Raw genomic sequence first — 70,007 nt, 5'->3', positions numbered from 1 at the left:
GCCATAGAGTTGGAGGGGACCCCAAGAAGGGCCTTGATCCAGCCCGGCCCCTTTACTCTGCCCTTCAGGAACTCTCCATCATAGAGCCATAGAGTTGGAGGGGACCCCAAGAAGGGCCTTGATCCAGCCCGGCCCCTTTACTCTGCCCTTCAGGAACTCTCCATCATAGAGCCAAAGAGTTGGAGGGGACCCCAAGAAGGGCCTTGATCCAGCCCGGCCCCTTTACTCTGCCCTTCAGGAACTCTCCATCATAGAGCCATAGAGTTGGAGGGGACCCCAAGAAGGGCCTTGATCCAGCCCGGCCCCTTTACTCTGCCCTTCAGGAACTCTCCATCATAGAGCCATAGAGTTGGAGGGGACCCCAAGAAGGGCCTTGATCCAGCCCGGCCCCTTTACTCTGCCCTTCAGGAACTCTCCATCATAGAGCCATAGAGTTGGAGGGGACCCCAAGAAGGGCCTTGATCCAGCCCGGCCCCTTTACTCTGCCCTTCAGGAACTCTCCATCATAGAGCCATAGAGTTGGAGGGGACCCCAAGAAGGGCCTTGATCCAGCCCGGCCCCTTTACTCTGCCCTTCAGTTACTCTCCATCATAGAGCCATAGAGTTGGAGGGGACCCCAAGAAGGGCCTTGATCCAGCCCGGCCCCTTTACTCTGCCCTTCAGGAACTCTCCATCATAGAGCCATAGAGTTGGAGGGGACCCCAAGAAGGGCCTTGATCCAGCCCGGCCCCTTTACTCTGCCCTTCAGGAACTCTCCATCATAGAGCCAAAGAGTTGGAGGGGACCCCAAGAAGGGCCTTGATCCAGCCCGGCCCCTTTACTCTGCCCTTCAGGAACTCTCCATCATAGAGCCATAGAGTTGGAGGGGACCCCAAGAAGGGCCTTGATCCAGCCCGGCCCCTTTACTCTGCCCTTCAGGAACTCTCCATCATAGAGCCATAGAGTTGGAGGGGACCCCAAGAAGGGCCTTGATCCAGCCCGGCCCCTTTACTCTGCCCTTCAGGAACTCTCCATCATAGAGCCATAGAGTTGGAGGGGACCCCAAGAAGGGCCTTGATCCAGCCCGGCCCCTTTACTCTGCCCTTCAGGAACTCTCCATCATAGAGCCATAGAGTTGGAGGGGACCCCAAGAAGGGCCTTGATCCAGCCCGGCCCCTTTACTCTGCCCTTCAGGAACTCTCCATCATAGAGCCATAGAGTTGGAGGGGACCCCAAGAAGGGCCTTGATCCAGCCCGGCCCCTTTACTCTGCCCTTCAGGAACTCTCCATCATAGAGCCATAGAGTTGGAGGGGACCCCAAGAAGGGCCTTGATCCAGCCCGGCCCCTTTACTCTGCCCTTCAGTTACTCTCCATCATAGAGCCATAGAGTTGGAGGGGACCCCAAGAAGGGCCTTGATCCAGCCCGGCCCCTTTACTCTGCCCTTCAGGAACTCTCCATCATAGAGCCATAGAGTTGGAGGGGACCCCAAGAAGGGCCTTGATCCAGCCCGGCCCCTTTACTCTGCCCTTCAGGAACTCTCCATCATAGAGCCATAGAGTTGGAGGGGACCCCAAGAAGGGCCTTGATCCAGCCCGGCCCCTTTACTCTGCCCTTCAGGAACTCTCCATCATAGAGCCATAGAGTTGGAGGGGACCCCAAGAAGGGCCTTGATCCAGCCCGGCCCCTTTACTCTGCCCTTCAGGAACTCTCCATCATAGAGCCATAGAGTTGGAGGGGACCCCAAGAAGGGCCTTGATCCAGCCCGGCCCCTTTACTCTGCCCTTCAGGAACTCTCCATCATAGAGCCATAGAGTTGGAGGGGACCCCAAGAAGGGCCTTGATCCAGCCCGGCCCCTTTACTCTGCCCTTCAGGAACTCTCCATCATAGAGCCATAGAGCTGGAGGGGACCCCAAGAAGGGCCTTGATCCAGCCCGGCCCCTTTACTCTGCCCTTCAGGAACTCTCCATCATAGAGCCATAGAGTTGGAGGGGACCCCAAGAAGGGTCCCGATCCAGCCCGGCCCCTTTACTCTGCCCTGCAGGAATCCATAGGATCCTAGAGTTGAGAGGGAGCCCCAAAGGGCCATCCACAGGAAGGGCCAAGGGAGCCTCTTCTGGGGAGGAGGAAGAGGGGGTCAGGGGCTTCTTTTGTGGGGGGGGGGCGATGGAGGAGGAAGGAAGGAAGGGCCCAAAGGTCTGAAGGAGGGCCGCAGGAGGGCAATGTCTGAGGAAGGAGGACATCTCCCTCTTTGCCAAGGCAGAGGAAGGGGCCAAAGGTGGCCGGAGTTGGTCCCAGCCTCCTGCAGTCCCTGTCTGCAGGGGAAGAGCAGGGAAATCCCCCGGGGATGATGGGGCTTGCAGCGTCAGATGATTCACTGGATGTGCCTCATGACACACAACCGAGGAGAGAATGCCCCTTATTTCTGCGGTTCCTCCTTTCAGTTTTGTCTCTCTGCTTGTGTCAGAAGAACAGCAAACCCAGAGTCTTGCATGGCCAGCCAGGGCAAAACTTTATTGAAACAGAGGCTGGAGGGCCATCTGTCAAAATGCCCACAGAAGGAGGCCGGCCAGAGAGGATGTTCCCGAACTGGGCACATCTGGTGTTGGGGGCTTATAGGCAGCCGGAGGGGCCACCGGCTGAGACCGAGGAGGACTGCCCAGCCTGCGTCACGGGGGTCTCAGCCTCCCTCCTGCCGCCTGATTCATGGGGAGAAAGGGGAAGCGAGACAGACCCTGCCTGGGCAGAGGGGCATGGCTGCCACGGCACTGTGGCAACCGCCCTCCTGCTCCCTTCCCCTGCCTGGAAATGTGTGTGTGTTTGTATATACGGTATATATTCAACTGTAAGTCGGCCTCATATATAAGTCGAGGGCAAGTTTTGGGGCACGAATTCTGGATTTTTGATGCGACCCGTGGATCAGTCAAGGGTGAAATGCAAGCGGCATGTGATGGAGGATGTAAAGGACGAAGCGAAGGGAAGCAATGCCAAAGAACTTATGAAATCCCAGCAGACATAAACTATTTGTGAAGTGCTTCCCAACCTTTGGGCCTCCAATTGTTTTGGACTTCAATTCCCAGAAGCCCCGGCCAGAAGTCTCAAACAATTTAGATGACCAAAGGTTTGAGGCAGGGGTAGGCAACCTTTTTGAGCCGGGGGCCGAGTTGCTGTCCCTCAGACAACTGGGGGGGGCGAAGCTGGGGGGTGGAGCTTCCACCCTCCGGGGGCGGGGCTTTCCCTGCTCCCTTTCCCGACCTCCAGCTGTCTGAGAGACAGCTAGAAGGGGGGGATTGGGAGAGGGGGTGACAGGTGCGCGCCTGCTCCTCCTGCCCTTCCTTGGCCCCCAGCTGCCTCTCAGAGACAGCTGGGGACCAGTAAGGGCCCATGAGGGGCAGGAGCAACAGGCACGCGGCCCCTGCTCCTTTCCTCGGGGCTTTGCCAGGCCTGAGGTGTCCTCCGAAGGACACCTCAGGGCTGCCGAAGCCCTGTGGGGAGGAGGAGGAGGAGAAGGCCTGCGGCCTCTGCTCCTTTCTTCGGGGCTTCGCCAGGCCTGAGGTGACCTCTGAAGGACACCTCAGGTCTGCCGAAGCCCTGTGGGGAGGAGGAGGAAGAGGAGGCCGGCGGCCCCTGCTCCTTTCCTCAGGGCTTCGCCAGGCCTGAGGTGTCCTCCAAAGGACACCTCAGGTCTGCCGAAGCCCCGCGGGGAGTAGGAGGAGGCTGGTGCCCCTGCTCCTTTCCTCAGGGCTTCGCCAGGCCTGAGGTGTCCTCCAAAGGACACCTCAGGGCTGCTGAAGTCCCACGGGGAGGAGGAGGCGTGTGCCCGCCCTCTCCTCCACGGTCCCTTCCTTCGGCCAAACGGGCTCCAAGGCGCCCTTTCGGCCGAAGGGGAGGGAGGCCGAAGGGAAGGGCTTGGGCACCCGTCCCAGGTCCTTCCCTTCGGCTCTTCCCTTCGGCCAAAAGAGAGAGGTCTGGCGGAGGAAAGGTCCCCGGGGAGCTCAGTGGGGGCAGCCCTCCAGGCCCTGGGCTCCCTCAGGGGCCCTTCCTCCGCCAGACCTCCCTCCGGAGAGAGAGGTCTGGCAGAGGAAAGGCCAGGGAACCCAGGAGAAGGAGGATCCCCGCCGCCTTCCTGCCCTGCCCGTGGCTGTCAGCCGCGGCCTCCGTCCAGGGAGCTCCTCCTCTTGAGGCTGGCTGGCCAATGGGGGCAGGCTGGAGCTCCAACAGCCCGCCCCCTGCCAGCAGCCATTGGCCAGCCAGCCCCAGGTGGAGAAACTCCTCCTATTTAGCCCTGCGCCCAGCCCTGTAGGCGCGTGCAGGGCTACAGGAAGCCACCGGTGGGCAGCGACAGTGGCAGCGCACTGTTTGCGGCCCGCCCTCCTCGCCGCCGCCACGGTACTGCCTGTGACAATTGGCGGTAGGACTGGGCTGGGGCCAGTCCTGCCAGCTCAGCGGGCTGGATCCAGCTTGTGGGCCAGGGGTTGCCGACCCTTGGTTTGAGGACTACTGCGTTTAAAGGCTGGATGGATGAGAGAACAGAGGGAAGGAAGTGCTCCCAAGGCAAATTAGACTCTTGCCTTTCAACCTATACACTTGTCCCTCCATATTCGCGAGGGTTAGGGGCAGAAGACCCCTGTGAATATGGAAAAAATGCAAATAACAAAAACACCATGGTTTTACCTGAGAGGACACCTCTCTAGGAATCTCTAGGTCCTCCAGGACAACTCTGTGGCCAATAGGGATGTAAAGAATATTCTCCAAAATTCGAAAATTAGTAGAAATATGTCTAATTCGAAAATTTCGGAAGCATTTTATAGAGAAGAAATTCTGATCACTTCTCGATCATGAATAAGAATTTTGATTTTTAATCATTTCCAAATGAAGAGAAGAGAAGAAACTTTCAGCTGACAAATTCGACCTCCAGGATTTGGGTATTTTGCGTAAGAAAAGCTACCATTCACCCTGGGTTTTACCAGGGGCTATTTCCTTTCTTAGGGTGATTCCCCCCATCTTTGTTCATTCACAGCTTTACTTTGAAAAACAAAAGAGAACAAAAGGGGAGGCATTTTGTGTGTTGGTGGTAGATAAGACATTCTGCCCTTTATGCCATGCTCTTTTTGGATGCATCACACACTCTTCTTCATGGATATTTTGAACTCTCCTTGCCAAATATATATATATATATATATATATATATATATATATATATATATAACAAAATGCAAAATAAAAGTAGGTTTGCCTTAGCATCACCTTGAGAGAGCTGGAGAGAGGTTTGTCATGCCCTGCCTCTGAGGCTGAGAGAATGTGCACTCTCCTTGCCAATTATTATTATTATTATTATTGCATGACCTTAGCATCACCATGGGAGAAGTGCAGAGTTGGTCATGCCCTGCCTCTGAGGCTGAGAGAGTGTGACACTCACAAAAGAGAAGAAGGGGCAGGGTGGGGTGCAATGGCAGGAATTCTGCCATGATGGATAAAACTTAGCATTCAAAGAGATTCCAAGAGGTCATCCAACCCCCCCTCTTCTACCATGAAGGAATACCTAGGAGTTGAAGCTGAGAGCAAGTGACTTGCCCAAGGTCAGCCAGTGAATTTCTAGGGTGAACTGGGAGGCTAGAGTCCTGATCCCAGCTCAGCCATGTAAATCCACAGGGTGACATTGGGTAAGTCACACTCTCACTCATGGATATTCTGCACTCTCCTTGCCATTATTATTATTATTATTATTATTATTATTGCATGACCTTGGCATCACCATGGGAGAGGTGCAGAGTTGGATCCCATGTATTCCTTCATAGCAGAAGGGGGTTGCACTGGATGGTCCTTGAGGGTCCCCTCAACTCTACCATTTCTTGTTGGGGCTTCAATCACAGTTTATTTGTTGAGACTGGGCTTTCCCCCCCCCCCTTTTGTGTGTGTGCCTTCAGCTTTTTTAAAGCATAGGAATGTTCTTTAAACCTCTGCCAAACTTCCTTTTGACATGGTAATTGAGTTTGAAATGCAAAGTAATTAGCGTAATTATTCGACTTCTCTTTTATTGTCATTCCAGAAATCTGCGAAAAATATTTCGCTAGTTGCTGAAAGGGAGAGAAGAAATCACCTTTTGGAAGGGGGACTTTGGAAACAAAATTCTCATCAAGTTCTCAATGAACAAGAAGAAAAACATGGGTTTCTCAAATCACTAGTGGTCAACGTCCGACAGACACTGACCATAGAACTGCCCTGGAGGAGCTACAAAGGCCTAGTAGAGTGTTCTCTCAAATCTCTAGGTCCTCCAGGGCAACTCTGTGGCCAACGTCCGACAAACACTGACCATAGAACTGCCCTGGAGGAGCTACAAAGGCCTAGTAGAGTGTTCTCTCAAATCTCTAGGTCCTCCAGGGCAACTCTGTGGCCAACGTCCGACAAACACTGACCATAGAACTGCTCTGGAGGAGCTACAAAGGCCTAGTAGAGTGTTCTCTCTAGGAATCTCTAGGTCCTCCAGGGCAACTGTGTGGTCAACGTCCAACAGACACTGACCATGGAACTGCACTGGAGGAGCTACAAAGGCCGAGTAGAGTGTCCTCTCTAGGAATCTCTAGGTCCTCCAGGGCAACTCTGTGGCCAATGTCCGACAGACACTGACCATGGAACTGCCCTGGAGGAGCTACAAAGGCCTAGGGGAGTGTTCTCTCTATAACCTTTAGTTAAAGTTGACCATAGAGTTAGAATCATAGAATCATAGAATCATAGAATCTTAGAGTTGGAAGAGACCACCAGGGCCATCCAGTCCAACCCCATTCTGCCATGCAGGAAATCCAAATCAAAGCATCCCTGACAGATGGCCATCCAGCCTCTGCTTAAAGACCTCCAAGGAAGGAGACTCTATCACCTTCCAAGGGAGTGCATTCCACTGCCGAACAGCCCTTACTGTCAGGAAGTTCCTCCTAATGTTCAGGTGGAATCTCTTTTCCTGTAGCTTGCATCCATTTTTCCGGGTCCTGTTCTCTGGAGCAGCAGAAAACAAGCTTGCTCCCTCCTCAATATGACATCCTTTCAAATATTTAAACAGGGCTCTCATATCACCTCTTAACCTTCTTTTCTCCAGGCTAAATATCCCCAGCTCCCTGAGTCGTTCCTCATAGGGCTTCATGGTCTCCAGACCCTTCACCATTTTTGTCGCCCTCCTTTGGACACGCTCCAGTTTCTCAATGTCCTTTTTGAATTGTGGCGCCCAGAACTGGACACAATATTCTAGGTGGGGCCTGACCAAAGCAGAATACAGTGGCACTATTACTTCTCTTGATCTAGACACTATACTTCTATTGATGCAGCCTAGAATCGCATTGGCCTTTTTAGCTGCCGCATCACACTGTTCACTCATGTTCAACTTGTGGTCTACTTGGACTCCTAGATCCCTTTCACATGTACTTTCATTCAGCCAGGTGTCCCCCATAATCCTATATCTGTGCATTTTATTTTTCCGCCCTAAGTGCAATACCTTACATTTCTCTGTGTTGAATTTCATTTTGTTAGCTTTGGCCCAGCTTTCTAGTCTATTCAGGTCATTTTGAATCTTGATCCTGTCCTCTGGAGTATTAGCTATTCCCCCTAATTTGGTGTCATCTGCAAATTTGATAAGTATGCTCCCAATTCTGTCATCCAGGTCATTGATAAAGATGTTGAATAGCCCTGGGCCCAGGACAGAGCCCTGTGGGACCCCACTGGTCACTTCTCTCCAGGATGAAAAGGAGCCATGGCTGACCATCCTTTGGCTTCGGCCGGTCAACCAATTACAGATCCATTTAACAGTTCCTTTGTCTAGCCCACATTTTAGAAGCTTGTTTGCAAGAATGTCATGGGAAACCTTGTCAAAGGCCTTACTGAAATCAAGATATACTATATCCACAGCATTCCCTTCATCTACCAAGATGGTAATTTTGTCCAGTTGCGCTAGAGGACCTAGATATTCCTAGAGAGAACATATTATTCAAATCCATGAATAATAATAATTAATTAATTTGTTTTATTTATATACTACTATTCCAAAGATCATAGCGGTGAACAGCAAGTAAGCTAATTTAGCAAGTAAGCTAATTAGCCCCCAACAGTCTGGGTACTCATTTTAGCTCCCTCCTCGGAAGGATGCAAGCCTGAGTCGAGCTTGGGCCCTTTTGCTGATCTTGAACTCGCAACCTTGTGGTCTTGAGTGAATGGCTGCAGTACAGGCATTGAACCACTGCGCCACCAGGGCTCCTTTGAATAATCAAAGCCGTAAATATCAAAGCCGCAAATATGAAGGGATGACTATATACTTCCATTGACGCAGTCTAGAATTGCGTTGGCCTTTGGCCGCCTTCGTGGAGCAGAATTTGGGATGACCACCTTCATGGCTGGCGGCTACAAACACTGGCCTCTTGACCATTCTGGGAACAGCTTGACCAGTTGGATTTGGCTGCACAGATGGGGGCAACTTTCACTCAGTTTCGTTTTTAGGAGGCTTCATAAGCATTCATAATTATTATTGTTGTTTTAAAAAAACCAATCAGATGGAAGGAAGTTGTGGTTATAAATATTGAAACGTAGGAGGAAGCGAAAGTGGCAGACTTTCCCATCTTGGCACCTCTGGGCCAGATGGCGGTTGGAGGAGACGCGGCGAAGGGGAATGCGTCCAGAGGCCAGAAAGCAGCACAGCGGGCTGGAAAGGGCCTGGCTGAGGAGCCACCTCCCCATTTACTCCCCAGGAGACCCCTGATCTCTCAGGTCTGCACTAAGTTCCTCAGGGGCCCCTCCGCCTTTCAGCCCATGGCCATGGGTCAAAATGGGGCTGCTTTGATGGAGAGTTCCTGCATGGCAGGAGAAGAAGGGGCTGGCCCCTTCCACTCTATGGCTGTATCGCTCTATGGTTACAAGGGAGTGCCTCAGCCGTGAGATGTTAGCAAGCCTTAAGCGCCATGGCAATAGGCCGTCTTGGTTTCGTTGCAGATGGGCCATTTGCTCCCCTTCCTTTCTCAGACTATGCTGTCCTTATCTCTTAGTTCTGAGCTAGATAAACCTCATGCCCAGAACTAGATGGCAAGCCGCACTCTTGACGTTACGCTGCCTGTGATGTCCAGCCAGGACTGTTTAATCTCCCCCTGCATTTTCTTTCATATTCGTTCAGGCCATAGTATGTTTCAGTATAGGTAGGGTTGCTTTCCCGGTTTTGGGTGGGTCCGCACGGTCCTGCCCCGGTTTACTATTTGTCCCGGGGTTGCCCCCGTCCCCAGGCTTTGTTGCAAAGTCTGCAACAGCGGTGGTGGGGGAAGACAGAGGCCTGTGTAGGCCTCTCTCCTTTGGTGGGGGGCTTCCCTCCCCTCTTTGGCTCCGCTGGAGCCGAGGGAAGGAAGGAAGCCTTGCTGAGGCCAGACTTCTTTACCTTCTTGGGGCCCGCTGCCAGGGATGGAGCCCAGGCGGGGAAAAAAGCCTTTCCTCTTCTTTCTCCTCCTCTTCATCTTCCTCTTCTTCTTCCTCCTCTCCTCCTCCTCCTCCTCCTCCTCCTCTTCCTCCCCTTCTTCTTCTTCATCTTCTTCCTCCTCTTCTTCCCCTCTTCCTCCCCTTCTTCTTCCTCTCTACTTCCTCTTTTTCTTCCTCCTGCTCTTTTTCCCCTCTTCCTCCTCCTCTTCTTCCTCCTTCTCCTCTTCTTCTCCTCCTCTTCTTCCCCTCCTCCTCCTCTTATTTTTTTTATTATTTTTCCTATTCTTTCTCCTTCTTTTCTTCTTTCTCCTTCTCCTTCTTCATTTTTCTTCTTCCCCCTTCTGTTCTGTGTGCCTTCAACTCTTTTCCAACTTATGGCGACCTTGGTTATGGAATAAGCAACTGAAATATGTCATAACCTATGTTAAATAGACAACCATGTTAAATGTTAAACCCAAAGGGATTGGTTATGCAATAAGCCTCTGAAATATGCAAGAAGCCATGTCAAATGACCAAATGTGCTGTTGTTGTGTGTGTTTTGGAATGGGGGGGGGGTGTTTGGCTAGAAAGGGAAGTACATTTCTGCCTTCTGTCTAGGAATAATGCCCAAATGTCCTCCATTTTGATCATGCCTAAGAAACATGCATTTAGATTAACATTTTTTTAAAAATCATCACATTTTTTCGTGTGCCCTCCATTTTAAAAAACATGTCCTACGTTTGAAAATGTTGTCCGACATTTGTCCTACATTTGTCCCGGTTTGGAGGTCCTGCCTTATGGCAACCCTAAGTATAGGAAATGCTCATTGCATTAGTTGTGGGAGGAGCTGTAGGATCCCCTGCGTCTTTCCAGGTTTGCTTTGCCCCTTCCCAGCAAGCTCTGCTTTTGCTAGAGGCTTTTAGTTTGAGGCAGTCCTTGCTGTGAGCTGCAGAGAGCTGTCTTTGGTGGCAAACAGGCCCAGGCTGCCGGAAAGGGCATTTCTTGCACCTTAAGCCAATTTAGTTACCAGGAACAAGTCAGCAAAGTTAGTTACCTATATCAAGTCAAAGAAATCAGGAGCTGAAAGACGCTGCAGCAGCTCCATTGAGAGAGGAGATCAAACCAAGATCAGACCCAGAAAGATGACACCCTGAAGATTGCCGAAAGTCAAATTGTAAAGTATCTTTTCTTTAGAGCTGGGGAGGAGAAAACGCTTTACTTTTGTTCCTTAAATTAAACTTCCCCCTTTTTGAGCTTTACATTCAGCTTCAGAGCCTTTTTGGGTAGAAGAGTGTGATCTCACCAGGGTCCCGGCGTTGCGCACCCAAACCTGCCACCACCTTGAGCTGGGTGTGTCTTCACACTGCCCCAGGCAGAGGCATCCCATTTTCTACCAGGAGAAGAGATCTGTTTCCCAATCCTAGAGTCGGAGGAGACCCCAAGAAGGGCCCTGATCCAGTCCCAGCAGCCCCTTCTCCTTCTGCCATGCAGGAGCTCTCCTTCAAGGCATCCCCGTTCCGGCAGATGGACGGCCCTCCAGCCTCATTTCTTTTCATCTTCTGTGCCAAGGCTTCAGAGACTTGGCTTTTGCAGGGACTAAGAAATTAAAATAACCTAAACCTTGAATTTCTGGTTTAGTTATTAAATGTACTCAATAAAACTGACCCGGTTATCGAGAAAGAAAATACCAGAGGATTTTATTTTATATTATATATATATATGATTTCCGCAGCCAGAGTTTTGACAGCACAAAAATGGAAAGGTATCAAGAACGACCCACAAATGGAGGATTGGGTTCTGAAACCGATGGAGAGGAAAGAGACGGGGTTTTGGGGGGGATCAGAACAAGGGTCCTTTAATTGCGGTTGGAAGGTGGGAAACGGGGTTTTCAGAGAGGGACGCGGCTGTGTCCTCCGACCCACAGGACAGAAACAGAGGGAGGGGAAGGAAGAGGGTTCTCCGCCTGTCTTTTGGTAAGGCCTCTAGTACTGTCTAATAAAGCCGCATGTGGTCACATAAGGTTAAAAGCCAGTTTCAGAATTAACTTAGTTAGGGTGGTCCCCTTCCAGCCTAAATGCAACTGAATTATACTTTTTAGCTTCTTCCTAATTAAGAAGTAGACTCATCCCTCTGTATTTGTGGATCTGATCAGTCATGGATTTTATTAATGTGTCCTCTCTAGGAATCTCTAGGTCCTCCTCCAGGGTAACTCTATGGTCAACTTTAGCTGGAAGTAGCCCTGAAAGACCTAGACTTGCTGTTCACTGCTATGATCTTTGGAATAGCGGTATATAAATAAAACAAATTATTATTATTATTATTATTATTATTAGAGGTTGTTCCTGGAGAGGACACTCCAACAGCTTTTTCCCGCTGCTCCAGAGAATGGGAGGCAATGGAGCAATGGGTGCAAAGTCCAGGGAAAGAGTCCAGCTCCACATTCGGAGGAACATTCGGATGCCGCGCGTCGCCTGACCCCAAATCCCCCAAATCCCCCCCCCGTTCTCAATGGGCTGCAGGGCTACCATTAGCCCCTTTCCAAACATTGGTGGCTCAGGCTGGACAGGGATGGGAGGCTTCTTGGTCTCCCCTCCTTGGACCCCCGTTTCAGCCATTAGCACCCAAATTGGGGGGGGGGCATGGAGAAGCCTTCTGCTCCAAAGGCCTTGCATCTGGGGGGGGGGTTTGGGGGGCTCAGTGCCCTTGGGGCCCCTCTGACCTCCCTCTGCTTAAAAGGGTCTGGGGTCGGTCTGGCCGCGTGGAGCTGGCTGGCCTTTCGCAGATGAATCGATGGTTGTATGAACAGGAATCTTGCACCAGGTTCCCCTGGGTCACTTTGAAGCAGGGGGCATCAGTGTGTTGATAGGAATCCAGGGCTCTGGAAAAGAAAGGAAACCCCCCCCAATTAGAAGCCCGTTCCCCTTCATCCTGTAGGGAAGGAGCCCTGTCCAGTGGGATGCCCCACGGTTCTGTCCTGGGCCCAAACTTGATCAATGATACCCTCATCAATGACTCCGATGAAGCCATAGGAGGCATGGATCCTCCAAGGGCCTGGAAAGGGTCCAGCCCCGAGGCAGAGCTGGGCCAAAAGGACCCAAAGGGATCCCAAGAGGGGTCAGAAACAGAGGCCCGGTTGGCCTTATTTTGGGTGCCAAGAAAAGCAAGCGTCTTCCGTAAACTGACCCTTCGTAGTGCGACCCATCGACCCAAAGGAAAACCCATCTCCACTTCTCTTCAGACCAGGTTCTTTTGAGTCCGATCCAGTATTCGTCGGGCGGCAGAGAAGCCTAGGATGAAAAGAGAAAGGCCAAGGCGCTTGGAGAGGTTTCATGGCTCTGGATCCACAACTGAGGCGTTCCCTGCCAACATCGCCATCCTCTTCTTTATTGTTATTATTCTTGTTGTTGTTATTATTATTATTTTCAAACATAATCAGAAAATCTATACATGTCTCTGAACAAATATACACTATAAAAACACACACAAAAGAAATAAAATCACGCATCTCAGGTTCTATTATTTGTCATATCAGATCATCATAATTTAAAGTTCATACTTCCCCATGTCACCTAATAGTAAACACACTGTGCTTCATTTTTTCATACTCCATATGCTGTGTGTGTACTACTCTTGCTGTTGTTTAATGTGTTGCTGCTGTTGTTGTTGTTGTTGTTGTTGTTGTGTTGCTTTTATACTGCCTCTGGCTTGTTAACTGAAATAGAGGCAGCCATTCATGCGATGCTCCATATACTAGTCTCTGGACTCCCTGCAGCCCTTTCGCAGCCATTCTCAGTTTCAATATATACAAGGGATGTAGGCTATGACTTTTGCACCGATGTTTCCTGTCTGCTGTACATTTACTGACCTGCCTTTTTATGAGGCATTCCTGCTCCTTTCCTCTGTTGCCATCTTTTTTTTTTTTTACAATCCTCTGCTTTCGAACGATGTAAAACAATTTGGGAAATGGCTCCTAACTCAAGGTTTTAAGCCCAAACAAAGGGAAGTAATGCAGGAGACAGTTTGGGGGCAGTGCAGCTAAACCTATAGATGACAGTCTGACGGAAGGGCATCCCCCATGCGCCAGGGACAGAGACGGACATTAGGACACCCAAGGAAATGCAAAGGGGCGCATATGTTTAAATTCATACGCAACCCATGAAATGTGATTTGTAGTTTTCTTTGGGAATCTGGGTCCCAGTAATTTTGGCCGTATTTCCTTCTGGGGACATGGTGCGGCTAAACGAAAGGCATTCCCCACGCATGGCGAGCAGATGCACCCAGGTAGAGGCTTCGGCTGCGTATGCCGAAGGCAGAGGTATGCCTCCCTTGCGCTGAATAAGACCATTGTAAGGTGGATGGTGCCTTAGGGAATAACACATGGCTCCCAGAATCCCAGTGAGTCACTGGGCAGACTGGGGGCACTGGGGAAGAGTTCTGCCCCATCCAAGGATGCGCAGCTGGCACAATGGGATGCTGCTTGCACAGCCAGAAACTGCTCTGAATACATGCCTTGCACAAAGACCAAAAGAGTGCAACCGCACATGTGTAAACTTACACAGCTTTATGGCCCTACCATGGAAACATAGGCCTAATTCCCACTACCTTTTAAACCAGATCACAAATTGGTTTGAAGCGGTTTAAATGACCCTGGTTCTTACCTGAAGCGATTCGCTGACGCAGTTCGGAGGGGGGCATGCGCTGGACGCATTTAACCTGCGTCTGATTGATGCTGATCTTCTGCTGCCCAAAGGGCAAATTTAAACTGATTCCGATCCGCATCTGGTTCACACTTGCGCATAATCAATTCATCCAAAAAGATGTGGGGGGGCCAAATCTTTTTGGACGAATTGATTATGCGCAAGTGTGAACCAGATGCGGATCGGAATCAGTTTAAATTTGCCCTTTGGGCAGCAGAAGAGGGTCCATTTTGAGTGGATTCATTAGTCAATCCGCAAGTGGGTTATTTCATTTTTATTTTGTAGCAAGAAAATGCGGTCGGGGCAAATGCAGTGCGAACCATGCACCGATGTTGAATTGACCCATTGATTCGGATCGCACACTGATTTATTTGTAAGTGGGAATGAGGCCATAGCAAACACTGTTCTTGTTAAAATATAATGGCAGTGCCTGTTTAATCACATCCAAACATCCATCGTAAAGCATTCAAAGCAGCAGGAGCCATTTTACCTTTGCCCCCAAAGCCTCCCAGAGTCCTCTGGGGCCCCAAGGCGCTTTCAGAACAAGCAGCTGAGAGGCTTTCCTTTGGCATTCATCCTGGCTTTCCCAATAGCTCTTGGGCCCGGAGGAGACCCAGAGGCATTTCCAGCGGAAGAGCCTCCATCCTTCAGGGCAGCAGCCTGGAGAAAGGAAGAGAAAGCCCCCAACGTTTCACGGACGGAAAAGCCAAGCGCAAGCGCGGCCAAAGCAGCATCAAGGGAGGCCAAGATGCGCGAAGGCTGTCTATGGTCCTACTATTCTTTTTTGAATAAAGTTTATTAAGCACATTAAAAAAGAACAAAACAATATGACAAACAAATAGACCGTGGGTATACAAACACATACATACATACGGATACACATGGCTCCTCAGCATCCATAGTTCTTAACGAACATGGCTTCCTGGGCATCACTCTGATCAGCCTTATCTACTAATCTTACCAAAGTCTCCTGAATGAATAATTTGAACTTCCGCAACGGACTAAAAGAAATCTTGGGACCTATGAACATCTGACCAAAACAATCAAAGTAAGCTCTTCCCTCTTATGCGCTAATATTTGCTCCTACACTTACAACAGTCCCTAGACCATTCCCTGACGCTGGTTAGCATTTCTTTTAGTTATGAATAATGCTTCTCCTTTTTCTTCCCAGGGAGTTTAACAACGGATCCCGGACTTTTTCGCATCGTCCCAATCAACACCTTTCAAAATACAGGTGAGCTTTTCCTAATTCAAGGCAAGCCATTACTTTCTCTAACCGTTCTTGTACCTCCAGACATGCCTTACTTTTCCAGTATTTTGAAAAAACGGCATAAAGAACAATATTGTACCAAACTGGTTATGACTGTAAGATTCTGTGCCTGTGTCTTCTGCCAGGATTTCCAAGGTATCTCTGGCATCGCTTCTCGTTCGGCCTCGAAAGGCCCCTATCCCTCCCACTCCATCGGCACCAAAAGAAGGAGGAAACAGTCGGAAAGGCCATCAAAAGTGGCTTTACAGAGTGGAGTAAATAGTGAATGCCGCTTACCAATCTTCTGGCAAGACGTGGCCTGGCGCAACTCGGCTGCCGTCCTCTCCTTCTCCCGCTTTGCAGCGTCCAGGCTGCGGTTGGCTTCCTTCAGCTGTTCTTCCATCTTCTCCAGATGCTTCTGGGTCATTTCTTTGGCCGCCTGGTTCTTCCGAAGGGTCTCCCGGGTGGAGTTGAGGTCCGTCTTGGCCTGGCGCAGCTGGACCTCAATCTCCACCAGGCTCTCATCCTGGGCACTGACCATCTGCGCCAGGACACTGGTGTGGTCAGCATGGTCTTGGGATGCCCACCTGAGCTGACCAGAGACCTGCCAGTCTGCAGCATTGAGGAGCAAAGCGAGGGGTCAGCAAGGCTGTCCTCCCCATGAGACCCCCCCCACCTGCGGAGCCCTTGACCACAGGGACAGGGAACACGCCAAATCCCAAGCCATTGGTCATCTAGTTTGGGAACTGACTAGAAATCACAGCGGGGATCTTTCTGTCAGGAGTTAGTAGAGGAATTTTTCCGTTTGTGCCAACAGACAACCTTCCATCCGTGCAAAAAAGGAAGCATTTGCCTTTCAGATTAAAACAGGGTATTTCCTACCGTTGAGACATACAGTGAATCTGGCTCTTCCTCTGGGACATTACAAACTCTTACCACAATCCCAAAGGCCGAGGCCCAGAGGGTTAACCAGCCATGCTACGATTAACCAACCACTCTGTGTTTTATTTCCCTATCTGTCTGTTTCCGTCTATAAAAAGGAAAAGACTCGCCTAGTCCGAGGGTCAATTGCATTGACCGCGGCGCCGATGGACTTGGCAAGGGATCAGTTAAATTGTCCATAACAGATGGCTGGATTGGTCTGGTTTCTTTATAGGAACTGAGCCACACACAGCCCAGGTGCCCCAAAGTGAAGTGCCTGCCCTTCCCACCCGAGACCCAACCATTTCCACTTGTGGGGCTTTTGAGTAAGAGGAGGGCGAGAGAAGGAAGAGCACACAAAATGGAGGCTGCCCCCAAATCTCCGCCAAAGGTAGCCTAGTTTGGAGCAGCTCCCCAATGGGCAGCAGCACCCATCTCCACCAGCGGCCGCAGACGATGGACAACAGGGGTGCTATGGTCAGTGGACTGGCTGGTGGTGCCTTGGGACAGACAGGAGTGACCACCCCACTGGACATTCACCCCTCTGAGGGGTCACTCAGTGGGGTCCACACCCCTTGCGTCCCTAATGATGCCCCATTCCCCAGCCTAGAGTTATAGTAGAATACTATGTGTGTGCCAGGTCCAAGGGGCATTGCCGCCCTCCCCATCACCCCTAAAGGCCAACCCCTTCCCCAATGCGTCCCAATGGGATGATGAGATTTGGGTTGGAGGCTCAGCGGCTACTCACATCGGATCCCAAATCCCACGGCGGTGGCCAGGAAGAAGAGGCAGGTGGTCAGCAGGCCCAGGGCGGCCTTCTTGACCCACGGACTGGACTCTGGGGGAGAAATCCGGCTGGTTATTGGGGGGCTGCATGGGGAGCTTGCAAAGGAAAGCAGTGGGGCAGAGAACTGGGTGGAGATCAGAGGTGGGTCAGAAAACTACTTCGCTAACTCTTTGCTTGTTGCTGTTGCTGTTGTTGTTATCATTACTGGTTTTGTTTACAACCTGTTGTTTTCCCAAACTGGGACTGAAGGGATCTTACAAATAAAATAAATAAAGTGCAATACTTAAAGCACACAAAATATCAACATTAAATTGGAACTGACTGGACGAATCGGTAAGAATCTAGTATATAATCCACTGGTAGAAAATGATTAGAAACCCCCCCAAATTTTAACATGGGATGTCAAAGGTTTAAATACCCCAGGAAGGAAGGAAGGAAGGAAGGAAGGAAGGAAGGAAGGAAGGTATTCCACCATTTGCAGGAAACTGAATTATGAAATCATTTGTTTACAGGAAACAAACATCAGAAAGGAAGATATAACATATTTGAAATATCCAAAATTAGGCTGCAAATTATAAAAGAGGAGGTTAGTTACTGTATATTAACCCCAAATGGAAATCAAGGAAATCAGATCTGACCCGAAAGGCGACCGATCCTCCTAAACCTCCAGTCTCTCCAGAATAACAGAAGTGACCCTGGTTTATTCTGCAGAAGTGTTGTTTTGAGAGCCAACCTGGTCTTTTAATCTGTCCATGGGGGTGCTTTGATGGAGAGTTCCTGCATGGCGGAATGGGTTTGAACTGGATCAGGGCCCTTCTTGGAGTCACTTCCAACTCTATCATTCTGTGATTCTATTTCAATGTTGGACAATGACCTGGAGGCCAGGGTTCGCTTTCCTGATCAGAGATGGAAACCCACCAGTGACCCAAGGCAAGTCACACTCTCTCGGCTGCAGAAATCCCCGTGATAACAAGTTCACAGTAAGTCAGAAACGACTGGAAGCACACAACAACAACAACAACATTGTTATTCCCACAAAGCACCTGCTAACCTGTCTCTTGTGGCTGGAAAATATCCTAGAATCATAGAACCATAGAGTTGGAAGAGGCCCCAAGAAGGGCCCTGATCCAGCCCAACCCCCTTCTTCTGCCATGCAGGAACTCCCAGTCAAAGCATCCCCATTGACAGGTGGACACCCAGTCACTGTTTAAAGACCTCCAAACAACATATTCCCCTGTCAAACAGCCCTTACTGTCACAAAGTTCCTCCTAATATTGAACTGGAATCTCTTTTCCTGGAGTTTGCATCCATTGCTCCATTGTCTCCTATTCTCTGGAGCAGCACGAAAAAAGCTCTCCCTATCTCAATATACTGTATTAGTCTCTGGAGCAGCAGAAAACAAGCTTGCTCTCTCCTCAGTGTGACATCTGTTCAAATACATAAACAGGGCTCTCATATCACCCCTTAACTGTCTCTTAGCTCTTACTGCCAGGAGGTTCTTCCTAATGTTAAGCTGGAGTTTGCATCCATTGCTCCATTGTCTCCTATTCTCTGGAGCAGCAGAAAACAAGCTTGCTCCATCTTATTTGAAAGGAGGATCTGCTGTGGTCTGGAAGGTAAATCAGACCCTGTATTTGGGGGGGTGGGGGGTGGAGGGTCCATAACATAGAGGTCCAGCCCACCTGAGTCCCACTTGGATGAAGACTGAGAAGAGGAGGAGGAGGAGGAGACTCTGGACACAAGAGACAAGGAGACAGATGACCGACGCAGAGAGGGAAGGGGGTCCCTGGGGCTGACCTTTGCTCTCCTTGGGGGTCTCCTCTCCTTCCGAGGGCCTGGGACCCTTGATGTTTTCGTAGGTGAGCTCCCCTTCCCCTTCATTCCCTGGAAAAGAAGCAGACAGGGGCAATTGAGGGGATAGAAAGAGGGACCCCCCTACAAGGCCTTCTGGATCCCTACCTTCCTGCGGGATCTTCTCCGGAGGGCTCCTCACAAACCTCAGGTCAGCATAGGTCACTCCCTGGGCCATGCCAGAGCAAAGGCATAGGGCCGGAGAGAGGGCTTCGCTGGACACTGGCGAGAGAAGACTCCGGCTGGACGGTGGGTGGATGGCTGTCTCTGGTGTGCTCTTTGTGCAGGAAAAGCTGTGGTTTGAACTGTCGGTGGAAGAAAGAAGAAGTGGAGCTGCCTACGCGAAAAGTCATCTCCCCTCCTGCGACAGATGTACCCACAAAGAGAAAGCCCCATCCTCTGGCCCAGACCCACTGCCCAGAACCATGGCCCATTGCAGCCCTGCCTCCATTTGTCCCTTCTTCTCCTGCTTCAGGGCATCATCCAGGCTGCGGTTGGTTCCCCTCCATTGGTCGTCCACCTTTTCCAGCTGCTTCTGGGTCCCTTCAGTGGCCACTTTGCTCTCCTTAAGGGTCACAGAATCATAGAACCATAGAGTTGGAAGACACCCCAAGAAGGGCCCTGATCCAGTCCAACCCTCTTCTGCTGCCATGCAGGAACTCCCAGTCAAAGCATCCCCATTGACAGATGGCCGCCCAGTCACTGTTTAAAGACTTCCAAGGAAGGAGACTCCATGACGCTCCAAGGCAGTGTCTTCCATTGTCAAATAATTCTTACTGTCAGGAAGTTCCTCCGAATGTTGAGCTGGAATCTCTTTTCCTGGAGCTTGCATCCATTGCTCCATTGTCTCCTGTTCTCTGGAGTAGCAGGAAAAAAGCTTGCTCCATCCTCACTATGCTCCATCTTGAATATGACATCCCTCCAAATCTTTAAACTGGGCTGTCATATAACCTCTTAAGCTTCCTTCTTCATCTGGGAAGAATGAAGAATCTGCCATCTCTTTCCCTCCAGTTTGCATTCATTGCTCCAGTGGGTCCCATTCTCTGAAGCAGTTAAAAACAAGCTTGCTCCTTCCTCAATATGGCCTCCCTCCAAATACTTAAACAGGGCTATCATCATATCACCTCTTAACCTTCTCTTCTCCAGGCTAAACAACAAACATCTCAGTCATTCCTCATAGGACATGTTTTTCATAGCTGTTCCTCATAGGGTCCATCTTGGTCCTGCGAAGGTGGACCTTCTGCCAGGCCTTGTACTGGGCACTGGCCCTCCATGCCAGGCTGCTCCTCAGGTCTTTGTGTCCTTCGGATGTTCATTAGAGATTTCCAGTGACCTGCAAGGAAGGGGCATCGCAATGTGGGGGGCCAGAAGGGGAATAGGGATCAAGACTATCTCCTAAGTCTCTGGACTGCTCTGTCTGGGCCTCAAGGATGACCCTAACTAGATGAGAAAGAGAAGCAACCAAGGCACACTATAAGGGGCCCTTGGGGGTCCCTGCCATGGACTGGATGTGGTCATTGGTGTTTGTGGATGCTAGCCTTGCAGGCGGTGGTCCAGCTGGGTTTGGAAAGGGGACTCGGTAGGGATGGTCCCAAGGGTCAGTTGCTTGTGGTTGGGAGGATGGCCATCTGTCAAAATGGGTGCTTTGACTGAGAGTTCCTGCATGGCAGAAGAAGGGGCTTGGACTGAAACAGGGCCCTTCTTGGGGTCTCTTCCATCTCTATCATTCTATGATTCTATGAACTCCCTTCTGCTGAATCCTGCCATTGAGCAACCAAGGGCATCTCTGCCCATGTCCCCAGTGTTTCCTGGCCACTTGTGGGGCCCAATGGAGACCCACAATCCCCTGGACAAACATGGCTATTCCTGCAATCCCCAAGAGTCAAGGGGACCCATAGCTATTCCCCATGCAAGAATATCCTCTGGCTGCATAGCGGTGCTCCTCTTGGTTAGGTCCAGCTGGAGTGGCCCCTTGGGAGCAATGGCTGGACAGTTTAATCCTGTGGCTCTGGCTGGGTCTCAGCGTGGGACCCAGGGAGGCCTTTGGGGAAGCGGTTGTGGAACGTCACATGCCTGCCGCCACGAAATGCATGTCGCTGTTGCATAACGGCGACAAAACGGCAATGGCGCGTGTCAGGGAGCTCATGTGTGTCAGGAAACCCCTGCCATATTCTGGGCAACTTCTCTTTTATCTCGCCTTACCTTTGTAATCATCCTTCAAAATTACTAATACCCAGGTAATCATAATATATTTCTATATTGAACATAACGTATAGTGTTTTGATTTCACTCTTCAACTACTTTGCAATAATTTGGCTTGGACCATATTCACCATCGTCGCCAACCATCTTCCAGCAAGTTTTTAACGGTCATCTCCTGGGTTAAGGTCAATGAGCTCCAGGCCAATCCATTCGACCGCCCAGTTAAGGCAGCGGTCAATTATTTCTCCCCATTGAGATAAACTGTAATCCGGGGAAAGACCAGCCAGGCAATCCCAGCTGCAAATCCTAGTTCTCATCCTGCCTTATGTTTTAACAAACATTTCCTTTTTAATTTGTTATTTCCTTTAATAAATATTCCCAACAGGTTCAGAAATGTAAGACCCCAATCCAAAGCCATTGACTCTCAAAGCCAGGTGCCTCTTCCATTCAGTCTGTTTATTCATTAAATGCATTTTTATTGCTTTTATTGCAGTGCCTTACATTTCTCCATGTTGAATTTCATTTTGTTAGCTTTGGCCCAGCTTTCAAGTCTATTCAGGGCATTTTGAATCTTGATCCTATCCTCTGGAGTATTAGCTATTCCTCCTAATTTGGTGTCATCTGCAAATTTGATAAGCATGCCCCCAATTCCTTCATCCAAGTCATTGATAAAGATGTTGAATAACACTGGCCCCAGGACAGAGCCCCACTGGACACCCCACTGGTTACTTCTCTCCAGGATGAAAAGGAGCCATGGCTGACCATCCTTTGGCTTCGGCCAGTCAACCAATTCCAAATCCATGTAACAGTTGTATTGTCCAGCCCACATTAACTCGCTTCTTCCCTGTCTTTCCTGCTTTTTCTCCGCAGATGGAAGAGAAAGGTCAGTTTGGAGGCTCTCCTTCTGGTGGCCTGGAATTATCTCCATCATGTCCCATTGGGTCGCAGGGCTACTTTCAGCCCCTCTGCAAACAGTGGTGGACCAAGCTGGGTAGGGATGGGGGGTGTCTTGGTCAGCCATTAGCATCCAAGTTTGGGGGGGGGGGTTCATGGAGAAGCATTCTGCCGCAAAAAGGCCTTGCAGCTTGGGGGTGGGTTGGGGGGCTTAGTGTCCTTAGGGTCCCTCCAGCCTCTCTGCCAAAAAGGGTCTGGAGCCTGGGTCCGGCCGCATGGATCCGGCTGGCCTTTCGCAGATGAATCGACGGCGATACGAACAGGAATCTTGCACCAGGTTCCCCTGGGTCACTTTTACGCAGTCAGGAGAACGACCGAATTTCTTGGTTCTGAAAGGGAAAGAAAAATCCCCACATTAAAAGCGAATTCCAGAAAGGGATCCGGCCGGTCGGTCAGCTGTAGCAAAAGCAGGGCAGGCTCTCTTACACCCAAAGAAGTGTTTGGAAGGCCTATGCAAGGGCAAGAGCCCAGCCCAGCGCAGCCATTGCCCACAAGGCCAAAGTGCCAAGGAAGGTCACTAAGGGTTCAAAATGACCCCCTGGACCAGATAGGAGAGCAGGCCAAAAGAAACCCAGGATAAATAGAGACCTGATAATCATAGGACCATAGAGTTGGAAGAGACCCCAAGAAGGGCCCTGAGCCAGTCTGACCCCGTCCTTCTTCTGCCATGCAGGAACTCTCCATCAAATCAGCCCATTTTGACAGATGACCATCCAGCCTCTGCTTAAAGATCTCCAAGGTATAAGCTCCAATACTGACCTGGTTTTGGGACCCAAAATTAGTTAATTAGTTAACTGAACCTGCCAGAACGCTTACCCTTCATAGCGCGACCCATCCACCCAACGGAAAACCCATTTGTTCCTCTCTTTGTTAAGTCCAATCCAGTGTCCATTTGAGCGCAGAGAATTCTAAGGGTGAAAAAGAAAATGGTGGACAAGGTGAGCATCGGTCGGAGCCATTTCTGCCCATGGTTTTAGAATCATAGAACCATAGAGTTGGAAGACACCCCAAGAAAGGCCCTGATCCAGTCCAAGCCCCTTCTTCTGCCATGCAGGAACTCTCCATCAAAGCATCCCCATTTTGACAGATGGCTTCTGCTTAAAGGCCCTGCTGCAACTCAATGGTGTGAGAAAGGGTTCCATCATTGCTTTCAGGTGGCTTTGCCTCCTCCCGCGTTGCTTCCCCTCCTGCTTCTCCCTGAGTAGCAGCCCCAAGGCCTTCGCCGTAGCCCCCCAGATGACCCTTTGCAGCCTCACCGTCTGCCCCAAGACCCCCTCCAGACCCCAGTGGTCATCCCAGGGGCCCTTCAGGAGCATCAGCTGGGAGCCTCTCTCTTTGCAGTCCTCTTGGCTTTCCTCCCAAGTCTTCAGCTCTTGTGAAACCCAGAGGCATTTCCAGCGGAAGAGCGTCCATCCTGAAGGGCAGCAGCCTGCGGACAGAAGACAGAGGCATTGCTTGCCTGTAAGGGTTCTATTGCCACCCCCTTCCTCTCCCCAGCTGGGTTTCCCATTCTGGAAGCTGTGGCCTTCTTGCCTGGCAGCATTTCCGCTCTCCGGGACAAAGCCGGCGTCCTCCTTTCCCAACCTGCTGTCCTCCACATGTTTTGCACCCTCAGCTCCCATCATCCCTAGACGGTCTAGCAGCTAATGGGAGTCTTGGGAATTGCAGTCATCCAAACCATGCAAAAGGGCAACAGGTTGGAGGAGGCCATCCTGACTTCATCTCAGGGCTGAGATAACCTACCTATCTTTCAAAAACGCTCTGCAAAAAATAGCAACCACAATACAAATAACTATCTGGTGCTGAGCTGCATCTGCACTGCAGAAATAACGCAGTTTGGCGCAGCTTTCACTGCCACGGCTCAGTGCTGTGGAATCATGGGATCTGTAGTTGCCTGAGATATTTAGCCTTGTTTCTGTCGGAGAGCTCTGCTGCCACGACAAACAAGGCACCCCAGGACTCCATGGCAGTCAAAGTGGCGTGAAACTGGATCGTTTCTGCCATGCGGATGATGCAGCCCTTTCAGCAGAGTTAGCAGAGAGATCTCTGGACTTTTCACACGGGGGAAGGAAGGGAATCTGCAGCAAAGGTTCATGGGAATTGTGGTTTGTTTCTAACAGGGGAAATCCCGCGGCCGAACTGGAGTGGCAGGTCATCCCAACGCAAATCTGAATTGACTGCAAATTCAGAATGGAAAAGGGTTTGCAAATCCAATCGTTTACCGAATTGAGCTACTTTTGGGTTGAGTCGTGATTGCGTTCAGATCGCCTCTCGGTTGCCTCTGTCGTTGTTTGAGAATCTCTGTCGAAATGACCTGAAACCCCAAGGATGACCCCAGATGGCATTGGGATGACCCTCCCGTTTTCCCCAGGTGAAAAGGTCCATTGCCTGCTGTTGGGCTTGATCTGTGAAGTGAAATAGGATTTATTACGGCCAATGACCCGCACAGATCTGTGTTGGCGTTCACGCGGACGGATGAAATGGATCCAAGCGATGGAAGTATCCATGTTCCCTGGAAAGGAGCCACGCTTAACAGGGAATCCTCCACTTTGGAGCTGAAATCATGGGAGCGGAGACCTCCGAGTAGGAAAACACGTTCCTTCATGGAGCAAGGCCAGCCGCCTCCGCAAGAAGTAACTTTCTAAAGCTGCTCAGCCCCGAACTGAACTACTTTTATAGGGTTTCCACAGATCCAAAAAGCAGGTCTGCCTCCTATTCCACAATATTCAGCACTTTCTGCTTGAGCGACGCTGGTTTACAGAAGAGAAAATGTGAAATGTTTACAGAACAGAAAGCATTGTCTGAGCAAACATTGTCTCTAGAGAGGAGCCTCACAAGAAGCCTGAAGAAAGGGAGGCAGAGAAGAAAAGTATTATTATTATTATTATTATTATACTTTTGAAAGGTCTCGTGTGACTCTCTAGTCTGACCCCAAATAGCAATGTAAAAGTCCATCGCAAAATCTCAATAGGCTTTGACAAGCCTTTGGCTACTTCATTCCCCCTTAAAGGCACGATTCAAAGCAGTTATAGCCTTTCTCATAATAAACCAATATTAAACCAATCATCACAGCAAAAAGCATCGTTAGTTAATCTTGTCTTTGAACGGCCTGGCGATGCTTACAGACTGGGATAATACAAGGATTCATACGATCGCCAATGGCCACTTCTTCTGGAAAGCAAGACATTGGCGAAAGAGGGGAGAGAGGGGAAGGGGATTCGGGCAAAGGCCTAGAGATCTGGCAAAACTGTCCCAGAGAGAGGGTCCTGGGGTCAAACAAAACAGCCAGAGGCTTGACCCAAAGGAGGCCAAGGGATGGGGCCTGGAGGGGCAGCCAGGCGTCACGTCCATTTCCCCAGGCAATGAGTCGATGGGGAAGAGGGCCTGACCGTCCCTGGCAGAGTCCATCCCAAGGGAGCAAGGGACCCACCGATCTGCTGGCAAAGCCTGGCCTCCATTGCCTCCTCCTCCCTCTTCAAGGCATCCAGGCTGCGGTTGGCATCCCTCAGCTGGTCCTCCATCTTCTCCAGATGCTTCTGGGTCCTTTCTTTGGCCACATGGCTCTTCCAAAGGGCCACTTGGGCGGAGTTGAGGTCCACTTTGGCCTGGCGCAGGTGGGCCTCCATCTCCGCTAGGCTCCTGTTCAGGGCGCTGACCCTCTGCGTCAGGACGCTGGTGTTGGCCGCATGGTCTTGGGATGCCCGCTGGAGTTGACCAGAGACCTGTCCGTCTGCAGGGAAGTGGCGTCAAGAAAGAAAGGGTGGGTCTGAAGGGAAGACCTGGCACATTTGGTGGTCCACAAACTGGACCCTCCGGAGGAAGGTCTGGCCATCCATAGGAAGATGGAGTCCCATGGAGCTCCTATGGCCCTTCTCCTCCTGGGGCTTTTGGGCATGGCTCGCGTTGGCCCAGGCACTGAGTCCCCATCATGGTGGGACCACAGCCCCCCAAACAGACCCCAAGCGGGGGGCCAGGCCCCCAGGCGGAAGGGCCACGCTCCCCCCACCGCCATTCCTCTGGGGCAGCGGTTCCCAACCTGTGGGTCACGAACCCTTTGGGGATCGAATGACCCTTTCATGGGGGTCGCCCAAAACCATCAGAAAACACATATATCCAATGGCCTTAGGAAGCAAGACGTAAATAATTTTGTGGTTGGGGGTCACCACAACATGAGGAACTGTAGGAAAGGGAAGCGGCATTAGCAAGGTTGAGGACCATTGCTCTGGGGGTTTCCTTCTGATGGTATCAAGGGCTGGGATTTGGGCATCTACTCACAACGGACCCCAAGTCCCACGGCGGTGGCCAGGAGGAAGAGGCAGGCGGCCAGAAGGACCAGGACGGTGGTCTTCTTGACCCACGGCTCAGATCCTGGGGGAGGAGGTCAGCAAGGTTATATTGGGGGACCTGGCTGGGGGTTTGCAAAGGGCTCCCCTGCAAAAAAGGCAAAGGGCACCGGCCGCGGCCGAGGAGCGGTTGTGGTCACTCAAGGGCTGGACGGTGGCATAAAAACCCCCAGATGAATAATAAGTGGGCAGGTTGCCCACCTGGGTGTTCCTTACTTTTTCTCCTCCTCCTTCCCTTAAACAAATGCAGCCAACAACTCCGTTGGGACAAACCCAACGTCCGAAGCCGCAGAAGTCTCCAAAGCCTTCTGGCCTTGCAGCCGGCGGGTGCCTCTGCCTCCCTGAGATGAGCTTTTCTGGACAATGGGGAAAGGCCTTGGTCCTCTTTTCTCTGGTATTTCTCTTCCGGCAAAACACCAGATGATTAACCACGGTTTCTGTCATTCGGGAAACCCATCTAAGCGGGAGATGTGCTGGCCATGTTCTAGAAGCATTTCTTCCTCATGTTCCACCTGCATCTCATCTCTGGCTGGCATTTCTCTGAAGGTGCCAAAGCCACAGACGCTGCTGGCGAAACGTCAGGAAGACGCTCCTCCAGAACATGGCCCCAGAGCCAGAAAAACCCACAAAAAGCTATGGATGCCGGCCATGGAAACCTTTGGCTTCACGCAGGAGATGTGTTGGCTTGCCAACTCTTGCCATCTGAGATGCAAAGGGTTCTTCTGCAAAAGCAGCTCAAGGTGGGGACCCCTCCGGTGCCACCTTCAGCCCCAGGAGAGGAAAAGACCCAGATGGGCAGAGAAAAGGGGCAGAGAGGGTAGGGGGTCCCAGGGCTGACCTCTGCTCTCCTTGGGGTTCTCCTCTCCTTCCAAGGGCCTGGGACCTTCAACATTTTCGTAGGCGACCTCCCCTTCCTCTTCAGTCCCTGGAAAAGAAGCAAAAGAAGAGGTAATGGGGGGATAGAAAGGGGGACCCCATACAAGGCCTGGCCCTTCTGGATCCCTACCTTCCTGCGGGGTCTTCTCTGGGGGGCTCCTCACAAACCTCAGGTCAGCGTAGGTCACTCCTTCGGCCATGCCAGGCCAGCGCTTTGCAGGAGATGTGGTTTGAAGTGTTGGCGGAAAGCAGAAGTGGAAGCAGCTGGCGACAAAGACACAACAGACACCTCCTCTCCTGGACCCAGAAAGAGAAAGTCCCATGATCTGGCCCCTTCCTCTGCCCCAAAACATGCCCCAGGGACCAAAACAGGGGCCTGGACCCCTCCGTCTGGAGCAAGACCCTCACCATTGCAAAGGGCTGAGAGTCCCTCTTTTATATGGAGGAGGGAGGAAGCTTTGTTTCTGCTGCTCCAGAGAATAGGACACAATGGAGCAATGGATGCAAGGCAAAGGAAAAGAGATCCCACTTCAACATTAGGAGGAACCTCCTGACATTAAGGACTGTTAGACAGTGGAACACACTCCTTCCTCGGAGTCTCTTTCTTTGGAGGCTGTCTTTAAGCAGAGGCTGGATGGCCATCTTTAGTGGATGCTTTGATGGAGAGTTCCTGCATGGCAGAAGAAGGGGGTCGGACTGGATCAGGGCCCTTTTTGGAGTCTCTTCCAACTCTATGGTTCTGTGGTTCTATGATTCCCAGCCTTTGCTGCCTGAACATGGGGGAAGGGAGGTCACTGGTCAGTGGCCAGTTTGGCTGACCTTTATTGGGGAGGGGGCATCGATGTGTTCCTGAAGGACCAGAGGGAGGACTGAGAGACTTTCTAAAGAGGGGACTGAAATGTGGGGAAGAAATGATACTTGCGCACACTAACCATGTTTGCACCAGGAATTTGAGGCGGGGGTTGCTGTGCCCTGCGCTTATGATTGACATGGGACCCCAAGTGTCCCTAAGAGCCTGGCAGCATGTGCCTCGGTTCTTAACGCATGAAGGATGCAGGTCCCTGAGAAGGTGGCCCAGATGGAAGTTTTGCTTTGGCCCCACTGATTTCTCCCCATAGTTTCTCATCTTCCATCTACCTAGAATCCTAGAGTTGGAAGAGACCCCAAAAGGGCCCTGATCCAGTCCAGGCCCCTTCTGCCATGCAGGAACTCTCCATCAAGGCATCCCATCCAGCCTCTGTTTAAAGGCCTCCAAGGAAGGAGACTCCTCCAAAATCCAAGGGAACATGTTCCCTCATTAACAGTGTTGACAATTTCGCGACTTTCACACGAAAACGGGGACTTTTCAGAGCTTTCCGTGTGATTTTCGCGCCTGGCTCTAATTCAGTGCCTTTTCGGCGACTTTGGCCCATTTCATCTCCAGACTGCTGCAGAGCAACCAACCCTGGGCTGGAGAAAACTCTCTCTCTCTCTCTCTCTCTCTCTCTCTCTCTCTCCTGAGTCCCTCTGAGAGCCAGGAGGGAGCAAGCCCAACCAACCCCAACTGTTTGGAGGAATAGTTCAGCCAATCAGAGAGAGGACAGGCATTCTCAGGCTCCAGGGGCAAAGCACAGTGGCTGCAGGGCTGGAGAGAGAGAGAGAGGCAGGGAGGGAGGGAGGGATCTTGGCTGGCTTCATCCCAATTGCCTTGGATTTCCAAGTCAGACATAAGTTTTAAGGCACACAAAGGCAATACTTGATCATGGTATCATGGCTTGATCTTGTGGACTTCTGTGTCTGTCTGAGAGTGACATTTGGATTTCTGAATTCCTGAGCTTGGGCAGAGTGCCCCAAGCCTACCTCTCAGGGTCCTTGTTGTACTGTGAGGTGGACCATTTGGGTTGTGTGATGTGAATGTGATGTCCCTGAGTGTGTGTGTGTGTTAGTGATTAAATATGCCTCTGAGCATGGGCAGAGCACCTGGTCAGTTGGCATCCCTGCCCTGTCTTCCCAGAATTTTGTTTTGTGGCTCTCTTTTCGTTCTCTTTTCCATTGCCATCCATACTGCAGAAATAATCCAGTTTGGCACTGCTTCTAACTGCAAGGCTCCCTGCGATGATGGGACTCTGGGCACAACAAACCACCAAGCCCAGAATTTCATGCATGGAGCCCTGGCTGCCGGTAAAAGCAGTGTCTCAACATGTCACAACAAACTTCAATTCCCAGGATTCCCTGGTTTGACAAGGGAATTGCCTCCACGCTTCCAGATCCCAGCCCCAGAGAATGAGTCTACAGGATATCAGTGTTGCCAATTTAAGTCCACTTCTTCAGCTGCATTTGGATTTAATAATGATAATAATAATGGTGATGATGATAGAGATCGATCTTGTAGCACCTTTGAGTCTCACTGAGAGAAAAGTTGGCAGCCTGAGCTTTCCTAGACTTAAGCGTATTTCCTCAGATGCATGGGAATTGTAGTTCATTGTGGCACCAGAGCTCTTTCTCACAAAACTACAATTCCCAGGGTTCCCTAGCACTGAGCCAGGGCACCTAAAGTGGTCTTGAACTGGATTATTCCTGCAGTGTGTCTTGGACCCAACTCAGGCTGCATCTTCACTCCAGAGACAATCCAGTTTCATACCATTTTAACTGCGATGGCCCAGTGCTATGAAATCCTGGGAATTGTAGTTTGTTGTGACACCAGAGTTTGCTGAGAGAGAAGGTTAAATGTCTCCGAAAACTAGAATTCCCAGGATTCCCTAGCACTGAGCCATGGCAATTAAAAGGGTGTCAAACTGGATTATTTCTGCAGTGCGGCTGCAGCCGAAGACGTTTCTATTTGGCACAAAGCTTCCTGAACCCCCTTCATGTCAAGATAAATATCTTAAAAGGCCTGAAAGATTCTTTGTTTGGTTCAATGGTGATTTTGAGAGTTGAAATAAGTTACAGTTATTTTTATTCAATTATGTTTACGTTTATTTGCAAAACATCCGCCATTTTAACATTATGGGAATTTTCCGGGAATTGTGGCTGAATATTCCGTGGGATCTGGGGGGATTCAGTGGGTTTGGGACAAACATTTTGGGGAATTATCTTCCAGGCTTGTTGGCAAGACTGCGCATCAAACAGCCCTGACTCTCAGGAGGCTCCTCCGAATGTTGAGCTGGAACCTCTTTTCCTTGGCTTGCATCCATTGCTCCATTGTCTCCTATTCTCTGGAGCAGCAGGAAAAAAGCTCCCCCTATCTCAATATACTGTACTAGTCTCTGGAGCAGCAGAAAACAAGCTTGCTCCCTCCTCAATATGGCATCCCTTTGAATACTTAGAGAGCTATCATCATATCACCTCTTAACCATGTATTTTTGAGGCTAAACATACATCCAGCTCCTTAAGGAAAATAAAAAAGAGAGGAACCTGGAAAGGGTGTTTTTGGGGAGGGAGGGAGGGAGGGAGGGAGCCATGGAAAGCCCTGTGTCCCATTAAAGCAAATGGAAGAGGAAGGAGAGGCCTTGGGGATCTTCCCTTTGCAAAAGGAGGAGGCTCTTGCAAATAGCAAAACAGGCACAACTGGCATCTTCTTTGCTTGTGTTTCTTGGATGATGATTTGCCATTCAAAATACAAAAACCCTTTCCCAAAAGTGGAGTTAACTAAATTGCTGTAGAAACTCAACTATATATATATATATATATATATATATACACACACACACACACACACACACACACATACAATAAAACATTACACATTCTTGACGTCTTATTTCATCTATTACAATAAAGTGTATTCCCTGCCTGACTTCAGGTGGCTCCATAGCACTGAGCGCTGCATAGCATTCAAGTACATTTCAAGAGTCGTATTCTCATTTCTGATCATACCTCCCTTGATGCACCAACATTTTAGTTGAGATTCTTCATTTCAGCTGCCGCCTCTTTTTCCGTCTTCTTCCGCAAAACATTATTATTGGAGACCGTCCTCCTTTCACTGGATCTAAACCTCCTTGATGAATTAGGGCCGTTAATCGATCGTCTCTGACATGATCGCAAAGCTCCAAGAGCCAATCAGTCGTCAATTGGGGTGAGGCCTTGCCTTTTCCAAACATAACCTTGCTGCTGCGGAAAACATATACAAAGCCATTTCTCCCGTATCTCTTCTAGCTCATCTAATAATATTTAACAACATAAATGTTGGGTTTTAACCCAAAAGCATTACCAAAAAATCTCTTGGATTACTATATGAATAGTTTTGCCAGAAATATTTTTAACTTCAGGCCTCTCCACCAAACATGGAGCCGAGGGCCAGGTTCTGTTTGCATTTCCAGCACTCGTTGTTTGGGTCAGATTCATATATTGCAATATATTGCCATCTTAACTGGTGTTAAATGCCATCTTCGTTTCCGTCTTCCGCTTGTCTTCTTTCCATTTCTGCCATTTAGTAAATCTTGCAGTCGCTTTCCTAAGCATGCTCCCGACTCTGTTGCCCAAGCGTTCTCCCGATGTCTTGTGGCCATTACTATGTATATGAAATCACTGCATATCCTTGACTATAGGTCGGCCTCATGTCTGCATCGAGGGCAGATTTTGGGGCTCGATTATGGATTTCGCTGTGACCCTTGGAGAAGTGGAGGGTAAAACGCAGGAGCGTGCGGCAAAGGATCTCAAGGGCGAAGCAAAGGGAAACGACGCCAAGGAGCTCAGGGAACCCATCAGAGGCCACTCTTTGGTCACTCTCCTGGCCGGAGGCAGGAGGCAAGGAAGGGCTCCAGGAAGGGCTCCAGGAAGGGCTCCAGGAAGGGACGACTGCAATGACATTTGGCAATGGAGCAGCGGGGAGAACTGCAGGGAGGCAATATGGAACAGGCGCTAATGTGCAAATGATAATATTAGGTAGGATTAGCTACCTATTTGTTTTGAATGGGAGCGATCATCCGGAAGAAGAACGGAAAGACAAAGGATGGCGCTGCTAAATATGAAGCCGTTTGTTGTGAAAGGGACAACGGAGGTTTTGGAAACGTGGCCTGAGACGTAAGATGGCCATGGGAGCAGCGTTGCTCTTTAATCTTTTTATTATTAAACATATGCAAATAACATTATTAAAGGCTGGATGGATGAGAGAACAGAGAAGACAAAACCACGCTCTTTTCTTTCGCCTTCTTAAAAACCGAGAGTTAAAGGACGGAGCCTACATTGAACCACTTTGGGCTTTTGGGGGTTAAGGTTTTGACTAAAGAATTTCTATACGTCGGTGTGTGTGTGTGTGTGTGTGTGTGTGTATAGAACTACATCAAGCGAAAGTTACAAGTGACCCATAAGTAAGAAGGAAGCAAAATGAGTACTTGCTTCAGTTATTATTATTATTATTATCATTATCATTATTCCCCGCCTTAATTCCTATTCCGAGACTCAGGCCGGCAGACGACAAATACATCGTTTACAAAAGAATGCACAAATCTTTTTAAAAAGAGATGAGATGATTAGAAAGGTAAATCCAGACTGAGACGGAGCCATCTTCTTCCCGGACACAAGACTCACAAGCGGCAGAACCTGGTCTTTGGGCTCTTTTTTTACTACCGAAATGGGGGCAGGACAAGCTGGGCAGAAAGCGGCTCAAGCTCCGTCCTCATCGGCTGACCGCCCAGAAGGCTAGCGTCCAGGGCGCCCGGCTGGCCGGACAGGGCTGGCCGCAATCTCACAGATGTATCTGGACAATGTGCCGCAGTGACACTGACGCAGGGATCTCCGGCGCAGCTGCCCACAGTTGCCTTTGCGTCCACATTCACTGAGGCTCTCAGGTCTGGAAAGACAAGATGGAGAAAGAAGGAAAGAAAGACAAATCTATGTGATTAAACGTGTCAGTCTACATCGTGTGAAAATAGCTGGAGATAGATAGATCTCTGACTCTCACAAAGTTCCTCCTAATGTTTAGCTGGAATCTCCTTTCCTGGAGCTTGCACCCATTCCTCCATTGTCTCCTGTTCTCTGGAGCAACAGAAAACAAGCTTGTTCCCTCCTCCTCAATATGGCACCCCTTCAAATATTTAAACAGGGCTCATATCATATCACCTCTTAAACTTCTTTTCTCCAGGCTAAACATCCCCAGATCCCCAAGTCTTTCCTCATAGGGCTTCATGGTTTCCAGACCTTTCACCGTTTTGGTGGAATCTCTTTTCCTCTCATTTGAATCCATAATAATAATAATAATAATAATAATAATAATAATTTTTTATTTATTTATATACCGCCTTGTGGCGAACCAATCTGGGTGGTTTACAACATTAAAATAACATACAGCATAAAAACAATATATTTCGCTCCCCCCCTTAAAAAGTTATTAAACTGCATATCTAATTTAAAACCACAATAACTAGTTAAAACAACAATAAATTAAACAGAATAATGCCAACCAACAAACCACTGCAACTTCAGTTCTAAAGAAAAGAAAAGGGGGCTTTGGAGACATTACTGAGGAGGGGGGAGATCCTGAGGTCCTGAGGCTGGGATATTTCAGTCTGGGAAGGCCTGCCTGAAGAGATCCGTCTTGACAGCCTTTTTGAAGCTGTCCAAAGATGTTAATTGACGGATCTCATCCAGCAGGTCGTTCCAGAGCCTGGGGGCGACGGCAGAAAAAGCCCCCCGGGAGGTCACCACAAGCCTCACCCAAGTTGTTCTTTTGTTGCCTGTTTTATTGAATCATTTCCTATATCACTATGTACTTTATATGCATTATCCTACTAGAGAGGCCCCTTCCCCTCCACCTTTCCCTTCTCCTTTTGTGTCGTGTCTTTTTAGATTGTAAGCTGAGGGCAGGGAACTGTCCAATTAAAAAGATTGTATGTACAGCGCTGTGTAAATTTAAAGCGCTTCATAAATAAAGGTTAATAATAATAATAATAATAATAAGCCTCGATTTTTGATTGCTTGCATTGCCTCCATTGCTCCCTTGTGTTCCATTCTCTGCAGCAGCAGAAAACAAGCTTGCTCCCTCCTCAAATACTTAAACAGGGCTCTCACATAGAATCATAGAGTTGGAAGAGACCCCAAAAGGGCCCCGATCCAGTCCAACCCCTTTTTCTGCCATGCAGGAACTCTCCGTCAAAGCACCCCCATTTTGACAGAGGGCTATCCAGTCCCTGTTTAAAGACCTCAAAAGAAGGAGAGTATTGTGAGAGCCAGCATGGCAATAGTAGTTTTGAGTGTTGGACTACAACTCTGGAGACCAGGATTCGAATCCTGACTCAGCCGGGGACATCAACCCTGGAGGAGATCCTTCACGGTGGGGCAGCCTCTGGGCTTGAGCTGCGAAAGTACTTGGGGAACATTTTCAGTGGAAGGGAGAGTGCTGGACACTGGAGTGTCAACCAGGAGCCCTCCCTTGATTTAGTTGTTGTTGTTGTTATTATTATTATTATTATTATTAAATAACCTCTTATGGAGGGGAGAGGCGCAGGAGACCCCTGGCCAGCCCTCCTCTCTAGACTCCCCTTTCCCCAAGAAGACCAGGGAGGCAGCCCTTGTTGTTAACCCTAACGCGGTGCTTCCCTCCCTGTAGGTTGCAACCCCTTTGAGGTTGCCTAAGACCCTCACAAAGCACACATTTCTGATGGTCTTAGGAACTGAGGCACCACTAATTTTATGGTTGGGGTCACCGCAACATGAGGAACTATTAAAGGGTCGAGGCATCAGGAAGGCTGAGGACCTCTGCCCTAACCCTTACCTAACACCGAAACCCGAAACCCTAAACCCTAACCTGAAACCCTAACCCTGTTTAAGTGGCAGGTACTGCGGCTTTTCCAACAGGAAAAGACTTGCTAGAGAGGTTAAGAACAACAAAAAGGGCTTTTTTTGGATATGTCCGCAGCAAAAGGAAGAAGAAGGAAAAGTAGGGCCACTGAATGGAGAAGATGGCAAAATGCTAACAGAAGAGAGAGAAAAGGCAGAATTACTCAACACCTTCTTTGCCTCAGTCTTCGCAGAAAAGGAAAAGGGGCTCAACCTGAGGATAATGGAGCAGAGGACAGAATAGGGGAATTTCAGCACAGAATAAGTAAAGAGATAGTAGAGGAACACCTTGTTAATCTAAATGAATTTAAGTCTCCGGGACCAGATGAACTCCATCCAAGGGTATTAAAAGACCTGGCAAAAGTAATATCAGAGCCATTGGCAATAATAGTCTTTGAGGACTCCTGGAGAACAGGAGAGATCCCAGCAGACTGGAGGAGGGCAAACGTTGTCCCCATCTTCAAAAAGGGGAAGAAAGAGGATCCCAACAATGATCCTCCAGTTAGTCTGACATCAATCCCAGGAAAGATTCTGGAGCAGATCATTAAACAGAGAGTCTGTGAACATCTAGAAGGCAATGCCATAATCACAAAAAGTCAACATGGGTTTCAGAGAAAGAAGTCATGCCAGACAAACCTTATCTCTTCCTTTGATAAAATGACCATCTTGGTAGATGAAGGGAATGCTGTGGATATAGTATATCTTGATTTCAGGAAGGCCTTTGACAAGGTTTCCCATGACATTCTTGCAAACAAACTTGTAAAATGTAGGCTAGACAAAGGAACTGTTAAATGGATCTGTAATTGGTTGACCGGCCGAACCCAAAGGATGGTCAGCCATGGCTCCTTTTCATCCTGGAGAGAAGTGACCAGTGGGGTCCCACAGGGCTCTGTCCTGGGCCCAGGGCTATTCAACATCTTTATCAATGATGACAGAATTGGGGGCACACTTATCAAATTTGCAGATGACACCAAATTAGGGGGAATAGCTAATACCCCAGAGGACAGGATCAAGATTCAAAATGACCTGAATAGACTAGAAAGCTGGGCCAAAGCTAACAAAATGAAATTCAACACAGAGAAATGTAAGGTATTGCACTTAGGGCGGAAAAATAAAATGCACAGATATAGGATTATGGGGGACACATGGCTGAATGAAACTACGTGTGAAAGCGATCTAGGAGTCCAAGTAGACCACAAGTTGAACATGAGTCAACAGTGTGATGCGGCAGCTAAAAAGGCCAATGCGATTCTAGGCTGCATCAATAGAAGTATAGTGTCTAGATCAAGAGAAGTCATAGTGCCACTGTATTCTGCTCTGGCCAGGCCCCACCTGGAATAATATTGTGTCCAGTTCTGGGCAAAACAATTTAAAAAGGACATTGAGGAACTGGAGCGTGTCCAAAGGAGGGCGACAAAAATGGTGAAGGGTCTGGAAACCATGAAGCCCTATGAGGAACGACTTAGGGAGCTGGGGATGTTTAGCATGGAGAAGAGAAGGTTAAGAAGGGATATGATGATAGCCCTGTTTAAATACTTGAAGCGATGACATATTGAAGAGGGAGCAAGCTTGTTTTCTGCTGCTCCAGAGACTAGGACCCAATGGAGCAAAGGATGTAAACTGCAGGAAAAGAGATTGCAGCTCAACATTCGGAGGAACTTCCTGAGAGTAAGGGCTGTCCAACAGTGGAACAAACTCCTTCCTTGGAGTGTAGTGGAGTCTCCTTCCTTGGAGGTCTTCAAACAGAGGCTGGATGGCCATCTCTTGGGGATGCTTTGATTTGGATTTCCTGCATGGCAGAAGAAGGGGGATGGACTGGATCAGGGCCCTTGCGGTCTCTTCCAACTCTATGATTCTATGATTCTATGATTCTATAGGAATTGGAGACTTTCCCTAAATTTTTGTTCTCAGTGTTTAATGTTTAATGATGACGATTGTGTTTTATTAAGGGATGCGGGATGGGATTTCAGTTTGTACACGATTTAGACTGCTTAGGTGTTTTATTTAGTTGCTTATGTAAATCACTTGTGTATTTTATGTGTTTTTATGTAATTTTGTCTTTTTGGAAAGGAGGTATATACATAAATTTGTTGTTGTTGTTGTTGTTGTTGTTGGAATGCTTTGGACTTTGAGAAATGGGGTCCGGCTGAGTGCTCTGAGCAGGAGCTTCACAGGAGGCTCTTCAGGCACAATCGCAGCCGGATCAGGCAGTGAGTTCAAATCCAGAGCCGTTCGTTTGCTCCTTAGTCTGCAAAATCCATGCCTTGAAGCAGGTTGGTCAAAAGTGAGGATACTGCACTTCCGGTTGGGATATGGCGCCTCGTTGAACGGACTCCAGGTAGCTCTGGGGACGTTCTGTTTGACCGCGGGATTGAGGCTTCAAAAATAATTTTGGAGTCTCTGAATTTCCCTCCAGAGAAGGGGGGAATCAGAGGGGGCTCGACGGAGGGCTCATTCGGATACTCCAGCACTGGAAACAGAAGTAGACCCGCGTCGGAAGAACGCGGGGAGAAAGCAGGGGAACGGAGCCTGAAGAGCAATCCACGCCCGCGGTACAAACCTTAATGGGAAGCCTTAGGCTCCCAGAGACGCCAACCAGCTTTCTAAATTTACTTTACTGAAATTGAAGAAGAATCAAATCTTCGCTGATTTAGCCTTTGTCCGGAAAGTAACTGCTACAAAATAAGCATCTACCTGTGAGTTAAAGGGGACTCTTTCTTCTCAAAAAATAATATATATATATATATATATATATATATATATATTTGTTATTGATTGATAGAAACTTTTGGGTGAATATTTGGGATTTAACGGAGACTGGTTGGACGATTGGACTAAACCGAATGTAAAAAGGAGTTATGGAAATACAGGGCTGAAATATATTAGTGACTGAGCTTTTACTTCTAGTTGTTCTTTGGACAGTGAGACTCTTTATAAATAATTGGGAATTTTGATTCTCCGAAGACTTGGTGGAAATAGATTGGAACTGTAACAATTAATTAGATGATGTTGTTTTGCTGAATCTAATAGTGGACAAATAACATCGGATAAATCAACCCAAAGAGCTTTATTGAGGAGGATTCAGCACGTTTCCTGCACTTAACATTTTCTGCTTTTACATTTTAAATTGCTTGGAATTTGTGATTGCATAGCCCCGAAGGTCTAATGAGTTTGATAAAGTGGATTGTCCTTGGATAAATTGGATTAATTGGATTGCCCTTGAAAACTCACCTGTGTCGAGGAAGTGTGAGCGCGGATGTGGAGGAGGAGAGAATAGAAGATAAACAATCATGGGGGACTGAGAGGCAGATAGACGAGGTGGATTGAAGAAGATACCCAGGAGAGGTTCGTGACATGAGCGGAAGTGACGGAGTTTGGGGAAGGAGGATGGAAGAAGATTTGGAGGACTGGGAGCAGACAACGACCAATATAGAGAGTCAACGCAACGTGAGTGGAAGTGACGGGTTTGCGGAAGGAAGAAGGAAGAAGGTTTGGAGGACTGGGAGCAGACAACGATTAATACAGAGAGTCAACGCGACGCGAGTGGAAGTGAAGGGGCGTGAGGAAAGAAGAAGGCTTGTCGGACCGGGAGCAGATAAAGACTAATATAGAGAGGCAACGGAAAGGAACTGCTGTGGCGGAACGGAACCTGGAAGAAAGAGGGTGACGACTTAATGACTTATAGATACTTAGAACATAAGCTGTAAACACAAATTGTAAACTGTAACGGACGGGAGGACGGGTGGTTATTGGTTTGAAAATACAATATATAGAAGGTAAGACTAACCCACTTTGAAATAATTTAGGTTGAATTGTTTTTCTCTTCTCTCTTCTTTATATTGACTTAAATTCTGAAACGCGATATTTTAAGAAGTGTAGATATTGAATGGCATTGAGTTAGCCTATGGGATCCAATCTGAGTAGGAAAATAGATTGGGGCCTAAATTGATAATGAACACAAGGAAACAAGCACAGAAAGGAAATCCTCAGAATATAAATCAAAGAAGACTGTCACTGGATAAAGATAAAGTTTTAGATATGAATGAGTTAAGTCTAGAAAAAATAGAGAAATTAAATCTTAATATGAACAATTTGCCAAAGGAACTTACTTTCAAATTTTAAGAAAGAAATTAAACATGAGATTAGAGAAGATTTGAGAGAAATAAATCAGACTGTGGACAAATTACTTACTGATACACAAAAGACAAAGCAAAGGGTTGACATTTTAGAATTTCAAAATGAAAAGTTGGAGAATGAAGTGACAAAAATAAAGAATAAAGAGGAGATTGAGCTGGATGAAAAGGCAATCATAGATTTGAGACTTAAAGAAAGATCGGTGAAAGTTAGAGGAATCCCAGAACAAAAGGATGAAAATTTGTATGAAAAACTGATTGAAGCAATAGCTACCTTTTTGGATAGAGACTCTGAGACCTTTGAGAACGAAATAGATAAATTATACAGAGTGACTCTTCTGCTGCGAGACAAAAAGGTCTCCCTCGAGATGTCGCTGTGTCTTTTGTTAGGAAAACAATGAGAGACAAATTTTTGAACAGACGTAATGAAAACCCGTTTCATTATGAAGGAGTGGAATTGAAGGTTTTAAAGGACATACCAGGTAGACTGTTGCAGAAAAGAAAAGATTATAATGGATTAACAGCGGTCTTAAGAGCAGAAAAGGTTCCCTACAAGTGGGAAATTCCCGAAGGTCTCACTTTTTGGTGGCAGAAGAAAAGGATCAGGATTTTTACAGTAGAACAAGCCAAAGCCTTTCTGAGACAAATAAAAGGAGGAAGAAGGAAGGAAGAACGGAAGGTGAGGAAGAGAGCGGTGAAGCAGGTACCGGAAACCCCAGCACGGCACTGAATAACAGAAAGGACCAAGTGGGTGATGTGCAGGAACTGCTGGATTTAGAACTGGAATACGATGATCAAGAGCTTATACAAGAGGAATTGAGACTGAGAAAGGAAGAGTTAGAAGAGAAGGGAGATTTGACAAATTATTTTACTCTAGGGGTTAAAAGTAGAATTTTTGCTTGTTGATTTGAGATTAATTGCATATCCATGTCTATATAATTTTCTCATTTTAATACATTTCTGTTAGAAATAAACTAAAAATAAAAAAGTTTTTGGAAATATTTGGTTGAAGTTTAATTCAGGAGATACATTTTGGACATGGCACAACATCTAAAATTTTTGACATGGAATGTCAAACACCCCCCAAAAAAGGAAAAAATATTTCATTACCTTCAAAAATTAAAACTGGACATAATTTGCTTACAAGGAACGAGAATAAAGGAAAAGGATAAAAAACATTTAAGATGTGTAAAATTAGATCAATTGTTTTCAGCAAATTCCAAATATAAAAAGAAAGGAGTTGCAATTTATATAAATACGAAACATGAGGCAAAAGACATTTATAAAGATAATGAAGGAAATTTCGAAATAATTGAAATGGCAAGTAATGGACATAAAACACTAATTGTTGGAATATATGGACCGTTGGAAAACAAAAATAAATTTTATAAAGAGTTAAAATCTAAACTCTTGCAACAAGAATGTGATTCGATAATTTTAATGGGAGACTGGAATGGCGTATTTGACCCAAGTTTAGACAGATTTTCAGAAAAAAAGAATAGAAAATTGCAGGGAAAATTACCTAAAGAATTTTTTGAACTAAAAGAATTATTATTAGTAGAAGATGTATGGCGAACAAAGTATGGGAATAGTAGGGATTATACTTTTTTTTCCAACCCACACAAAACTTGGTCTAGGATTGATATGATTTTGATGTCAACTCATTAACTCCAAAATTCAAGAAGTCAAAATTTTACCCAGATTTTTGTCAGATCATAGTCCGGTACAATTAAAATTAAATTTCGGCACCAAAACTGAATATAATTGGAGACTAAATTCAAATTTATTGTTGAATGAGGAATTGATTAAGGAACTAAATACAGTAATAGATAATTATTTTGAGGAAAATTTAGATAAAGGTACTCCGATACAGATTGTATGGGATGCCCATAAGGCGGTCATTAGAGGATGGATGACTAAAAAAACAGCCGAGATTAAGAAAAAGAAGGAAGAAAAATTGCATAAATGGAACGGAGAATTGAAGAAAAAGGAAGATATCTTAAAAAAACAACCAACGAATAAGAAAGTATCTTTAGAGATTAAGCATTTACAAAAACAAATATCAATATTATTAATTGAGGAGATGGAAAAAAAGTTGAAATTTCTAAAATAAAGATATTTCGAATCGGCCAATAAAATGGGTAAGTTATTGGCATATCAGATTAGAAAAGAAAAAGTCAAAAGACATATTGCGGCAATAAGAGAAGGAGGAAAAATACATACAAATCAAAATAGTATTAAGCAAATATTTGCACAATATTTCAAATATTTGTTTAAAGAACCTAAAATGAATAATAACAAAATCATATCATATTTAGAATCCCAAAAGTTAAAAATATTAACAGAAGAACAAAGGCAAATATTGAATCAAGCAATAGTAATGACAGAATTAAGTGAAGCAATAAACAGAAGCAAATCGGGAAAAATTCCTGGACCGGACGGTTTTCTGAATGAATATTACGAAACATGTCAAAATCATATAAGAGATCCGCTGTTACGAATAATGAATGAAATACAAATAGGAAATATCCCGCAGACTTGGATACAATCCGATATTACATTGATACCAAAAGAAGGGAAAGATCCGACTTTACCAAAGCTTTATAGACCAATTGCGTTGTTGAATACTGATTATAAACTATTCGTATCAATATTGGCTGAAAGACTTTAAAAAGTGCTATCTAATTGGATCAATGGGGATCAGGCCAGCTTTTTGCCAAATAGAAAAATTAAAGATAATATAAGAAATGTAATAAGTTGAATTGAAATCCATGAAAAAAAATTGATTAAAAAACTTGCAATGATCTTTATCGATGCAGAAAAAGCATTCGAAAACGTTCATTGGCAATTTATGTTTGAATTAATGAAAAAATTAGAATTTGGCAATAAATTTCAAGATTGGATAGAGGTGATATATAACAAACCAGAAACTAGAATTTGGATTAATGGAGAAAGAACAGAATCGTGTACAATGCATAGGAGGGTAAGGCAGGGTTGTCCGCTATCGCCGCTCTTATTTATACTGATCATAGGAATTGTATTAAACAATATTAGAGAAAATTGAGATATAAAAGGTTATAAATTAAATGGAGAAGAATGTAAGTTGAGAGCGTATGCGGACGACTTAGTCTTGACGGTAGCTGACCCACTGGAATGTATAGAAAATGTGATCAATATATTAGAAACATTTGGCAAAGTAGCCGGCTATAAAATTAATAAAGAAAAAACAGCAGCATTAACGATGGACATGACTAATGAAGAGAAAACTGACTTGAAAAAGAGAACAGGATTTCAAATTAAAAAATGGTTAAATATCTTGGTATAAATATTACAACGAAAAATTTGGACCTTTTTGGAAATAATTATGAGAAAATTTGGAAGGATGTTAAAGAGGATCTTAAAAGATGGCAAAAACTTAGAATCATAGAATCATAGAGTTGGAAGAGACCGCAAGGGCCCTGATCCAGTCCAACCCCCTTCTTCTGCCATGCAGGAAATCCAAATCAAAGCATCCCCAACTGATGGCCATCCAGCCTCCGTTTGAAGACCTCCAAGGAAGGAGACTCCACTACACTCCGAGGAAGGAGTTTTTTCCACTGTCGAACAGCCCTTACTCTTAGGAAGTTCCTCCTAATGTTGAGGTGGAATCTCTTTTCCTGGAGCTTTAATCCATTGCTCCATTGGGTCCTAGTCTCTGGAGCAGCAGAAAACAAGCTTGTTCATATGACATCCCTTCAAATATTTAAACAGGGCTATCCATATCACCTCTTAACCTTCTTTTCTCCAGGCTAAACATCCCTAGCTCCCTAAGTCTCTCCTCATAGGGCTTCATGGTTTCCAGACCCTTCACCATTTTAGTTGCCCTCCTTTGGACACATGGCTCCAGTTTCTCAATGTCTTTTTTGAATTCTGGCGCCCAGAACTGGACACAGGATTATTCCAGGTGGGGCCTGACCAGAGCAGAATACAGTGGCACTATTACTTCTCTTAATATATCTTGGCTGGGTAAAGTGGCTTTTTTGCAAATGTCAGTGTTACCAAAGTTAATTTTTCTCTTTCAGAGTCTACCAATTATAATTAATGATTCACCCTTTAAAAGTTGGGATAGGGAACTATCAAAATTTATTTGGAACAACCAAAAACCTAGGGTTAAAATGAAAATATTATATGATTCGATAGATAAAGGAGGTCTTGCTTTGCCAACTTTGAAGTGGTGTTATTATGCATGTGTGCGCAACTGGATATTTGATTGGATTAAATTTGATAACAAAAGAAATGTCAATTTGGAAAAGGTAGATTTGAAATTCGGATTACATGGATATTTATGGTATGAAAAAATTAAACAAGACAGCAATTTTAATAATCATTGGACGAGAAAAATAATGTTAAAAATTTGGTCCAAATATAAAAGGTTATGGTTTCAGAAAATTCCATTCTGGGCTTCATCAAATGAAGCCTTTTTTAGAAGAGAAGAACTTAAGAAAGAAACATGGGCGACTTATAGGGATATTCCCAAAATGGAAAGGGGAGAAAGGATAATAAAATCGCAGGAGGAACTAGCAGAGGAGGGGCTTTCGATAAATTGGTTTGCATGTAGACAAATTAGAGACAGGTTTTTGGTTGACAGGAAAGAAAATGGAATTGGTGAAGGAATTGTGGAAGTGGAAAAAATAATAAAACAACCGGGAAAACAAATCTCCAAATTATATCAATTAATACGTAATTTTGAATTGGAAGATGAGACAATCAAAGAATTTATGGTAAAATGAGCTAATGATCTGAAGGAAATAATTCAGTTAGAAGAATGGGAGAGACTCTGGAAGACCAAAATTAAACAAGTGCTAAATGTAGAAACGAAGGATTTATAAATCCATGGACAGATGGGACCTTGCCCCGAACAAATTAGCGAAAATGTTTAAACAGAACCAAAACTTACGTTGGAAATGTGAAAAGGAAGCGGTCAGTTATATGCAGATGTGGTGGAAATGTGAAAAAGCAAAAATGCTTTGGAATAGTATTCATTCAGAAATAAAGAAAATATTAGGAATTAAAGAAGACATGAAGAGCAAGATGACAGGAAAGGCATTGATAGAAAGAAAAGACCAACATAGATTACAACATGCAATCATAGCAGCTGGAATGAGCTATGCTAAATACTGGAGGAGAAAGGAATGCCCCACGATAGAAGAACGGAAACGGAAAATGATAGATCTGTATGAGATGGATAAATTAACGTATTTGGTCAAGAATAAACCTTTAGAGAACTGTATAGAAATTGGGATTATATGCAAAAGGGTAACACAGAGCAGATATACTTGGCTTGAGAGAAGTAAAGTGCTCAGTGTATGTATGCATTTAGAATGACAGTTAAGGACATTATTATTTAGTTGATGAGTAGACAGATAAAATAAAGATATGATTATCAGAAATTTAGTTGAGAGAGTTAAGATTTGTAGGTTTCTAAGAAGCTATAAAATGACGAGAAAGTAAGGAAGATAAATAAGGTGAATGGCAACGAAATCTAGATATTTGTAAGAGTGCAGCAAAGAAGAGATGATAAAGAACTGAGAGGATGAGCGTATTAGGAAGTTAAAAGAGGAGAGCAACCGACGAGAGGCATTTTATGGTTAGATATGGGTAAGATGTTTGTGTTGGAGATATATTGATGATCGTTAATATAGACAGATGTATATACAGACATTTTTGTATGTTTTTCTTTGTCAGTTTTGTATTGTTTTTGTATCAATTAATAAAATTTAAAAACAAACAAAAGTGAGGATATTGCCACCTTCAGAAGAAGCTGAAATGCATTGAGAGAAAAGGCCAAATCCTCTGTTCTAAGCATTTTGGACAAAGATATGGGGGAAATACGGGGAAAACACGTTTTACAGCAGGCAGATTATTCATTGGAAATCGGATCAGGAAGCAGAGATAGACGGAAGGATAATAAAACTCTATGATAAGCTGGAATTAGACCCACTTTCTAGGAAATTAAGGGAAGAAATAGAGGAAGATGATGAGTTCAAGGAAAGGGAAGGAAAAACCGCTGCTTTAAAGGGGGAAAACAGGGCCAACGATGTCGGAAACAAGAGACGAAGAAGGGGAAAATGAACCCGAAAGGCTTCGTAGAGATAATGGTCATCGGATAAAGCTAGAGAAAAGGGATAGAAAACGTTAAGAAAGTCAGAAAATAAAAGTAAGATATTTAATGGGAAACAGGGATCTAGGAAAGAAATGGAGAAAATGGACAAAGACAGAAACTGAAAAAGATCAATGTTAAAATATAAGAAGCTGGAAGCCAAAGAGTCGGAGGTGAAAAGAGAAAGGAAGGCAGACTGAGAATGAGAAAGACGATCCTCGGAAGCAATGTACAGAACGTCATAGACAAGAAATAATCTCCTCTCTTCTGGAATCTAAACCATTCTGGAATAATGACACCGGATTTAAGCTATTACCGAAAAGAGAAAGGGAATAAATAGAGGACAGTTGGAGACAGTGAAAGGAGAATGTACAGACGAGGGTTTTGCCCTCGGAGGGACATCCAACGAATGTGCGTTTCGTTCAAATGTAACCGACAAAAATGTGAACTGAATCTTTCTTTCATTACAGGGGACTTGGTTTTCTTAGGATGGGGGTTTCCAGTGAATCTGGACGGACACTTTCCTCTTGGGAACAACGCTGCAGCAGGAAACAAACGCCTTTCCTTTCCCGTCTCGGAAAATCCAGGTCTCCCTGCTTCTTCATGAAATATAGTTGTGGTTTCAAATTGCCCTGAACCTGAAGCAACGCAAAGCGCTCTTTGAGGGCCTTTGGGGCCTTGGCAGCCAGGGCTCCACAGAGCTGCTAAGCCCACTTCCTCAGCCCTGCTTTGCATTTCAAGCACCTTTTCGCTGATGGTTTGCACAAGCCCCATGTTTTGTCCTTCTTCTTTTCTTCTGAGAGACAGGAAGGAGACTGAAGGAAATCACATCCCAAGATTTCTTGGTTGAAACTGAAACTAAGGATAAAAATAACTTACGGAATGTTAGGAAGGATCGAATTAGAGGAATTTACGAGAGGCATGTCCTAACGACGCACGCAGCGGATCGTGTCCCTGTGTGTATCCCAGAGGTCATCTAGACCAACCCAAGAAAGAGAGACTCCAATGCCAATATAGACATTTATTAAAGCCACACGACAAAAGGGATCACACACACACACATCCAATGCTGACGCAAGGGAGGGGGAGAGTTTGGGGTAAAGGAGAAAGGATAGAGGCACCGTTGGGATATCGACCTTAGGAGTCTTCTCCAAAGCGACGGATGTGAGGGATGGAGGATGGTGAAACACGGCCGCGGGAACCGGGAAAGCAAGCGACGGCCGCGGTGGCCAGGAGCTGAGTTCCAGCGGGCAAAGCTAACTTAGAGGCCCGAGAGAGAGAGACAGTCAGCTTGGCTTCAAGGCTCAAGGGATTTCAGCAGAGCCCAAGGCTCAGGCAACTCCAGCCTGGAGCAGCAGCCCTACAAGCAAGGTTTTGAGGTTTGGAACTCAAAGCTCAACAAGCCCCATGAGGGCAGAAATCGGGGTCCTTTGATAGCCCTGAACATAACCTCAGGCTATGGCTACCTGGCGCACAAAGGTCTTGGTGGCTATCTTTGGTCTAAGCTGAAACCTACACAATGGATACTCAAAGAAGAGGTCTGGCACCTTTCAGGGGAAGGCAAACATCTCAATGGCAGAGCTGTTAATTCAATCCCTCGCTCATGAGGAGAGAGGCTACTTCTTTGTCCTCTTCTCTTTGGGATGCCTGCAAAGCTTGTAGGGCAACTCCCAGAACTGGTTTCTTGAGGTTTAAATCTACCTCTTTCTATGACCAAGTCCAGCCAAGGCTGCTGGCTGCGGGGTCGGCTCGCTTTTAGGGTCATGGCGGCTAGCCATGGGGTCATGATTTTAGATCGCTTGGCACCCAAAATTGACATAAAACCAAACTCAGTAACAGGAAGGTGAAAGGACAATAGACGCAAAACGCCCGCCGGATGTTGGACATTGGATGAGAAACGAAGCTGGAAGTAAAAGGTTAAAGACAGAGACAGAGGAACAGACAGACAAAGGAAGTAGGGCTGAAACATTCCTACTTTAGATCCAGTAATGCATGACTGAGTCCTTTGAATTTCGTTACAGCAAGCGAAGGTTTGTATGTTAAAATGTTTTATGCCATGGTGAAACCCATAAGGACTGACCGGGGGAAAGGCCTCTCGTCGACCCAGCGCCACGACGCCAGCCATGTCTTGCTAAGCCCAATCCAGAATTGATCCGGTTCCAAAGAACTAGTCTGGGAAGAAGGAGGAGGAGAGAAAGAGAGAGAAAGCATTGAATGGAATCCACATTTGTTTGGGTTGCTTTGAGCATTGATCCCTATCAGAGGCAACATCAAGTGGGAGCATGGTTTCCCCATTGGAAGCTCTGCTTAACTGGGAGAACTGGGAGAACTGGGCCAAACATGTCTGCGACTCAAAGGAAAGACAGATCTAGAAACGGAAAGCTCCAGAAAGTGGGCGGAGCCATCTCTCCAGGTGCTGAGGCGGAATCCCTTTCCCTGTACCTTGCCTCCATGGCTCTATTGTCTCCTGTTCTCTGGAACAGCAGGAAAAAAGCTTGCTCCCTCCTCCATATAACACAAGGCAGCCGCAGGGCTTGAAACATGGCCTTAATCTGAGCATGGCTCAAAAAGTTACTTTTCCGAGATACAGCTCCCGGAGTCTCCCAGCCCTAGTTACTTGTGCATCTACACAGAGCATGGGGGGAGTTACTTTTTAGGACTACAGCTCCCAGGATCCTCCAGGGCAAACAGCGCAGGCTAAAGAAAAGGCTGGAGGAGAGCAGATGGAGGAACGGCGCTTGGTAGGAAAGGCAAAGGGGACCGCCATTGAGACCCTTCCCCAAAGCAGCCCCACCTGGGCCTCCTGCCAGGGCCCTCCTGCGTCCCAAGGCTCCTCTGGGATCATCAGCCGGGAGCCTCTCCTCTTGCATTCGTCCTTGCTGTCCTCCCAAGTCTTCCTCTCTTCTGAAACCCAGAGGCATTTCCAGCGGAAGAGCCTCCATCTTGGAGGGCAGCAGCCTATAGAGAAGGAGGGCAACAGAAGGGCCAAGGCTATAGGCAGAATCACAGAGACCCCAAGAAGGCCCTGGTCCAGTCCCAGCCCCTTCTTCTTCTCCATCAAAGCACCCCATTGAAAGAAGGCCCTCCAGCCTCTGCTTAAAGGCAGCCTCCAAAGAAGGAGGCTCAAAGGCATCATCTTCCACTGTCGAAGAGCCCTCTGGAATCTCTTTTCCTGAAACATCCATTTCTCCATTGTCTCCTATTCTCCCCTTCAAATACTGAAACAGGGCTATCATATAGCATTACAGAATCGTAGAATCTTGGGGTCTCTTCCAACTCTGTGCTTCTACGATTCCATGATTCCATAATTCTATATGATAGCCCTGTTGAAGGGATGTCACACTGAGGAGGGAACAAGCTTGTTTCCTGCTGCTCCAGAGAAACAGGAGATAATGGAGAAATGGATTCAAATGAGAGGAAAAGAGATTCTACTGAAACCTGAGGAGGAACTTTCTGACAGTTCCTTTGGATCGCCATCGCTGTGTTTCCGGGTCAGGATTTGTCGCACGTACCGCTCTCTTGGCAAGACGGGCTCCGCTCCGGCTCCGGCTCCGGCTCCGCTCTGGATTCGCTCAGCCTCCGCTGGGCCTCCTCTTGCTCCTTCCTCATCTGGACCAGGATCCTCTCCGTTTGCATCCTCTGCTCCTCTTCTGCAAAGAATAAGAATAAGGAGGGACTATTCTTCTCTGGTATAAAGAAATCAAGAAGCAAAAAGATTTTGGGAACAACGTGATAAAGATATGAAAGATACGAAAGAGAAAAAGAAGATGAGAGACTGGATCAAGAGGAGAGAAACAATGCAGAGCGGATCCAAAAGCGAACCTATCAGATATGAAGAGGGCAAGAAGGATTGGAAGCATTTGCTATTTCACAGGATAATAGCAGCCAAGTGGAAGCAAGGAAGGAAACAGCAAATCTAGAAACACGGCTTATGAAAGTATACCAATATAGAGAAATATTGTGTATTATAAAGAGAAAAAATGGTCATTAGAAACATTTAAGAAAGATTGGGAACCATTACTTTATGCAGTAAAATTTATGACAGTTGCTTTCGATTTGATTAGAAGAGATTAAATGATATAATTGATGTGTAAATGTAAAAATTGATTCAAATATGTATTTCCTAATATTTATATAGTATTAGATAAGGTTTGTTAGAGTAATTGTCAAGATAAGGAGGACCAAGGACTTACACATAAATATGGAGACAACTGAACAGGTTTTGCTCAGCGAACGATGCAAACAGAGAAAATACAGAAGACTAGCAGAGATAACGGAAGTCAAAGTCATTCTATTAATATTGTCGCTAATTAATGTTGAATTTTGCTTTTAATTGTTTTTGAAAATAAATATAAACTATTTTTAAAAAAGGAGAGAACAGAAACTACAAAAGAGACACAGAAAACCCACGAAATACCAAGAATAAGAGCAAAGCAAGAAGAGGATAGAGAAGCAGCGACACAAAGGGAAGGAAGAAAGTGATATACAGAAACACAAGAGAAAGAAGAAGAAGAAGAAACAGAGGATATATATATATATATATATATATATATATATATATATATTGTATCAGGAGAAGAAAATAGAGAAGAAGAATCCAATCAAGATCAAGAAAATGTTTAAATACACAGAAAATACACTTTCATGGAATGTCAAAGGTCTGAACGGATCCAGAAACGAAGAAAGAATGCATGTTTTGTGGGTTTTTCGGGGGGCTCTGTGGCCACGTTCCAGAAGAGTTCCTTCCTTCCAGATCAGGCATCAGAAGGGCTGCCAGGCCCAGGAAAACCCAGAGGAGGGAAGACAAGCAGCCACCCAAAGGGAAGGTATCTCTACCATACATCAAAGGAGTCACAGGCAGAATAGGGAAAGTGGCGAGGAAGCACAACCTGCAAATGGTTTACAAACCAACAAAGAAAATCCAGCCAATGCTTGGCTCAGCCAAGGACCAGAGAGACCCTCTCACAGCCGCAGGAAGAGTTTAGTGCATACCATGCAGCTGCAGACAAGTCTCCATAGGGACCCCCAAACGCAGGAAGAGTTTAGCGCATACCATGCAGCTGCGGACAAGTCTCCATAGCGACCCCCAAACGCAGGAAGAGTTTAGCGCATACCATGCAGCTGCGGACAAGTCTCCATAGGGACCCCCAAACGCAGGAAGAGTTTAGCGCATACCATGCAGCTGCGGACAAGTCTCCATAGGGACCCCCAAACGCAGGAAGAGTTTAGCGCATGCCATGCAGCTGCGGACAAGTCTCCATAGGGACCCCCAAACGCAGGAAGAGTTTAGCGCATGCCATGCAGCTGTGGACAAGTCTCCATAGGGACCCCCAAACGCAGGAAGAGTTTAGCGCATACCATGCAGCTGCGGACAAGTCTCCATAGGGACCCCCAAACGCAGGAAGAGTTTAGCGCATACCATGCAGCTGCGGACAAGTCTCCATAGGGACCCCCAAACGCAGGAAGAGTTTAGCGCATACCATGCAGCTGCGGACAAGTCTCCATAGGGACCCCCAAACGCAGGAAGAGTTTAGCGCATACCATGCAGCTGCGGACAAGTCTCCATAGGGACCCCCAAACGCAGGAAGAGTTTAGCGCATACCATGCAGCTGCGGACAAGTCTCCATAGGGACCCCCAAACGCAGGAAGAGTTTAGCGCATGCCATGCAGCTGCGGACAAGTCTCCATAGGGACCCCCAAACGCAGGAAGAGTTTAGCGCATGCCATGCAGCTGCGGACAAGTCTCCATAGGGACCCCCAAACGCAAGAAGAGTTTAGCGGATGCCATGCAGCTGCGGACAAGTCTCCATAGGGACCCCCAAACGCAGGAAGAGTTTAGCGCATACCATGCAGCTGCGGACAAGTCTCCATAGGGACCCCCAAACGCAGGAAGAGTTTAGCAGATGCCATGCAGCTGCGGACAAGTCTCCATAGGGACCCCCAAACGCAGGAAGAGTTTAGCGCATACCATGCAGCTGCGGACAAGTCTCCATAGCGACCCCCAAACGCAGGAAGAGTTTAGCGCATACCATGCAGCTGCGGACAAGTCTCCATAGGGACCCCCAAACGCAGGAAGAGTTTAGCGCATACCATGCAGCTGCGGACAAGTCTCCATAGGGACCCCCAAACGCAGGAAGAGTTTAGCGCATACCATGCAGCTGCGGACAAGTCTCCATAGGGACCCCCAAACGCAGGAAGAGTTTAGCGCATACCATGCAGCTGCGGACAAGTCTCCATAGGGACCCCCAAACGCAGGAAGAGTTTAGCGCATACCATGCAGCTGCGGACAAGTCTCCATAGGGACCCCCAAACGCAGGAAGAGTTTAGCGCATACCATGCAGCTGCGGACAAGTCTCCATAGGGACCCCCAAACGCAGGAAGAGTTTAGCGCATGCCATGCAGCTGCGGACAAGTCTCCATAGGGACCCCCAAACGCAGGAAGAGTTTAGCGCATGCCATGCAGCTGCGGACAAGTCTCCATAGGGACCCCCAAACGCAAGAAGAGTTTAGCGGATGCCATGCAGCTGCGGACAAGTCTCCATAGGGACCCCCAAACGCAGGAAGAGTTTAGCGCATACCATGCAGCTGCGGACAAGTCTCCATAGGGACCCCCAAACGCAGGAAGAGTTTAGCAGATGCCATGCAGCTGCGGACAAGTCTCCATAGGGACCCCCAAACGCAGGAAGAGTTTAGCGCATACCATGCAGCTGCAGACAAGTCTCCATAGGGACCCCCAAACGCAGGAAGAGTTTAGCGGATGCCATGCAGCTGCGGACAAGTCTCCATAGGGACCCCCAAACGCAGGAAGAGTTTAGCGCATACCATGCAGCTGCAGACAAGTCTCCATAGGGACCCCCAAATGCAGTGTTCAAACAAGGATCAAGGAACACGAGAGACACTGCAGACTGGGTCAGCCAGCAAAATCAGCAGGAGCAGAACACATTATAAACCATCCTGGGCATAAAATGCTGTTTGAAAACAGTGAAGTTCTATGCTCATGTCACTGTAGAAAATAAAGTGCAGAAAATACAAATGTCCAGTTCTGAGGCCCTTGTATAAGAAACAAGGCTTTTTGGGTGGTGGTAACCTCCTTAAGGCATTCCTTCTCCAAAGAGGTCCATCGTGCTTGTTTTCTGCCGACCTTCAGGAAGGTGACAAAAATGTTCCTTTTTTAGTCGGGTTTTGAAATAAGGGACTGATGCACTCGTCTCATTTGGATGTACATGAATGTTGTGTTGCTAGAAGATCATTCTTTGCTAGATTTTAAATTGGTTTAGGTTTATTTAAACTATTTTAATCTTCTTAGTGAGGTTTTTATTGCTGCTGTTGGTTTTATATCTTTTCAGAGAAATAAATCCCAAGTAGTTATATTGGATGTACTGCCTAGTAAATATCCTTAGGAGGATGAAACCTAATTCATTTTTTGTCTTTCCTGCAAAGGGTGCTTGGTTGACCTTGGTTGTTTTGTTGATTAATGTGCTATTGGATAGTAGTCTATGCAATGCATATCTGAAAAGTGAAGATTTAAACAAATTGAAATAAATGTTATTAATGTTACCTTGGGTCCCAGCCTGGGAGAAAGGTAGCATATGAATAAAGTAAATAAATAATCATAAATAATTTTATGTGAAAAGAAAAGAAAAGAAAGAAAACACTGAAGTTCTGGACCATGCCAACGGCTATCGGGTCAGAATGCACAGGGAAGCCACTGAGATCCACAGACACCTGGACAACTTCAACAGGAAAAAAGAAACCCTTCAAGTAAAGTTTGCCTACCAGTCCTGAAGAATAGCAAAATAAGGACTCCGCAAATGCAAATGGGAAACCATTCGGAGTCAGGGGCTTCCCAGCAGATAATGATCACCGATCAGCAGACACTCATCCTCCTCTTTTGCATGAGCCTCCCAGGCTGAGGCCTGCCATCAGCACAGATGAAGACACAGGCAAATCCCTCTGCATTCCCAGGCTCACACAGGGGAGATATATATATATATATATATATATATATATATATATAGAGAGAGAGAGAGAGAGAGAGAGAGAGAGAGAGAGAGACCGAGACCCACTTTTTCCAGGCCAGCATTCTCTGAAGATGCCAAAGCCACAGATGCTGCTGGCGAAACATCAGGAAGAAACTTTTCGGGAACATGGCCACAGAGCCCCCCGAAAAACCCACAAAAAACCATGGATGCCGGCCATGAAAGCCTTCAGCTTCACAGAAGAAAGAATTTCTGCCGCCTCAAAAATGTCACTATAAAACGATGGGATGCGTTTGCAGGAAAGACATATAAAGGAAAAAGGACATAACATATTTGAAAAGCCAAAAACTATGGGATGAGGATTTATGTCAGCAGCGAATAAGAAAACAAAGCAAAACAAAGAACGTGGCATTACATTTCAATTCAAAATTAGAAACAGAACCGCTCCTGAAAACGCAATGGACGTACCCTTCTGCAGGAGAGAGGCAGCCTGGCGCAGTGCTGCCGCCGATCGCGCCTTCTCCTGCTTCGCGGCCTCCATATTGCGGTTGGCGTCCCTCAGCTGGCCTTCCACTTTCTCCAGAAGCCTCTGGTTCCTTTCTCTGGCCGCCTGGCTCTCCTTGAGGGCCAGCCGGGTGCCGTTAAGGTCCTTCTCAGCCTTGCATAGCTGGATCTCCATCTCTGCCAGGCTCTGGTTCAGGGCACTGACCCTCTGTGCCAGGACACTGCGGTGGTCTGCGTGGTCTTTGGATAACCACCGGAGCTGACCAGAGACCAGGCCGTCTGCAGGGAAGGAGGATTGGAGGGGGACAAAGAGCAAGGGGTTTTCCATCCAGAGTCATGAGATTCCTAGAGAGAACACTCTACTAGACCTTTGTAGCTCCTCCAGCGCAGTTCTATGGTCAGTGTCTGTTGGACATTGGACACAGTGTTTCCCTGGAGGACCTAGAGGTTCCTAGAGAGGATACTCTACTAGGCCTTTGTAGCTCCTCCAGCGCAGTTCTATGGTCAGTGTCTGTTGGACATTGGACACAGTGTTTCCCTGGAGGACCTAGAGGTTCCTAGAGAGGATACTCTACTAGGCCTTTGTAGCTCCTCCAGCGCAGTTCTATGGTCAGTGTCTGTTGGATGTTGACCACAGAGTTGCCCTGGAGGACCTAGAGATTCCTAGAGAGGACACTCTACTAGGCCTTTGTAGCTCCTCCAGCGCAGTTCTATGGTCAGTGTCTGTCGGACGTTGGCCACAGAGTTGCCCTGGAGGACCTAGAGATTCCTAGAGAGGACACTCTACTAGGCCTTTGTAGCTCCTCCAGCGCAGTTCTATGGTCAGTGTCTGTCGGACGTTGACCACAGAGTTGCCTTGGAGGACCTAGAGATTCCTAGAGAGGACACTCTACTAGGCCTTTGTAGCTCCTCCAGCGCAGTTCTATGGTCAGTGTCTGTCGGACGTTGACCACAGAGTTGCCCTGGAGGACCTAGAGATTCCTAGAGAGGACACTCTACTAGGCCTTTGTAGCTACTCCAGTGCCATTCTATGGTCAGTGTCTGTCGGACGTTGACCACAGAGTTGCCCTGGAGGACCTAGAGATTCCTAGAGAGGACACTCTACTAGGCCTTTGTAGCTCCTCCAGCGCAGTTCTATGGTCAGTGTCTGTCGGACGTTGACCACAGAGTTGCCCTGGAGGACTTAGAGATTCCTAGAGAGAACATTCTACTAGGCCTTTGTAGCTCCTCCAGTGAAGTTCTATGGTCAGTGTCTGTCGGACGTTGGCCACAGAGTTGCCCTGGAGGACCTAGAGATTCCTATAGAGAACACTCTACTAGGCCTTTGTAGCTCCTCCAGCGTAGTTCTATGGTCAGTGTCTGTCAGACGTTGGCCACAGAGTTGCCCTGGAGGACCTAGAGATTCCTAGAGAGGACACTCTACTAGGCCTTTGTAGCTCCTCCAGCGCAGTTCTATGGTCAGTGTCTGTCGGACGTTGACCACAGAGTTGCCCTGGAGGACTTAGAGATTCCTAGAGAGAACATTCTACTAGGCCTTTGTAGCTCCTCCAGTGAAGTTCTATGGTCAGTGTCTGTCGGACGTTGGCCACAGAGTTGCCCTGGAGGACCTAGAGATTCCTATAGAGAACACTCTACTAGGCCTTTGTAGCTCCTCCAGCGTAGTTCTATGGTCAGTGTCTGTCAGACGTTGGCCACAGAGTTGCCCTGGAGGACCTAGAGATTCCTAGAGAGAACACTCTACTAGGCCTTTGTAGCTCCTCCAGGGCAGTTCTATGGTCAGTGTCTGTCGGACGTTGGACACAGAGTTGCCCTGGAGGACCTAGAGATTCCTAGAGAGAACACTCTACTAGGCCTTTGTAGCTCCTCCAGGACAGTTCTATGGTCAGTGTCTGTCGGACGTTGGACACAGAGTTGCCCTGGTGGACTTAGAGATTCCTAGAGAGAACACTCTACTAGGCCTTTGTAGCTCCTCCAGCACAGTTCTATGGTCAGTGTCTGTCGGACGTTGACCACAGAGTTGCCCTGGAGGACTTAGAGATTCCTAGAGAGAACATTCTACTAGGCCTTTGTAGCTCCTCCAGTGAAGTTCTATGGTCAGTGTCTGTCAGACGTTGGACACAGAGTTGCCCTGGAGGACCTAGAGATTCCTAGAGAGAACACTCTACTAGGCCTTTGTAGCTCCCCCAGGGCAGTTGTATGGTCAGTGTCTGTCGGACGTTGGACACAGAGTTGCCCTGGTGGACTTAGAGATTCCTAGAGAGGACACTCTACTAGGCCTTTGTAGCTCCTCCAGTGCAGTTCTGTGGTCAGTGTCTGTCGGACGTTGGCCACAGAGTTGCCCTGGAGGACCTAGAGATCCCTAGAAAGGTGTCCCCCCAGGTGTTTTTGTTATTTGTGGTGTTTCCATATTCATGGGGGTCTTGTGCCCCTAACCCTAGTGAGTATGGAGGGACAAGTGTATATGTGAGTAATTTCCAAGGCAGTTGTCTTCCCCTGAGATTTCTCCCTCTTGCCCCGAATGGCTGGAGACAAGGGTCCTTTCCCAGAGCCACTGCAGCAACATAGACATTGCAGGCAAACTGTACCATGCCATTGTGCAAGCTACGCACCGGAGCGCAAGGGTGCCATGTTAAGACGGGAGTCTGGACCACTTGATACTTACATAGGACTCCGAGTGTGACGGCGAGGAGGAAGAAGATGGTGGCCGCAATCACCAGGCCAGCGTTCTTCATCCTGCGGTCCGACTCTGAAAGACAGAATGTGCAGAAGGTTCTACGGCCCCAAAAGAAGAATGGAGATTGTGAGCCAGGGCCCTTGGGTCAGAGACGGAGGAGCTGGTCATTGGTCACTGGTCTTTTCCAAAGGCCCCATTTGTGGAGATATAGGGATCCTAGAGTTGGAAGAGACCCCAAAAGGGCCCTGATCCAGTCCAGCCCCATTTTGACATGCAGGAACTCTCCATCAACGCATTGCAAAAGCCTCTGTTTAAAGACAGCCGGCAAGGAAGGAGGCTCCCCATGTTCTGGGTCCTTCCATTCTGCTGTCGGAGTGCTCTCTCTGGACCTTTCCACACAGGGCACGGAAGTAGGGTCAGTTCGCATTGGCCGATGCGTATTCGCGTTATATCGCATTGGTATTCCACAACTGTGAGCTCAGAATACATATTGACCAATGCGATATAACGTGAATACGCTTTGGCCAATGCGTATTCACGGTGGGGTTCCAAACTGAAGGCAGTCGGCTCCTCCGTTTTGCGAGTGTGCAAAATTAGTGGATTCCCGGGATCCGTATTGATGGCCAGTGCGAAACCTCTGCTGCTTTGGCTGGTGTGAAAATCCAGTCCGCTGGTTCTCCTGAAGACCACCGGTTACAAATCTCCCATGATGCTGCGCTGGAATTTCCCCCTTCTCCTTCTGGTGGCCCTTTCCCCTTTCAGGACAACCGCCGGGGCTGGGGAGCCATTTTTCCACTGACCGACAAGATAAAGCAGAAACCTTTTGTGCAGGGGGTGGGTGGGAAATGTATATGTATATGTATGTATATGTGTATATGTGTGTGTATACACACACACACACACACACACACACACACACACACACACAAAGATGCACGCGCCGCCATTGGCAACAAAGTCCCCCTCCTCGCCTGCTTTTCCCCCCTCCTTCCTAACTTCCCTCCCTCCCTCCCACCCTCCTAGCTACCTACCTACCTACTTACCTACCTACCTTCCCTTCCACCCTCCCTCCCTGCTTACCTGGGTTGCTGTGCCGCCGCCGCGTTCTTGTTGTTGCCGCGGCAGCGGCAAAATCCGGGTGCTCCTCCTGGAGGCCAAGAGACCTCCAGGCTGCACCCGGCCTTTTCATGGTGGCAGCGGCGGCGAGGAGGACGAAGGTTGACCTCGTCCTCCTCGCCACTTCCACCGCCGCTGTACAAGGGCCGGATGCAGCCTGGAGGTCTCTTGGTCTCCAGGAGCAGCACCCAGCCATTTTGTGGCGGCGGAGGCCGAGACCGCGAAGGAGAAGAAGCTTGGCCTCATCCTCCTCGCTGCTGCCGCCGCCACAAAGGACCCTGGTGCAGCCTGGAGGCCTCTTTAACAGCGGTGGCAGTGAGGAGGATGAAGCCTGGCCCCGTCCTCCTTGCCACCGCCGCCGCAGAAGGGCCGGATACCGGTGCTTTAGGCCAAGAGGGCCCCAGCACCAACACCCGCCCCTTCCGCGGTGCTGAGGAGGCCGAGTGACGGTGCCGGAGGCCTTGAAGGCCTTTGGCGCTGCTGCCCTCCACGCCTACTCTTTCCCACCTCCGCGCCTTTTTTTAAGAGGAGGCGCGGAGGGCAGCAGCGCTAGAGGCCTTCAAGGCCTCCGGCACCGGCACCCAGCCTCGTCAGCGCCACGGAAGGGGTGGGTGTCGGTGCTGGGGCCCTCTTGGCCTCCAGCACCGGTATCTGGCCCTTCTACGGCAGCAGAGGAATGGAGAAGGCCAGAGGCCAGCGCGGGAGGCCTTGAAGGCCTCCGGCGCGGCAGCCCTGCTTCCTCACCGCCACCGTGGGAAAGGCCCGGTGGCGGTGCTGTTGAGGGCCAAGAGGCCTCCAGCACCGCCATCGTGCCCTTTCACGGCGGTGGCGAGGAAGCCGAGGCTTGGCCTCCGCCGCCGCTGCCGCCACCCGGCTTCCCCCACAGTGGCGGAGGCGGAGGCCAAGCCGCTGTGCCGAGACTTTAAAGGTAAGTAAGGGGAAGGGAAGGGAGGGAGGCAGGGAGGGAAGGGAGGAGGGAAGCGAGGGAGGGGAGGCGGGGGGCAGGAATGTTTCTCCCAATGGCGGTGCGCGTGCACGCGCGTCGCCATTAGGACAAATGGGACTTGAGCATACGCGAATTTTGGTATACGCAAGGGGTCCGGAACGGATCCCTCGCGTATACCAAGGGCCCACTGTATATATATATATATATATATATATATATATATATACACACACACACACACACACACACACACACACACACACACACATACACATGGTGCATACCCCTTCCGTAAGTGGCGAAAGGCAGCAATTCTCGCGATATTACACGCTAAACAGTGACCTCATTCTTCACCCCAGAAGTTAAAAATGTTGCGCCCCGTTCAGAGCCCCACAGAGCATGCGCAAGGCTGCCGATGCCCATCGGCCAATACACATTGTATTGGGCTGGTGTGGTTATCCAATCTGCACTTGCCTCACTTTGCCTGAATACGCATTGGCCGATTCGCAAAACCTCGATTCGGAAGGCTGCCCAGATGTGGAAGAACAATGCAATATGACGCAAATACGCACCAGCAAAGCATATTCAGAGAGCGCGGTGTGAATGAATGATGCGATATGCCGCGAATATGCATCAACCAATGCGAACTGACCCTACTTCTGTGCCCTGTGTGGTAAGGTCCTCTGTGGATCCGGAGTCTCTTTCCTTGGCGCTTGCATCCGTTGCTGCCTTGTCTCCTGGGAGGCTGTTGCGCCGGAGAAATGTCTTCCCATTTCGAAAGAAAAGGAAGTAGGGCCAATTCGGAAATGGACGCTATTACGCAAATGGTTGTCAAACGCACAGAAGAACATAGCGCCCATCACAAAGTGACAGCAGTGTCAATGCTGGGGTCTCCAGATGGTTGTGTGTGTGTGTGTGTGTGTGTGTGTGTGTGAGAGAGAGAGAGAGAGAGAGAGAGAGAGAGAGATTGTGCCTTTAGGTCTCCAGCAATTGGGGGGGAGGAGTCCCTCCATTTGGGAGAGCTTTTGGGGTGCTCTCTGGTTCCAGCCTGGGCCCTTGGGAGTCAGTCCCATGGAAGGCAATGGCGCTGCCGCCTCGACATGACTCCAAAGAGAGGAAGCTGGGCAGGAACCAGAGCTGGCGACTAAGGCTGCATCCGCACTGGAGAAATAACCCAGTTTGGCACTGCTTGAACTCTATGGAATTCTGAGAGTTGGAGTTTGTTGTGAGCTCAGAGCAATGCCCCCGTTCCCCAGGCTGCCCACTCCGCCCTCCTCCCCGAAAGGAGGAGGAATGAGGAGGAACTCCTTTTGGGGCTAATAAAAGGGGGGGGGTATTCTCTCTTTTTGAAGCCCCTGGCCCTGGAGGGAGGGAGGAGAGGCAAAAAGGTCCCTGCAGCAGGGCAAGCCCCAAGCCCCCCTCCGTTTTGGGCAGAGAGAGGCCTTGCCTGGAGAGCCACTCTTTCCCCTCAAAAACAGCTGCCTTTCCTCCAGGGAAGACCTAGAGCCCTGGAAGCCAAAACAAAACGGAGGGGCATGGGAACTGATGCCGGGGAATGCCAGGGCCACAGCAGACACGCGCATCACACCAAAGGATAGCGCATTGCATGCGAAGTAGCCTGGGAATAGGAATTCTGAACTCCCTAGTTCACCAAATTCACTGAAGAGTGGATTGATGCGTGATTGCGTTCGGAGTGCGTTCGGAGTGCCAGCCAATGCGTCTGATAAACTTTCGCGCAATAATGGGAATGCGTATGGCTGCGTTCGGGATGACACTGGGTTATACTTCCAATTTCAGTCTTGTGACAATGACCCTATTTTCTGGAGCAGCAGAAAACAAGCTTGCTCCCTCCTCAATATGACATCCCTTCCAATATTTAAACAGGGCAGGTTCAGAGGTGATATGATATGAGCCCTGTTTAAATACTTGAAGGGATGCCACATTGAGGAGGAGGGAGCAAGCTTGTTTTCTGCTGCTCCAGAGAATAAGAGACAATGGAGCAATGGATGCAAGCTCCAGGAAAAGAGATTCCAGCTGAACATTAGGAGGAACCTCCTGACAGAAAGGACTGTTTGACAGGGGAACACACTGATGGAGTCTCATTCTTTGGAGGCTGTCTTTAAGCAGAGGCTGGATGGGGGTGCTTTGATGGAGAGTTCCTGCATGGCAGAATGGGGCTTGGACTGGATCGGGGCCCTTCCTTGGGTCTCTTCCTACTCTGTGGTCCTATGGTCCTATGAAGCTACAGGGCTGGCAAAGGGGCTCAGGAGGGGCCCAGGGGCTCCAGGGCCCGATGGGGGATAGGGGCTCCCCATCTGCTTTTGTAGGGAGTCCATGTAGGGAGGAAAAGTGGATGGAGGGTGCCTGCCACTCACCTTGGCTCTCCTTGGTGGTCTCCTCTGACCCCTGACCCCTGGGCCCTCCCTGGACGTTTTCGTAGGTGAGCTCCCCTTCCCTGCCGCCAGGGGCCAATTGGGGATCGGGGCCCTTCTGTGGCGGAGGGCCCCTGGCCAACTGGAGCTCCGCGTAGGTCACTCTTTGGGTCATCGCTGGCCAGAGGTGGCCACCAAGAGGGTCAGCGGCTGAGAAGGACCGGAAGAGAAACTGCCCAGAGCCCTTCTTGCAACAAAATATGCTTGGCAGCCGGGGACTGAAAGCAGAACTGATGTGCCCAGCCAAGCACAACACGCAAACACACACACGACACACTGCCAAGGCGAGCCACGTGCCGCTTCCTCCTTGAGCTAGCCCCATCTGGCCCCCTTTGGCCCCCTTTGTGGCCTCTGGGCTCCAGACACCTGCTGGACTGTGGCTATTTGGGCAGAACGTAGCAGCGTTGGAGCGAAATAAAGCGAATCATAGAGCCATAGAGTTGGAAGTGACCCCAAGGAGGGCCCTGATCCAGTCCAAGCCCTTTATTCTGCCATGCAGGACCTCTCCATCAAAGCACCCCTGATGCTAATTGATTTGTCACCCTTGATGATGATGATGATGATGATTGGGGGAAGTGGTCATAGAGCCATAGAGTTGGGAGAGACACCAAAAAGGGCCCTGATCCAGTCCAACCCCATTTCTGCCATGCAGGAACTCTCCATCAAGGCATCCCCACATGTCTTCAGCCATGGCAATTTGGGCCTCCCCAGATAGTCTTGTTTTGGAAGCAGGGTTCTTGGGTTTTCCTTGGAAGCAGACAAACAAAAGTCCGTAGCATCGATCAAAGTGTTTCATCATGACGGTGGCCGCATCTGCACTGGAGAACTAATGCAGATAGAGAGTTCCTGCATGGCAAAATGGGGTTGGACTGGATCAGGGGCCTTTTTAGTGTCTCTTCCAGCTCTCTGGTTCTATGATTCTGCTTTAGCTGCCATGGCTATGGGATTTTGGGATCTTTGGTGAGACATGTCACCTTCCCTGCCGGGAGCGTCCTGGTGCCCAGCGAACTACAAACCCCAGGATTTCCCAGCTGCCACGGTAGTTTAAAGCAGCGTCAAAATGCATTAATTCTACGGTGCGGAATATATGGAATATTAGGGTAAGATTTTTCAGTCCTCTAATAATTGAAATGCCAGGTATTTCTAGATACATAGCTAGAAATGTCTCTGCGAAGAGGACAGAGTTGGAAATGATTTCTCAAGCAACCATCATACTTACGCTCAAGTAATTCAGTGTTATCACAAATGACAAAATACTGGTAAATACTTATGTAAATGTATGCAAATTTGCAGTGTATGTAAATGCTCTGTGTGCCAGTTTCCTTCGCATGACACAAACTGAACTTTCGGGAAGCCATATCATTGCAGACACTTGTCTAAATGGGGTTATTTGTCCTCGTACAAATGATCACGGCTATTGTATTTTCTTGTTTCGTAAATCATTGTTTTAATTATTAATTTTAAAAAATTTAAATTAAATAAAAAAGAAGACGGAGCAAGCTTTTTTCCTGCTGCTCCAGAGACTAGAATGAGAACCGATGGATTCAGAAGTCAAGGAAAGGGAAGAGCCTGAGGATGGCAATTGCTGTTCGGATGCTGGTGACATGGACTCCATGGGAGGCTGTCCCTCTTCGGAGGCCGTTGAGCGGAGGCTGGAGTGCCATCTGTCAAAATGAGGGTGCTTCGATGGAGGGTTCCTACATGGCAGAAGGAGGAGGGGGTTGGGCTGGATCAGGGTCCTTCTTGGGGTCCCTTCCAACTCTAAGATTCTATGATTCTAAAATGCCCATTTAAGATGTGATAAAATAAGGATATGGCTCTAAAGGGTGAGGAACCTCCTGAGAGTCAGGGCTGTTTGACAGAGGAACACACTCCTTCCTCAGAGATTTTGGTAGAGTCTCCTTTCTCGGAGGTCTAAGCAGAGGCTGTCCCTTCTCTCCCAGCCATCTTCTCCTGCCTTGACCAGTGCATAAAGGCAGCCATTGATAACCATTTGTCCCAGAGAGTCCATTGCGGCCGGCTGGACAACGGGAGACGATGTGTGCTGTTCAATTTGCACTGAGTTACGTAAGAAGAAGAAAAGTCCGCGCCCAGCAGCCATTTTCCAGGATGGAACACATGTCATGTTTATGACTTTACTACAGCTATTGAGCGCATGCAAGGCTGGTAACAAAACAATGCGGAAGCCTCACGATAGACATGGCTACCTATTAGTAATTTGTATCAATGAAGGACCCTGGAGGGTCATCTTCAGAGCTAGGACCCTTGCTTTGGGGTTTCGCACCCTTCGTCCATAATATCTGTAGGACTGTCCCAAAAATGTCGGTCTGGACAGGATTTCGTTTTTCTTCCTCCTTGTTGCAGAGAAACCAGAATTTAAAACCAGAATTAGCAGGAAGACGTAGAGGTTTATCACACTATACTCTTAACGAGCCATGATTCCAGTGTGACTCCTCTAGCTGCCTCCTGCTGCATTCTGGGATTGGCAGTTTTAAGGAGGGGTATTTAGGATTCTCAGGCAGAGAACTTCTTAAAACTGCCAATCCCAGAATGCAGCAGGAGGCAGCTAGAGGAGTCACACTGGAATCATGGCTCGTTAAGAGTATAGTGTGATAAACATCGTAGTTTTATTGAACCGCAGCTCATCCCCAGAAGGAAATTCATCCAAATCACTAGGATCCAGGTTTCCAAAGTGAACCAAGCTTTTATAGTATACGTTGAACAAAGAAAACCCTAAAATCACATTTCATGGGTTACACATAGGGTTGCCATAACCCGGTGGGAGGCGTGACTCCCCCGCTTTCTAGGGGGCGTTCCCGGTCCCGTCAGGCCCTCGGGGGGCTGCCCAGCTCCTGGCCCTGCTGCATCCCTATATTGTGATGAGCGCAACAGCCAGGGCTCTGCTGCTCTGCCTTGCCCCTCTTGGCCAGCCCTCCCAAGGAGCAGGCTTAGTCAGGCAGGGCAACAAGGCGCCAGGAGGAGGAGCAGGGCCAGGCAGGTGGGCAGCAGCAGTGGCCCCCGCCCGTCCAGGCAGGCTGCTGGGAGAGGGGAGGAAAGGGCCCTGCTGGCCTCTGGGGCAGCCCGGCCTGGGGAAGGAAAGGGCCCTTTCCTGGAACCCCTGCCCGCCAGCACTCCTCCTCCTGCTGCTCTTGCAAGGAAGGGGCTCTGAAGCGCCAGGAGAGCTGCCTCACTAAAGGGGAGGGGCGCCTCAGGGACCCAGCTGTCAGAGAGGAAGAGGAGGAAGAGCCTCGGCATTTAGGCTCAGAAGAGGAGGAAGGGGCTGGCACCCGGGAGAGGCAAGAGGCCACCTTCCAGGCCCCTCCTGGGCCCCAGGCTCCCCCCAAGATCGCCCCCATCAGACATTGGAAGCCCCCTCCCTAAGGCCCCCCAAACACACACCCCTCTCCTCTCTAACCCTCTCTCTGACTCCCTCTTCCCCTGTTACCCCACTTTAACTGAGCCCTCTCTAACCCCCTTCTATCTACCTCCTTCTCTCCATCTAAACCCCCCTCCAACCCCTCTCTGTCTACTTCCCCCTCTCTCTAACCCAGTGATCCCCAAACTGTGCTCTTGAAGTAATTTTGGATTTAAGCTCCCAGAATCTCAGACTATTGAGTAACATGTCTGAGGCTTCTGGGAGTTGAAGTCCAAAATCTCTTAATGGACACAGTTTGGAAACCACTGCTCTAACTTCCTTATTTAACCTTATGGGGACCGCCTCTCCCCATACATTCCGCCTCGCACCCTCAGAACATCTGGGCAGCAACTCCTTAGGGTTCCTGGGGCGAGGTTATCCTCCACTTCTAGGAGGTCTTTCTCCATCGCCGCCCCGGCCCTTTGGAACACGCTGCCCATAGAGCTCCGCTCAGTTACCTCCTTGGCCCAATTTAAACGGGAGTTGAAGACTTACCTGTTCAAACTTGCATTCCCCGATTAAGTCCCTATAGGCCCCCCCGCCGCAAAGGCCGCACAGGCAATGGTTGGCTAACCCGGGGGTATTTGTTGTTGTTGTTGTTTTATCTTTGTTTTGTTTTGTGATGAAGTGTATCGATGTAATTTTTAATATGGTTTTATTGGAATTTTTGTGTATTTTTACTTGCTGTAAACCGCCCTGAAAGTATGGAAGGGCGGTATACGAATAAAACGTTTATTATTTATTATTAATAGGATTTATTTATATACCGCCCAATCACTGGGAATCTGAGCGGTTTGTGAAATTCACAGATAGCCAAACTACACCGGCTGATCAGCTCCTGGCACTGAACAAGCAGAGCTCTGCTCTGGAGCCACAACAAATTACATTTCCCAGAATTCCATAGCATTGAGCCAGGGCAGTTAAAGTACTGTCAGACTGGGTTATTTCTGCAGTGTGTATGTAGTCTGAGAGCCCTGAAGAGAGAACAACTCTGGTGCTTTAGAATTTAAGCCCATCTAACCCCCCTCTATCTAAGCCCTCTCTAACCCCCTCTCTATAACTCCCTTATTTAAGACTCTTCTAAGCCCCCCTCTAACCCCTCTCTATCTTACTCCTCTTTATCTAACCCTAACCCCCTCTAGGTACCCCATCTAGCCCTCCTTCTATAGCCCCCTTTTCTCAAACCCCCTTATTTAACCCCCCTTCTATCTAACCCTATATATATATATATTTAAAAAACCATCAATTTTTTTCATGTCCTCCATTTTTATAAAAGTGTCCTACATTTGCAAATATTGCCCTACATTTGTCCTACATTTGTCCCGGTTTGGAGGTCCTGACTTATGGCAACCCTAGTTACACATGAATTTAAACATATGCCCCCTTTTCCTTTGGCTGAAGTGCTAACATCTGTCTCGGTCCCTGGCGCCCGGGGGCTGCCCATCCATCAGGCCATGATCTATAGGTTTAGTTTCACTGCCCCCAAACTGTCCCTTGAAGCACTTCCCTTTATTTGGCTTTAAAAGAGCGATCCCCAACCTGTGGGTCGCGACCCCTTTGGGTCGCCTAAGGCCCTCGGAAAACACGTGTTTTATATGATTATATTAATAATCTTATGGTTGGGGGTGACCAGAACATGAGGGACTCTATGAAAGGGTAGCGGCATTAGGAAGGCTGGGAACCATTGGTTTAAAACCTTGAGCTAGCAGCCATTTCCAAATTGTTTTACATGGTTCCAGAGCAGAGGACTGGGCCTGACCTGGCTAATCCCATCGGTCTTAAAAACCTTTGCTCCCAATGCATTTCAGGGCTATAATTTCCCAACCCCTGAGCAGAAGGAAAATCCCAATTCAGATCTAACCCCTCAACTCCTGAGAAAGAAGGGCTTCTCCTCTGGCCCCATTCGCAGAGGAATCTCCTTTTGCTTTCCCTGGCCCCAATGGGGAGGAATCCCACGCCTCTCTTTCCGATGGCCAGGGACCCTGCGGACTCCAGCCCTTTCCGCAAGAGAAGGCCACGGAAGCCCCCACGCGACCAGACACTGGCCAGAATCCGTGGCAGGAAAGCCAGCGGTCATCGGGGGGAGGAAGGAGGCCATGCCGGACTGGACAGGAGGGACTCCAACCATGGCCTCCGGAAGCAGCGTCTGCACGAAAGGAGAGAAAAGGGTGTTAGGATCGATGGGATTTGTCAGGTCAGGTCGAATCCTCTGCTTTGCAATGTAAAACAATCCTGAAATGACTCCTAATTCTTGGTTTTTAAACCCAAATAAGAGGCAGGAAATATTTAAGGGAGGTGAACAATGGAACGAACTGGACAATCCGACTTAAAACTACACCAAGAGAAACGATGGCAGATTCCATAAATGAAAGTGAAAGCTTTCGAAATGGAAACAACGCAGAACTGGAAACAAAGGTGGCGTTTCCACTGGCCTAAAACGCCAATTAGGATGCGAATTAAGGGGGCATCGTTCCCATTGAACCCCGAATTTGATCCGCATTGCCCCGCAATCGTTCCCATTCAGTTTTGAATTTGATTCGGGTTTTATTGTATAATCCGGATTATATGCCTATAAAGCGGTTTTAAAAAACAGTAGGTTTTAAAGCGGATTGTTTTTGCTCCCGGGGTCCGATTTGCGGTATCCGAATGGGAACGAAAGGGTGTCTGATTCGGGAACCTGGAGATGGGAAGAGCAGCGCTCAAGGGGCTGGCCTGGGGCTGTCACCCTCCTTGGTCTCTTCTGCATCGCCAGCACCATTTCCTTCCATTCGCATAATGGCCTTTCCCCTCTGCTCCTCATTCATAGACTGAAGTGGGAGGAGAGCCATTGAACACCATTTTAAACTGTGCTTTTCTCGCCTCTGCCTGAGCGCCTGAGCAGCAGATGGGCTTTGCAGTACATGGCTGCTTGGTCGCCCCCCAGACAACCCAGGGAGCAATGGGGCAGGCAAAGGGATTTGGGGGAAAGGAGGCTCCTTCTCTCTTTCCCAGAGGAACTAGGGGAAGACACAGATGGGCTTTGCAGTACATGGCTGCTTGGTCGCCCCCCAGACAGCCCAGGGAGCAATGGGGCAGGCAAAGGGATTTGGGGGAATGGAGGCTCCTTCCAGAGGAACTGTGGGAAGACACAGATGGGCTTTGCAGTACATGGCTGCTTGATCGCCCCCCAGACAGCCCAGGGAGCAATGGGGCAGGCAAAGGGATTTGGGGGAATGGAGGCTCCTTCCAGAGGAACTGTGGGAAGACACAGATGGGCTTTGCAGTACATGGCTGCTTGGTCGCCCCCCAGACAGCCCAGGGAGCAATGGGGCAGGCAAAGGGATTTGGGGGAATGGAGGCTCCTTCCAGAGGAACTGTGGGAAGACACAGATGGGCTTTGCAGTACATGCCTGCTTGGTCGCCCCCCAGACAGCCCAGGGAGCAATGGGGCAGGCAAAGGGATTTGGGGAAATGGAGGCTCCTTCCAGAGGAACTATGGGAAGACACAGATGGGCTTTGCAGTACATGGCTGCTTGGTCGCCCCCCAGACAGCCCAGGGAGCAATGGGGCAGGCAAAGGGATTTGGGGGAATGGAGGCTCCTTCTCTCTTTCCCAGAGGAACTGTGGGAAGACACAGATGGGCTTTGCAGTACATGCCTGCTTGGTCGCCCCCCAGACAGGCCAGGGAGCAATGGGGCAGGCAAAGGGATTTGGGGGAATGGAGGCTCCTTCCAGAGGAACTATGGGAAGACACAGGAGAGCCTGGATGCCTGAGCAGCAGATGGGCTTTGCAGTACATGGCTGCATTATCGCCCCCCAGACAGCCCAGGGAGCAATGGGGCAGGCAAAGGGATTTGGGGGAAAGGAGGCTCCTTCTCTCTTTCCCAGAGGAACTAGGGGAAGACACAGATGGGCTTTGCAGTACATGGCTGCTTGGTCGCCCCCCAGACAGCCCAGGGAGCAATGGGGCAGGCAAAGGGATTTGGGGGGATGGAGGCTCCTTCCAGAGGAACTATGGGAAGACACAGATGGGCTTTGCAGTACATGGCTGCTTGGTCGCCCCCCAGACAGCCCAGGGAGCAATGGGGCAGGCAAAGGGATTTGGGGGAATGGAGGCTCCTTCCAGAGGAACTGTGGGAAGACACAGATGGGCTTTGCAGTACATACCTGCTTGGTCGCCCCCCAGACAGCCCAGGGAGCAATGGGGCAGGCAAAGGGATTTGGGGGAATGGAGGCTCCTTCCAGAGGAACTAGGGGAAGACACAGATGGGCTTTGCAGTACATGGCTGCTTGGTCGCCCCCCAGACAGCCCAGGGAGCAATGGGGCAGGCAAAGGGATTTGGGGGAATGGAGGCTCCTTCCAGAGGAACTATGGGAAGACACAGATGGGCTTTGCAGTACATGCCTGCTTGGTCGCCCCCCAGACAGCCCAGGGAGCAATGGGGCAGGCAAAGGGATTTGGGGGAATGGAGGCTCCTTCTCTCTTTCCCAGAGGAACTAGGGGAAGACACAGATGGGCTTTGCAGTACATGGCTGCTTGGTCGCCCCCCAGACAGCCCAGGGAGCAATGGGGCAGGCAACGGGATTTGGGGGAAAGGAGGCTCCTTCCAGAGGAACTATGGGAAGACACAAGAGAGATTGGAAGCCCAGGGATCTGAGGGGGGGATCGCCTTCTCTTCTCTCTGCCCCAAAGAGTCTCTCCCCACTGAACCCCACTGCTTTCTCCTCCTTGATCCAATTTGGCAAACACGCACACACTATATCTATATGTCATGCCCAGCCTGGAGGACGGCTTGGAGGACTCAGAGGATGAGCTAGAGCCCCTGGGACCTGAACCTGTAATGGAGGAGCCAGAGCCCCTGGGGCTTGAACCTGTAATGGAGGAGCCAGAGGCTGGCGCTAGTTCTGCTGGAGCAGAGTCTATGGCCCCTCCAGAGATTCAGCAGTCAAGTTTGCCTGGTGCCGAGGCTGTGGACACGGAGGAGGATCTGGGCAGTGTGCCTACCTTCAATGAGCGTCGAGCAGAAAGAGAGGGCCTTCGAAGATCTCGGAGGCTTTATCAGAAGCGTCTTCGTAATCAGACACAGCTGAAGGCCGGCTCCTTGCCTTCTTAAGCACCTAGAGCATGTGTGGTTCTTTGCCAGTGGATATCTGACTCTTTTAGAGGAAAGACTCTGTCTCTGGCTCCTTTGGCTTCTTGTCTTGAATACCCGGAAACCTTGACCTTGGACTGCTTTATCGACCTGCCTATCTGTTGCCCTGAACCTCGGACCATCTGGCAATTCTCTTGGTAATCCCTTTTGGTAGAACTACTGTGAATCTCCAGGACTGTGTAGCTCACACTGACTTTGCTGTGCTGGGAGGGGCTTTGTTTGTTTGGGAACTAGCTGCCTTATCAGCCCTTTGGCTGCTTTCCCGGACAGAATATCTATATATATCTTTATACACACGCATATGTTTATATATGAATACTCACACACACATGCATATATATATATATACACACACAAACATAGGTATATACACACATACATATTTGTGTGTGTGTTTGCACGCATGTATATATATGAATATGAATGTATATTTGTGTGTGTGTGTATATCTAAAGTAAATTATAAAGTAACAACGAACAAGGACTCATCTCTAGTTCCAAACCCAGT

At 48.4% G+C, this 70,007-nt stretch overlaps 3 protein-coding genes across 3 annotated transcripts; all 3 read right to left on the bottom strand.

Annotated features, from left to right (window-relative positions):
- Positions 1 to 11,135: 11,135 nt before the first annotated feature.
- Positions 11,136 to 19,158, bottom strand: LOC149324319 (B-cell differentiation antigen CD72-like). The gene is made up of 6 exons (XM_089488727.1): positions 18,848 to 19,158; positions 17,012 to 17,101; positions 15,640 to 15,954; positions 14,584 to 14,753; positions 12,580 to 12,683; positions 11,136 to 12,274 (listed from the first exon to the last, which is right to left on the bottom strand). The coding sequence occupies exons 1-6, from the start codon at positions 19,077 to 19,079 to the stop codon at positions 12,091 to 12,093; spliced, it is 1,095 nt and encodes a 364-aa protein (XP_089344853.1). The 5' UTR covers positions 19,080 to 19,158; the 3' UTR covers positions 11,136 to 12,090.
- Positions 19,159 to 21,605: 2,447 nt separating this feature from the next.
- LOC149324318 (B-cell differentiation antigen CD72-like) lies at positions 21,606 to 27,475 on the bottom strand. The gene is made up of 7 exons (XM_089488713.1): positions 27,406 to 27,475; positions 27,238 to 27,324; positions 26,332 to 26,424; positions 25,487 to 25,786; positions 23,313 to 23,485; positions 22,873 to 22,964; positions 21,606 to 22,385 (listed from the first exon to the last, which is right to left on the bottom strand). The coding sequence occupies exons 1-7, from the start codon at positions 27,473 to 27,475 to the stop codon at positions 22,217 to 22,219; spliced, it is 984 nt and encodes a 327-aa protein (XP_089344839.1). The 3' UTR covers positions 21,606 to 22,216.
- A 4,813-nt stretch (positions 27,476 to 32,288) lies between these two features.
- LOC149324317 (uncharacterized) lies at positions 32,289 to 56,413 on the bottom strand. Its single transcript, XM_089488699.1, has 6 exons — positions 56,395 to 56,413; positions 53,750 to 54,064; positions 48,815 to 48,952; positions 48,097 to 48,260; positions 47,383 to 47,474; positions 32,289 to 33,045 (listed from the first exon to the last, which is right to left on the bottom strand). Exons 1-6 carry the CDS (start codon positions 56,411 to 56,413, stop codon positions 32,895 to 32,897), a joined length of 879 nt encoding a protein of 292 aa, XP_089344825.1. The 3' UTR covers positions 32,289 to 32,894.
- Between the last annotated feature and the right edge of the window lie 13,594 nt (positions 56,414 to 70,007).

This window comes from Sceloporus occidentalis, unplaced genomic scaffold (assembly GCF_023333645.1).
Source record: "Sceloporus occidentalis isolate IW3139 unplaced genomic scaffold, rSceOcc1.0.p SCAF_1, whole genome shotgun sequence".
Taxonomy (NCBI): domain Eukaryota; kingdom Metazoa; phylum Chordata; class Lepidosauria; order Squamata; family Phrynosomatidae; genus Sceloporus; species Sceloporus occidentalis.
The sequence above is the reverse complement of the archived record's forward strand: the minus strand, read 5'-3'. Positions and strand labels throughout refer to the sequence as shown.

What these genes read in the sequence shown, in the direction of transcription:
- LOC149324317 (XM_089488699.1), bottom strand. An exon ending in TGCCTCTCTCCTGCAGAAGG is followed by an intron (nt 48,953 to 53,749) that starts GTACGTCCATTG and finishes TATTCTTTGCAG; the next exon opens with AAGAGGAGCAGAGGATGCAA. An exon ending in GGCCCTGGCAGGAGGCCCAG is followed by an intron (nt 47,475 to 48,096) that starts GTGGGGCTGCTT and finishes CCTTCTTCCCAG; the next exon opens with ACTAGTTCTTTGGAACCGGA.
- LOC149324319 (XM_089488727.1), bottom strand. Translation starts at nt 19,079, where the DNA reads ATGGCCCAGGGAGTGACCTATGCTGACCTGAGGTTTGTGAGGAGCCCT. An exon ending in GACCCCCAAGGAGAGCAAAG is followed by an intron (nt 17,102 to 18,847) that starts GTCAGCCCCAGG and finishes TTTCTCCCCCAG; the next exon opens with AGTCCAGTCCGTGGGTCAAG. An exon ending in GATGGGTCGCACTACGAAGG is followed by an intron (nt 12,275 to 12,579) that starts GTCAGTTTACGG and finishes TTTCTTTTCCAG; the next exon opens with AGCCCTGGATTCCTATCAAC.
- LOC149324318 (XM_089488713.1), bottom strand. Translation starts at nt 27,475, where the DNA reads ATGGCCGAAGGAGTGACCTACGCTGACCTGAGGTTTGTGAGGAGCCCC. An exon ending in AGAGAAGACCCCGCAGGAAG is followed by an intron (nt 27,325 to 27,405) that starts GTAGGGATCCAG and finishes CTTCTTTTCCAG; the next exon opens with GGACTGAAGAGGAAGGGGAG. An exon ending in AGGGGGTCTTGGGGCAGACG is followed by an intron (nt 22,965 to 23,312) that starts GTGAGGCTGCAA and finishes TTTCACCCTTAG; the next exon opens with AATTCTCTGCGCTCAAATGG.